The 60,028-nt window shown below is 50.6% G+C and overlaps 5 protein-coding genes and 1 long non-coding RNA gene across 6 annotated transcripts; 5 read left to right on the forward strand and 1 right to left on the reverse strand.

Annotated features, from left to right (window-relative positions):
- Window positions 1-1,659: 1,659 nt before the first annotated feature.
- On the reverse strand, window positions 1,660-6,376 carry LOC119103542 (methyltransferase-like protein 24). Its single transcript, XM_037227124.1, has 3 exons — window positions 5,939-6,376; window positions 3,506-3,759; window positions 1,660-2,537 (listed from the first exon to the last, which is right to left on the reverse strand). Exons 1-3 carry the CDS (start codon window positions 6,328-6,330, stop codon window positions 2,206-2,208), a joined length of 978 nt encoding a protein of 325 aa, XP_037083019.1. The 5' UTR covers window positions 6,331-6,376; the 3' UTR covers window positions 1,660-2,205.
- Window positions 6,377-8,562: 2,186 nt separating this feature from the next.
- On the forward strand, window positions 8,563-12,585 carry LOC119102452 (uncharacterized). The gene is made up of 5 exons (XM_037225823.1): window positions 8,563-8,741; window positions 9,355-9,438; window positions 10,643-10,776; window positions 11,370-11,588; window positions 12,322-12,585. Exons 1-5 carry the CDS (start codon window positions 8,726-8,728, stop codon window positions 12,583-12,585), a joined length of 717 nt encoding a protein of 238 aa, XP_037081718.1. The 5' UTR covers window positions 8,563-8,725.
- A 3,296-nt stretch (window positions 12,586-15,881) lies between these two features.
- On the forward strand, window positions 15,882-19,860 carry LOC119102454 (protein O-linked-mannose beta-1,2-N-acetylglucosaminyltransferase 1-like). Its single transcript, XM_037225824.1, has 8 exons — window positions 15,882-15,946; window positions 16,201-16,386; window positions 17,053-17,145; window positions 17,385-17,498; window positions 17,784-17,871; window positions 18,339-18,529; window positions 19,074-19,194; window positions 19,846-19,860. The coding sequence occupies exons 1-8, from the start codon at window positions 15,882-15,884 to the stop codon at window positions 19,858-19,860; spliced, it is 873 nt and encodes a 290-aa protein (XP_037081719.1).
- A 196-nt stretch (window positions 19,861-20,056) lies between these two features.
- Window positions 20,057-22,807, forward strand: LOC119103859 (uncharacterized). Its single transcript, XM_037227531.1, has 3 exons — window positions 20,057-20,124; window positions 21,761-21,870; window positions 22,169-22,807. The coding sequence occupies exons 1-3, from the start codon at window positions 20,080-20,082 to the stop codon at window positions 22,368-22,370; spliced, it is 357 nt and encodes a 118-aa protein (XP_037083426.1). The 5' UTR covers window positions 20,057-20,079; the 3' UTR covers window positions 22,371-22,807.
- Window positions 22,808-29,221: 6,414 nt separating this feature from the next.
- LOC119103696 (uncharacterized) lies at window positions 29,222-38,360 on the forward strand. Its single transcript, XM_037227319.1, has 5 exons — window positions 29,222-29,257; window positions 33,849-33,974; window positions 34,272-34,481; window positions 34,747-34,956; window positions 35,645-38,360. Exon 5 carries the CDS (start codon window positions 35,952-35,954, stop codon window positions 37,464-37,466), a length of 1,515 nt encoding a protein of 504 aa, XP_037083214.1. The 5' UTR covers window positions 29,222-29,257; window positions 33,849-33,974; window positions 34,272-34,481; window positions 34,747-34,956; window positions 35,645-35,951; the 3' UTR covers window positions 37,467-38,360.
- A 16,584-nt stretch (window positions 38,361-54,944) lies between these two features.
- Window positions 54,945-58,607, forward strand: LOC119103758 (uncharacterized). Its single transcript, XR_005094806.1, has 3 exons — window positions 54,945-55,130; window positions 57,527-57,631; window positions 58,273-58,607. It is a non-coding gene; the product is annotated as an uncharacterized LOC119103758 (long non-coding RNA).
- The last annotated feature ends 1,421 nt before the right edge of the window (window positions 58,608-60,028 follow it).

The raw sequence follows: 60,028 nt of genomic DNA on the forward strand, positions 1-60,028 counted from the left end.
TCTCCTTTGCCGCCGCTGCAACTGCCTCCACGGATGCTGCCGCACTTAATGATATGACTTGGTCCGTGTTGATTGATTCCATCCGAAACATTCTTTTGATCGGCACTTCGCCAAAAACATGCATGCACGCTGCCCCTAGTTTTCAGTGTACCCACATTTGCACTATTTCGGACTCCATAATCTGTATTCTAAAAAGGCTCAATATCCTATCAGTGCTTAAATGTGTGCAAAATAATATTTGCGGAGTACCGCACTCCAGCAACACCGTAATTCCCTCGTCTCATCCTTTACGAAATCCTGGATCGACCCACGGCAAAAAGATCATTTGAGCGTTTCTTTTGAGCCATACAATCTATATCTTAACAAATACACACTGCCATAGACCACCACAATTAGATTTTTAACGAAAAAGCAAGTTCTAAGAGCCCACAATCTGGGCGCACGCAAGTGGGCGACAAAAGTACATGACCCTCTCTGGGTCCCGAACAGCCCACCAAGGACTCCTGTGGACCGTGACCAAGGACCCGATTGAACTATGGGATCCGGGCGGTAGAGCTGGGCTCTCAAATGCCAGTCAGAGGGCCCCTTGGGCTGACCTCCAATACCGAAAAGTCCGTTCCGTGTCGACCTTGACCCTGGGGCCCATTTGACAGGAGAGGCAAGACCGGAGCCTACGAAGCTCACTCAGAAGACCTGTTGCACTGCTCGGGGACCTGCAATATTGGATCTAGGAAGACCCGAAATAGGGGACCCGCAATATTGGAGGCCCTCTGCTGGTCAGAGGCCCAGAATGCCTAACAAGGGTAAAACGGCAGTACCAAACGTAATGCTACACGCCCCGTTTCGACCAGGGGTCCGATAAGCCGAACTAGGGTCACTGTGCCAGATACCGACGAAGCCAGGTTTCGGTGATCGATGCAGGGTTCATGTTACGTGGCTTCAGACGTTGTTAGACGTGTGCAGCTTTGAGAGTGAAGAGGGTAAGTTGATGTGCGCGACTACTAAAGGCTGCCACGAAAATCCCCGTCTGGTAGCCGTAAGGCGGGCTGCAGGCTGCAAGGCAGCACACGAGTTAGGAATGTTTGACACGGCTAGTGCTGTTTCAGCGGTCATTGTCAGATGAGTACCGCTACAGGTTCGACTGGTGTACATCGTAAAGTTTTCGAACTATTCCATCGAATAGTTACGTCGAATTGTAGATCGGCGCACTTCAAAGCTTCTTTCGAACGTTGGGCTAATTTTTTCACGCATTTGACTGCCAACATTTGACCGATTTGTTTTCAATTTCTGATGACGCATCGTATCGTAGCATGATGAAATAACATGTCATAAAGGCATATTAGTCGTGTTACCAAAACCATGCGTCATGCAAGAATCGACAGAAAATGCTTAAGCAAACACAGTACGAACGCAAAGCTTTTGCATTGTGACTAGCTCAGCAGTGCCCTGTTTGTACTCTGGCTTGAGAAGGCTGAGGGCCAAACTCATCATTGAGGGGGCCAAAATGTACATGAGGAGGGGGGGCAGTGACCCCCGAAAAGAACACAAATCGAAACCTCGACACTCGTGGATCTCCGCAGGTCTCCAACTACACATCCGGTGCGAGCATAAGCCCCATGCCGGGTGATACGGCAGGGAAGCTTAGTGTCCGTAACGTACAGTTCCCCATTGCTCTGGATATTTATTTGCGAGTTTAATGATTCCTACTCTTGCGTTTGATTACATGGCACAGAACAAATGAAACACAAAACCACATGGCCGTCTAATAAACCCGTTTCTGTCCACACCGGCCACACCTTTTTAGCCCATTATTCTCGTCTGCACTTATGCACGCGTTCCCTCGCTCGCTTCACGAACCACTTCCGCTGCTCAGACTGACCGTCGAGTTCGAGTTACCACGGCTCGGTGTTAACAATCCCAACTGCGGTCACTGCGGGGTGCGGTGGACTGAGACGTCAGAGCCCAGCCCCATGGTGAGCCAGAAACAGACGACGTGTCATCATCCACCGGTGCGAGGCGAAACAGTGCGAAGGGGCGACTGTGAGCCGCGAGCTTCTGTCCGTCCCGAACCCGGTGCGGTTTGCGACGGTGGGGGTTGAGTTCAACGGTCAGACGACCGACAGCCGGACCCGGACGGCCGAGGCAGCAGCCAGCCCCGTGACTGTGGTCACGGGCAGGAGGAGACGCCGTAGCCGGAAAGTGCACTCAGTGGTAGAAGTTGGTGTTAACGTAAGAGATCTCGTACTCGGGGTAGAAGTGTCGCTTCATGCCGTGTGCGCGCACCGGCTCGCCTCGGCCCTTGGACGAGAACACACGGAAGCCGTCGCAGTCCAACATGCGCAGCAGCTGGTAGTAGGTCAGCAGCTGCTCCATCAGCATGTGCGGGTGCTCCGAGTTGATCGGCCGGTTGAAGTTGAGCGTGATCACCAGCTGCTTAACCTGGTCCAGCACCTCGGAGCGCACGAACTCGTCGAGCGCCTCCCACTCGTGGTCGCGTATGTCCAGTTTCAGCACGTCGATGGTGCGGTGCTTGTGGCCTGCGGCGACAGGACGGCCAGGTCAGGGATGGCACGGAAGGGATCTCACCGGCAGAGCCGCTTGGGTCCAACCGAAAACCTGTTGATCATTCGGACCAATGCGTTCATCAGATCGGGCTGCCATGCGTGAGAAACCTGTGCAGCATAAAACATGTAAAAGCGCGCAATGTTATTTATATTAATTTTCTTGGATGCCCTTTGAGGGACCATGGCAATACAGCGTGTCACCAAAAGTGCATGGTTGCAGTTTCCTTTTCAGATGGGGGAGACTCCATTCCCCCTTCCCCCAACTTTGACAACAACCCTACCCAGCTCTGAGCTAAACATGAGCAAAATCCGAGAAGAAACCATTTGTTGCTGTATTTTAAAGGAAGGTCGCGTCATGTTTCACTGCTTAGCCACCCTCCCTACTCATTTTGCGGGGCTAAGCCCCCGTCCAGGCTTGTATTGGAGCATATTACGCGAAATGTGAGTGACTTATCTTGACGTTTGTTGCCTCAAACCAGGACAGGTGTTTTGACCCGCAAAGTTCGGGGTGAGCTGGAAAAAATTGCTGACTTTCCCTTCAAATACATAAAAAGCGGGTTTCTCCTTGAATTCGACCCTCATCTCAAAGTAAAGTGGCTGTAACCCTCATCTGAATAGAACTGAGCTACAGTCCGTAATCAAATGTGAGTATAAATATAATCATGTAAAATGTACACCGACGAACTCAACCATGTGATCGACACACAAACAAAACCACAGAACTAAATACCACCGGCAAATAGCACTTCACAGCATTCACATCAGAGCCCATCATTGCGAGTCGTAAGTTACCCTCACGTCAGTCGGCCCATCCACATATCCCCCGCACGCCAATAAGTGTCCCAATAGCGGCGCGTTGCTGCCAGTCGCTCAGCCCGGGGACAGGTCCGTCGCATTTCCGCGAGTCCTCTCCCCATCCTGCGCGTGCCGTCGCCTCTTACCGAGACTCTCCACCACCTGGTGCAAGTTCCTAGCGCGCTCCACGGTGTTGCCCTGGCGGAGCGCGTCGAACGAATTGAGGCCGACGCGGATGTTCTGGAACCAGATGCGATCGGAGCGCTGGTGATCGTCGACCTGATCCAGGGTGTCGAACGCGTACACCTCGCACCCGAGCCGCTCCATGTCCGTCTCGAACGTGAAGCTTTTGTCGACCCCGATGGAGTAGGTCAGGCAGCTGCCCGGCGTGATCTTCAGCCTGCCAACACCAGCGAGACGAGGGTGACACTGCGCCAGCGTCGGCCAGTGGTCGGCTGTCGCGGGGGCTAAACCACACAGTACAGCGTCGGGTGCCGCGTGGGTTGAACCACACAGCACGGCGTCGGGTGCCGCGGGGGTTGAACCACACAGCACAGCGTCGGGTGCCGCGGGGTTTGAACCACGCAGCACGGCGTCGGGTGCCGCGGGGGTTGAACCACACAGCACAGCGTCGGGTGCCGCGGGGTTGAACCACACAGCACAGCGTCAAGTGCTTAAACCACGCAGCACGGCGTCGGGCGCCGCGTGGGTTAGATCACTCAGCACAGCATCGGGTGCCGCGTGGGTTGAACCACACAGCACAGCGTCGGGTGCCGCGTGGGTTGAACCACACAGCACAGCGTCGGGTGCCGCGGGGTTTGAACCACGCAGCACAGCGTTGCGGAATTGGTGGCGATATGGCATGGCGGAGAATGGCGACTTCAATACTGAGTGGGAAGATAAACGCTAGTTACTTGTTAGTAAAGCTACGCTTGCTGTTACCGACTGTAGCTTTGCTCCGAACGGTGCGCAGACCAGCACCAACTGATGTTTTTGTCTATGCTGTTTGACAGGTGTTTGACGCTTAGCGTTGATTTGGTGTAAAGTGTAGCCAACGCATGCTTCACTCCAAGACGGTTAGATGCAAAAGAAGACAAAACTTACCAAAATCCATAGAGAAGTCACGGAGCATGCATTGTCATCCATGACAAATGCACGTTGACACGCATGGATGTATATCAGAGCTGAGGATTCGGATTGGTGCATTCGAATGGATTCGAATAAATTCAAACATCGCGGATCTCCAGATTCTACGGACGAGAACTTCGACCTTAAAAATCAGGATTCCGATCCTAAAAACGACACCAAATTATGCAGGTCGTCATTAAAATATGCATCTAAGTATGTAAACTGTGATCCAGCTTCACATTCCCTTCATATAGGCTGATTTTCACACGTCTATGCCGGTTGTGCATCGGTCCCAGTCGGCCGTTCTCTTCATCATACGTAACATTAGTTTGACATCTCGATCAAAGTTTTGAATCTATCCAAACGTATCAAAACATCTAATTCGAATCCATATCCGAATCCTCCTACTCATAGCGTTGGAAGACAAAATGAGTGATTCCTCAGCTCTAATGCCGGTGTCACGCAAATGCTGTAGCGTGCAATGACATGCCCGGTCATGCCAAACGCGGTGGACCAAGCGCGTAGTTGTTAACGAGAGCAAAAAGCGCCCCACAATGTTAACGCCGTAGTTTTGAGATGCAGTGTTATCGGTGACTTTAACCTTGATTGTTTCTGATTCCGTTTCATATGCAGCACTTAAGTGACGAAATCAAGCACTTCTCAGACTGAAACCAACCAATTGCTGGCTGAATACAGCCATATGTGTTTTCGCCAGGATTGCACTAAACGGTTGAAAGTTAAACAAGCCAGCGCGCGGCGAAATTCAGCGATTTCATCCCTCTGTTCCCGGATAAGACGCTGTGTGCTTACTGGCGTCAGAGCCAGCATGGATCTGTTTTATGAATTGAGAGGGAGTGACAGCTTGTCATGAAACGGCAGGAAAGTACATAAATTGTGCCAGATACTCACGAAATGACTTTGTCCCCCCAAGTTTGCCCATAAATGCATATTTCTCAGGTTTTGCCCATTTAAAGAACATTTTCAGGTTAGGTTGCTCATTCCGGACTTCAGTTTGCCTCCCACCAGCGCTTATTTGTCCCCTCAATCTCAGAGACGCTGTCACACCCATACCCTAAACTAAAAACGAAATGAGCTGACAGCAGAAGCGAGCAAGTTTTGCAAGAACCGTTAGCTGCTGGATGCAATACAAGTTCACAAGATCTTGATATGTCATTTCGAACACCGCAGTCGACAGTTTACTACTAGATGACGCGCGAGATTCGTTTGGTTTCGGTGGCGAGTCAGACAAGGTAATCTTACGGCACACATATGACAGTTGGCAGGCTGCGTCCTGGCCAGAGGCTCGCTCCTCCATTTTGGGGAGAGCTAACTAAAGACTGTCCACCTCTTCCACATGTCTTATTCACTGGGCTGGCCCGAGCCTGATCAGTCGGCATATTCCCTCCCAGCTCCCACGCGAGCGGTGACCACTCCACCGCGCGCGCGCTCACCGTTTGTCCAGGCAGATCCACTGGAAGTGGGCGGCCGTCTCGTTGCACTTGGTGGCGGTGCCCCACTCCCCGTGCAGCACCTCGCTGACGGCCGTCTTGCCCAGTTGCACCATGCTCCGACAGTCGGCCGTCACCGTCTCGATGTCGTCGAAGAACTCCTCCGGCCGCTGGATGGCCGGCACGTGGCATATCTCGAACCCGTCCTCGTCCAACTGAACGCCGCTCTTGCGCGCGCGCGCCGCCTTCGGCTGACTCCCATCGTACACGAAGAGCAGGAAGACGAGGCAGGCCACGCAGAAGCCGGCCGTCGATAGCGAGAGCACACTGCGAGTCTCTTGTCGGCGGGCGTCCGTCTTCTTGGCGCGGCCGTAGTCGTCGGCTCTCGTGAACATGGTGGACCCGTGCGGCGGCCGGGACACGTCTGCCGGGGCTGGCCGAGCCGCGTCGGCCGAGGCCGGGGTCAGTGACCGCGCGACCGCGCAGCCTCCGCCGCCGCCGGCACCGGGCCGCACGCCGGGCGCTCGGAGAGACGGGCGGACGGAGGGACCTGCACCCGGCCGGCCGGGAGAGAGAGAGGGAGGACGCCGTCTGGAAGAGAGGGGCGCCACCGGTCAGAGGACGTGGCTCATGGACTCTGACCATGAACTTCACACAACTGGTCCAGGCCGGAGATGAGCGGGGTTTATTGGGCTCGGTGTCGATCTGTAGGTGAGACATTACTGACTTCGTGCCCACATTTCGACGTCCGCTCATCCCGCATGTAACGTTAAGATTCGCTATAAGTGTACTGCCAAGTAAATGCCGCCTTAGTCCTGGTCTTTCAACATGTATATCTACATCCCCAGAGACTAGCAACCAGCAATCGCAAGTGTGGTCACTTCACTGTTTTTTGTTTGTTTTCTTTTGTTCCAAACAGCCGTTGAAAAATACGGTGTAGTGTGCATAATTTTACCCAGTCGTCTTCGCATTGCTGAACCGGCTCTTCGAACTGCAAAATGGCTCACAGTTATAGGGATTTAAAGCAAAGCATAAAGTCTAAGTCATCTTGTTTGCAAGGACCAACAATAAAACAGAGGAAGAGCCTTTAAGTCAGGAGCGTAGATTCACAAAAGAGTTAGAGGAATGGGGGTTAAGGGGGGGGGGGGGGCTGAACAGTAAAAATGACCCAAACTACCCCGACACATGGCAACAGATTTCTCCCGATATTTCGCCCCCTTTCATTCAACAGTTGGGAGGGGGGAGTCCAAGTTGGGGGTTGGGGTGGTGGCTGAAACCCATACGCCCAATTGAACAATAAATTGCACTGCTTTAAGTGCATAATCTATCTATGCAGAGCATTAGTACATACCACGCTCACCGAAATCGTCAATTTCAAGGTGAAGAGCGTTTCGCATTTGTTACACCCATGTGCTGGATGCAATTTACCGCGCGTGGTGCCGTTCCAGTGTTCTTGCGGATGACATCGGTGGCCATACGACGGTGCACAATATCGCTGAATCCTAAAGCGTCGGAGCTTTTATTCAGTACATGGATATCACCCCTTCACGCAATACTTCCAACCTGCAACCCCGGCAGGCGGGCTGACGGTTTATGACGCTAATGAGGCAGACCCACAAAGTGACCAGAACCCTAAGATAAATCCCTCACATTTCGCCTTATCTGTCACCAAACGCTCGGAAGCGCTTGATAAGGTGCCTGCCGGCTGGGTGACACAAAGATGATTAGTACTTGGCCTTCACTGCTGAATTGCTCGAACTCTGCACATTTCGGTTTCAGGAGCCAAACCCGTCACTGCCCAGCCCCAGGTCTGTCGACCTGTGCATCTCCGCGCACACACCGTGTTCCGTGACGTCACTTGGCTGGGTCATGCCGTGTCCTGTGACGTCGCTTGGCGGGATCATGCCATGTCCCGTGACGTCACTTAGCGGGATCATGCCGTGTCCCGTGAAGTCACTTGGCTGGATCACGCCACGCCCTGTGACGTCACTTAGCGGGATCATGCCGTGTCCCGTGACGTCACTTGACCGGGTCATGCTGTGTCGGCCGTCTCATGCTCTGACCGCCAGACGTCTCTGCACCTCTGCATGGTGGCCGGCCTCTCCACCGGCTCCGCCCGGGCTCACCCCGTCCACAGCGCCGGCGGCAGGCCGGAGGAGCCACTGACCTCCGCGGAGAGCAGCCCGCTGCCTCTGCAGTCACAGTCGGCAGGCCGAGCAGCGGTCGGACGTCCGCTGCAAGGTGTCTGTGCAACAGTGCATGCGTGCAATGGTGCAACACTCAACTGTGCAATGGTGCAATAGCGCAACAGTGTAGACAACAAATATCGGAGTACTGGAATAGTGAAAACCGAGTGGCACAATGCTGCCGTATTTTGTGAGTGTGAGCATTACTATTGCAAAATTGCTTTTGTGCAGCGTATGACATTAAAACTGTGAAGCAGTGCAAGACAGTAGTTGGGTGTAGGCGGAACATTGCGACTGCGCGGTGCTCCTCTGCGATTGATAAACAGCGTCTACGAGCAAAAGTGCAGTCGGGTGAAGTGACAGCTGAGCCACGAGTGCAGTCGGGTGAAGTGATAGCTGAGCCGAGTTGAAACAGTGCACGTTTCCATACGACGTCGGATGACAGGATACGACGGTGGCTACTTATCATTTGTATCTGATAACTGAGAGCATTGGTCTCTCACCGTCAAAAGGACTGAGAGAAGCTAACAGCGGCGGCACGAACTGACAGGAATTGTGACCAGACGCTGAACAAGTAGCTGTTTGGTTTGTGGCAACAAGGCAAATGGGGAATATGATCCGTAAGTTGTGATATATCATGCTACATCGAAGTACCTAATGATAGATGCATCTACTCAATGGCGAGCACACTACGCAGTGTGCAGCATAGTGCGATGTTTACATTGCTGAGGCCTGACCCACCATCGGCCACATGACGCGGACGAGTCTCTGAAGATTTAGACGAACCGGAAATGCGACAGGAAATATCTCCCACGTAAACTGCCTGTACCTAGACACATTTCCAAAATCCGAAAATCTTGTCCAAAGGTCTGCTAAAAATTAAACCTAGTGTTGCAACTGTGCTGTAGATACGTGTTCCTTGGAAATCAACTTAGCTGTGCCAGATTTTCGAAGGGATAGTCTGTCCTGGCTACGCAGCCAGGTATGTTAATGGCTGTCCGGCTCTGTTGAACATTGTGTTGCATAATGCTGAACAAAGAACGTGGTGTGTCAGAACAGTTCCCATCAAGCTAGGGTCTATGACATAAAAGAAAGCAAATAGAATGCCACGTGGCTTGCGCCGACGTTTGTCGTCGGTGAAAGCTCGCGGAACCCCTTCCCCCCCGCGATGTGTGCGCTAAGAATGCTATTATAAGCGCAAGGTGGCACTAACCTCCATGCACTTTCTTTCAGAGCTGAGCCTGATCCTGATAGTGCTGTATTGCGGGATGTCATTTGGCCTGAGTTTGGCCAGTGGGCCAGACGCCCTTGAACAAGGTCAGTACACCCTGCAGCGCATATTGAATGCTATGGATGTTATGCATGGACCTTGGCTGCGCTAAATAAGTCACGAATGCACTGGGCATTATTGACTGATCATCCACATTGTTTCAGTGCAGGCCCTCGAGAACGAGATAATATGTCGATGACCTATCAGGGTAGAAAGATTAAAGCCATAGGTGAGGTATGCAATACTCCAGCCTCAACAAAACCTAGACTTCATTATAATGACTCAGCTCTAGGGATGTGGCAAAAATAGAAGGGCATTTGCACTACTAAAGGTGTAGATTAATGCACTTGGGCATGGGAAGTGGCGCAGGGGGGGGGGGGGCTGGATCCCCGACTTTCGCGCTAAACACGGGATGTTTTGATTGTGAGCCGGAAGAGTAGCACAATATGTAAAAAAAAAAAACAACAACACGTATCCTGAATTCTCTCAACATGGACCACCTCTACCGAGTGAAACCAAAGATGCGTTTTATCTCAAAGCGTCAGTCGTTCAGAAAACTTTAAACTGCGGCCCTCAGCAGACTTTTGTAGCTGATATACCTCTTCGCTGGGCCCTTGTCCGTGTCTTCTCAACCCCGATGTCTGTCTCGATCCCTCTATGCGATAGAAAACTACGGCAATCACATAAAGTTACCGAAATACGAATAACATTAGACAGCGCATTAGCCACATATTTTGCACAAATCTGGCCTTCGCCCTCAACCAAATTTACATTGCACCTGTTGTGACCAGTATACAATCTTTCGGTTAAACCCCAGGCTTCAAAGTACGTTCATACACTTCAAGTGTTCTGTATGCATGGATTAAGTATGATGATTGTAATAATGATAGCGATGCCGCTGCTGCTGCCGCTGCTGCTGCTGATGATGATGACAATGATGGCGATGATAACGGTAGTAACGATGATGTTAACGATGATGATGATAATGACTACAACGACGACGGTGGTGATGATGATGATAGTGGGATGGTGAACAGGAGGAGGAGGAGGTGGAGGAGGAGGAGGAGGAGGAGGAGGAGAAGAAGAAGGAGGAGGAGAGGAGAAGGCTGACGCGCATTGTGCTGATGTTGATTTATGTTGAATGTCTGCTTTCAATCTGCGCGGCATGTCCTGTTCTGAATTCGTTTATCGCCGCCATTCGTACTTGTACCATAAACACCAGTGTGCTGCAAATATCATACACCGTTACAGACGTCGCTGGTAGTCTCGTGGAAGAAAAAGATCTCTTTTCGGATGACTCGCTCGGCGCCGCAGTCAAAGAAGAACTTTTCATCGAAGTACTCTCTCGTCCCCGGTCTTGCGTGGTGAAAGTGAACGGGAAGACCGTGAGTGGATCGTTCACTGGTCAAGGTTTGCTGCATCTACCTGACTAGATGGGGGGGTCTCGTCTGCATTTTCCAGTGAGAGTATGTGCTTAATGCGCTCTGGTTTACTTAGTGTCTTTGTCCACTTGTCATGACGCAACAATGTGCAGGATATGCTTGCATTCGTGCACGTTATCGAAGGTGTCCTCGATCCGTCACATCTTGGCATTACTGCGATAGCTGTCTACTATCCAGATATCTTCTTAGCTTAATTTGTCGCGGAATTTCGACGTGTTTGATAGTTACACCAGATTGGAAATTGATTACTTGATAAACTAGACGTTTTCGTCATCTACACCGGTAAAGTCTAAAAACTCCTGCCTGCGGTCATTTGCGGTCGACATAAATCGTTAACATTTGAGACCGCGTTCGGTGGACACGTCAGGGCGTGGTACGCAACCTTGTAGCGTTATTACAAACGCACGTGCCATCAACTAGAAATATGTGGGGCCCTTCCAAGGACGAGCCACCACCGTGTGCACCTGCAGTCCAAAGGACCAGCGGCTCCTGCCATCACCCGAACGTCATCAGCAGACTCGTCGCCCGTGCCGCAGGTCCTGTACCGCGACAAGCTGGATGCCAAGCCACCCCCGTCATACTTCAGCACCCACATGTCGATGGAAGGCACGTACGCGGTGGTCGTGCATCCGACCTCGGGAGAGAGGACGGCAGATGTACACGCGACGGGTCATGACCCGAACGGCGCCTTCTACGGCATGGAGGAACTCCTCAACAACGTGCAGAAGGGACGGATCGTCGCCTTCTGCACAATGGTGAGCACGCCCGGCGATAGTAATCGCCACGCGTTTGCATTAACGAACCGGGGGTGCGATGTCACTCCAGTGTCTCCTGAAGTGTCTCCTCAAAAGGTCAGCTCATCAAAACGAAGTTTTGGCAGGTCCCGTTCGGGGTATTTCGTTATCTAGCCGATAAGTTTGGATTTCTGCCGACATTTGACACACCTTGGATTTCTTTCTGTCGACTGCCGACTGCGACAGCAAGCGCGCAGTTTAACCACGTTTAACGCAGCCTGACTAGGCAGCTGTAACGGATGGTACAAAGGACCTGCATAACGTTTGCAGACCAGATTCGGTGCCACGTCCACTTTTTACACTTTTAATCTAACGACTCGACTGTCCAATTCACGGGGGTGTCGCACTAACTTCTACTTCGTTGCCGATGGTGGCAAAAGCGGCGAGGCTGCCAAGGATCAATCCAGCGCAGCCAGGGACTGTTTGTCCTCTCGCACTGATTTCGGGCCTAAGCGGAGATCAATACCCCGGTGATGCCAGTGTAGACAATAGTATGGTGGTACACTTCATAAAACTAATGACGTCACAGGTCTCGTGGAATTATTCCCTCAAACGGTTCACAGCATTTCTTCCAGCCTCCAGTCAGTATCTGCCGTCTTCACTTCGCAGAGCGAGGCAGCTCTCTTAAAGGTACAAGGCGTAGTCCGTGTTACAGCCTGGGACTCCAGCAATATCTGCCGCCGTATTTTCGCAGGGCGAAGCAGCTCTCTCCATGGATTCCAAGGCGGAGGATGTGTTTCGAGCCTTGAACTCCAGCTACATGCCGGACCTGCAGATGCGCTCCATGTTCGCCATGGTCGCTGTCAAAGACGGAGACGTGTTGGCAGAGGGCTACAACGTCAACCTGGACGCGCTGGACTGGACCCACCCCGGCTACACGCTCCGACTGACTGTGTCGGTACCGAAGAAGACCTTTAGAGGTTGGTGCAAACTGAAAGGAAACTCAATTTTGAAATAGCGTTTGTTGTGCTGTAGCACCCATGAGCATCTATAACTATAGCACAGCTCAGAGCTCTTTAATGGGGGTTCTGATTTCGAATTGTGAGATTTTGACTCCGGTATGTTGATAAGCGAACAGGAAACTTTATGTGGACATGGTACTTATGTAACTTGCACACAACTTTTCTGCTCCTACATTTTATCCTTGCCACAGTTGCACTCATTCATGCATTCGCCATGCATTCAGCACTCTTGAAAAGCTATCTCCTGGGAATTCTCTTACGCCGTCATCATGCATGTCATAATTTTATGGTCCTTCTGTCTCTCTGGTACATTATATAGCATCATCATACATTCGATACACACTCTCTTAAAGCACATCATACTTGGGTGCATTACCCTCTGTATTTTCTGTTTCAGAGGCTGTGTGCGACCAACTCCAAACGCCTGAACACAGCGAGAGGGCAGCATTCTGCCAGAAGCATGACGGATACCGCGGGCTTTGTGACTGCGATAACCTGGTGCCCACCAAGTATGCCCCCAAACCGGTACGCTCCATCACGTACGATATGTGCTTGATTAGATGTGACGGATATCCGCATCAGATCAGACCGATGAATGCGTCCACTCAGTCGGCCGAGGCAACCCTCATCTGGCACAGCCAGCCAGCCAGGGTCGCAGCCAGAGCCTCGATAAGAGGGGAGGGGGGGGGGGGGGGGGGGGGGGGGGGGGGGGGCACAGGGCTGACGACGGGTCCCTGGTGGTGAAAGGCCCCTAAGTACACTTCTTCGCCTGCTTAATTTTGAGGAGGCACGATTTTCGCCGTTTTATTTTTGTTTTTAACTTTTTTAACTAGAACAATAGCCAGGGAGCACCAAAGCTTTCGTATCACCTTTCATTTCAGAGGAACCCGACCAACGCCAGAGGACCTCTGACAGTCTGGGTCCAGCACCTGTCCGTGCTCAGCAAACGTCCTCTAGCCGACACGGGACCCTTTGCCGACGCACTACCCCCTGAAGGGCACTGTGGGCCGCTGACTGACACAGGTGGCCCTCATTGTGACAGGGGCCTCGACCAATGTAAACCGCGTGACCTGGCCTCGTCCCTGCCTGTAAAATGGGCCCCTGGGCTCACCCAACCGAGAGCCTACTGCTCGGTGTTGGTGGTCTCTGGTAAACCGCATTGTCCCAGGTGTCTTTTATTGGTATGAAAGACCATCGGACTGACACTTGATGTCACGGCAACACGGGCGGGAGCTTTTAACATGACCTGCAGCCGGCTCCTCGGGCCCCTCAGCGTTCCAGTTGGGTCCTAAGTCCCTGGTCCCGAGAACCCATCGTACCCATTCCTAGGCTCCTTTCGTGCCCGGCTGAAAACGGCCTCCGGTTGACTTCGGATCATGTGCCGACGAGCGGGACTCCCTGTCGGTCACCGTGGGCTCTTGGCCGACAGTAGGCCCCCACTGTTACAGGGACTCCGACCAATGTACATCGCCGGCCTCGGCTTTATTCCAACCCGCAAAATGGGTCCCCACAGCTCAGTCCGAAGCGAGGCCGCCTGTCCGATGCTGGCGGTGTCTGGCTGAAATAGTGTCCGCGTTGTCTCACGGGGGTCTCATTCGGTGCAACAGGCATTCTGACTAGCATCTCAGGTAACGGCCCACGGGCAGGGATCCTTAACGTGATCTGCAGCCCTTCGGGCACTTCGGGCCCTTCAGCCTTCTAATAGACCCCCAAATGGACCCTTCATCGTCGGTCCCGAAGGGTCCATCGGACCTACAGGCCCCCTCGAACACTGCTCTCGGCTGACTCGAGGCCCCTTGCCAACACAGAACTCCCTGTTAGACACTCCAGGCCTCTGGTCGCCTCAAAGTGCCCCTCATTCACTCAGGGGCCTCGACCGCTGTAAATCACGGGCTCCAGCCTTGTCCCTGCTTGGAAAATAGGCCCTCGGGCCCAGACCGACACGGAGCCCTCTGTGCGGTACTGGTGGTGTCTGACCGACACCTGAGGGCCTAGTCGGCCCAGACCGACACGGAGCCCTCTGGCGGTTAATGAGTGTTGGTCTGACATAAGCCGGAGCCCTCTTTGCGGTACTGGTGGATGTCTGACCGGCAATGAGGGCCTAGTCGTTCAGACCGACACGGAGCACCTCCTGTGCGGTAACGGGTGATGTCTGACTCGGCATCCTGAGGGCCCTAGTCCGGTTCAGACCGACAACGGAGCCCTCTGTGCGGTACTGGTGTGTCCTGACCGGCACCTGAGGGCCTAGTCGGGCCCAGACCGACACGGAACCTCTCTGTGCGGTACTGGTGATGTCGACCGGGGCACCTGATGGCCTAGTCGGTCCAGTACCCGACATCAGGAGCCCTCTGTGCGGTACTGGTGGTGTCTGACCGGCACCTGAGGGCCTAGTCGGTCCAGACCGACACGGAGCCCTCTGTGCGGTACTGGTGATGTCTGACCGGCACCTGAGGGCCTAGTCGGTTCAGACCGACACGGAGCCCTCTGTGCGGTACTGGTGGTGTCTGACCGGCACCTGAGGGCCTAGTCGGTCCAGACCGACACGGAGCCCTCTGTGCGGTACTGGTGGTGTCTGACCGGCACCTGAGGGCCTAGTCGGCTCAGGGTGCCCTCAATCGGCGCGAAGGGTACTCTGGCTGGCGTTTGAGGTCTCTGCCCATAGGGCCAGGAACCCTAACACGACCTCCAGCAAGCCCTTCCGGCTCTTTGGGCCCCAAATGGGCCCTTAATCGTCGGTTCTGAGGGGACCTTTGGGCCTCTCAGGATCTAAGGGAAAGGCACAGGGGCACATACTCCCATTGTCCTCCCTGCCTGTGCCACTAGTGCGTTCACCTCGGCACACTTTTGCATAGGTTGCAACTGCGAAGCCGTTTGTTTTGTGCAACAGTCCCTCACTTAACCACTGCCCGATGGATGAAAAAACAGAGGATGTTCTGAAAATGCCCGCGCATGTTAAATATGTGATGACTTGCCACTCAGCTGTTAGCATTGCCCATATTCTCTCAAAACTCATTGCGGGTTGCTGCAGCTCCTGTAGTTCAAGAACCTGCATTAATCGGCTTGACTTTTAAAATATTTGACTGCCACCGCTCTAAATAGTGTTGACTTATAGCTTACCTAGCTCTGACGTACGTTTACAGTTCGAAGACGGCACGTTCTTCAAATTCCCCGTCGTCATAATGGCAAGCAACCGACCTCAATATTTGTTCAGGTGCGTACTATTTCTGCCTGGATCGTGCACTTCTTGCAGCCAGACACGAATGCCAAGTTTGGAACACACCTAGTCTGCAAAATGCAGAACGGTGACATAATTTTTACCAGCGTTTGCCACATCTTCCCCTCTAGGCCGCGCGATGGGTAGACGACGGCAAGGCACTGACCCCGCTAAGCTGCACAGCTATACCCTCACTGCTGTCTCCAACCCTGCCGTCTCTTGATGGACGAGGCTTACAGGCTTGTGCAGCGATGCCGGCACCCGGCGCTACCGTGTCCCACACGGCGCTCTAAGCCACCATCACTGCAACAACTGCTGTCTCCAACGCCGCGACGCTCCATTCAGCAGCCGCTGCGGCGGTCTTGTGCCACACCAGCGCCGCTCCCTGTCGCCGCAGGTGCCTGTCGTCGCTGCTGCCGGTGCGCGGTCTGGACCTCTCCCGGCTGGTGGTGTTTCTGGACGGCGACTTCCTGGAGGTGCGGCAACTGTTGATGCTGCTCGGGATCCGGCTGCACCGGCACGTGGTCGAGCCGATCGGCCTCGCTTCCCGCGCCGTCGGCACGCGCATCGGCTTCAACTACAGGTGCGGCGTGTGCCGCGGGAAGCACGACCACCACGTGCGCGGGGCGATCCTGCCACGGCTCAGTCTTGTGCGGAGACCTCTGGAGTCGGGTATGGGCGTCAGTGGGCCGAGTGCTCCGGGCCGATCTCGTGTAATGACCTCTAGGGTCGGGTCTGGACGCCGGCGGAGACGGGCGTTCCGCGCCCGAGCTCGTGTAGTGACCTCTGGAGCCGGGCTGGGCATCGTTGGGCCCGCGTGTTCCGCGCCCGATCTGGTGTAGTGACCTCTGGGGTCGGGTCTAAGCACCGGCGGGGACGGGTGCTCTGGGCCCGACCTCGTATAGTGGCTTCTATGGTCGGGCCTGGGCACCGGTGGAGACGGGCGCTTTGTACGAAAATAAATGCACATCTTCCGTAGGCTAATGACAATATGCATGACAGGTTTGCTATGAAGCGTTACGCATGAGAAGGCGAATCGCTGGGTGACCAGTGTCTGGTAGTTGATTTGTTTCGTTTCTTAAGCAATGCATATACGATGGGCGTAAAGCGATTGCGATATTGTATGTACCAGGAAAACTTGGAAGAAAGTGCTTGGGAGGGAGCGACCACCTGGTTCCTTTGACATGGAGTGTTGGCATTGCGACAAGCCCGCAACATCCTGCAGCAGAAACGTGATCCCTCTTTCCAGATATACAATAGAGCAAGCATTCAACATGTTCCCGGATGCTGAAAAACTTGTCCTCTTGGAAGAAGATCTGGAGGTGGCACCAGATTTTCTCAGGTCCGTGACCGGCACATGGATTTTGGTGTTGCTATGCACGCAAAGCGAGCATTCGCTCCGCCAATGACGGCTATCATTGTGCGTTACCAACACGTATTACCACTTTACTGTGTGGTATTGCGATAGCACGCAAGAGTGACGGCGGTTTCGTCGTCGAGCCATTCGTCCGTATGCCGCCTTTGGGCTTTCGTGGCCCGGCAATGTGGCGCGCTGGGTGACGCCATGTCCCATACTTCCAGCTACTTCCAACAAACGCACCATCTACTTGACAAGGACGTCAGCTTGTACTGCATATCCGCCTGGAATGATCATGGGTACCAGCACACGGTGGGAGATCCAGCCATGCTATACCGGTGAGAGACAAGATTGTGCTGCCACCTCTGTGACCTCAGCCGGAGTGTCAAGAGGTCGACGAGAACGTAAACCAACACGGCTCTGGATTCTGTTCCACACTGTTGAGGCGGCGAGGATGCTGAGTTGATGCATGGTCCAAGCCACGTGAATCTCGAGAGCTTTACGCACTGCCTGTCGTGGACCGTGCGTCATCTTTGATAGCGCTGGATGTTTTATTTTGCCTACCGACACGGCACCAGCGCGCGTCGCATGACTTTAAACAGCATTGCGCTCTGCTGCTTCAGGATTGGTACTCTACCCGGACTAGGATGGATGCTGAAGCGAAGCTTTTTCTTCAATGAAGTCATTCCGATATGGCCTGAAGACTGGGAGGTGAGATGCGCGCGCTTCTATCATGCTGCTTACGTTATGTGCTGTACAAGATTATCGGCATTCGTCATGTAGCACAGGAGTGTACTTATATCCGTGCGAATGGAATGGACACAGAATGTGATTTGTTTGCAATAAATGCCAATCAGTCACACAATATGTAATATTTGTATATATTTGTATATATGTCACGCAATATATATATATATATATATATATATATATATATATATATATATCGCTCTCTCTCTCTCTCTCTCATTCTTTTTTCTCTCTTTCTCTTTCTCTCCCTCCCTCTCTCTCATGGACTTCAAATAAAGACGTGCGCGTTAGCATTCTACTCCTCATTTTTTAAGAGCATATTCTCGCCTGGCGGATGCCTCCACTCTATGATGGTCCGGTGCACCTCTTCCGAACGCTGCTACAGCACCGCAGAGAACCACCAGAGCCGTGTCACCTGCGTGTTGCAGACGTTCGACTGGGACGTCTTGCTGAGGCTGGGCAGTATCCGGAGAGGGCGCGACTGCATCATTCCTGACGTGTCGAGGACCTACCACTTCGGCTTCGTGGGAAACCACGTCAATTCCGGCATGCAGTTCGCGTTTTTCTACGACCACGCTCTGAACACGATTCCGGACGTGAAGCTCAAAGACGTTGACAGGTGTGGTAAAGGCCCAGCCAAACAAGACGATGTTCACCAGGTGGCTGCACGCGCTGCTAAAACTCTGTCGACTTTGAAAATGAGCTGGCTGTCGTCAGCTGGGAATCGGGCTGCTGCAGTCACCCAAATCACTCATTATGAGCGCAGAAGGTGCCTTCACCAATCAGCTATTGTGTTCTCATAAAGGCGCCTTTTAACCCGACCGCTCAAGAGTACTGGTAAAGTACAGTCGAGTTCATTCACCAGCATCAATGAGTTTTCATTCCATATAAGCCATAGGAATCTCCAACTCTCAATGCTGTAGCACGTTTCTTTCTCAGGTTGGATCGGCATATGGTTCATAGTGGGAATATGTGCTCTAGAGTGTCTATCTCAAATTACACATCATCGCATGTTTTTTTATTACAAGCGTTTATTCGATCAAAAAATGCATCCCGACATCACTATTCTCGTTTCATACAGCATTTAGCTTTTGAGCTAGGTACACACGGTGATGTAGCTCAACTGTGATTACATGAATGCTGGCATTCGCTCTTTCCTAAAGGATGGTCTTCCATGAATACGAGAAGCTACTGCACGAGCTGGTAACCACCGGCACCAAACTGGATGGCGACGCTCACACCAACTCAACCTCCTGCAAGCGCATCATCCCTTCCGATACGAAGGCAAGACATGCATGCGGAACAGTCCGCATTCTTGACAACACGCTTAACGCTCTCCTGGATTCGCCGGTTTTCATTACGCAGACTAGTAACGGTCGATGCGACCCCTGCCTTTTCCGAACTAAAAAGATGTCGGTTAACAGAAAACATCAGCGGGGCTTGCTCAACAAGATCCCGAAATATATATCAGGTCAATGCCAATTTCCGCGAAAATGAAATTTTTCGGCGTTGCACACTCATATGCTTAGGTCACGCTCATATGTGCGAAACAAAACCTGAACAGGCACATTCTTTGCCCGATTTCGCGTACATTGCCGTGTAGTTTTTTTTGCGTTTAGACCCTCTATTTATGATATACGATCCGTTATGTAACCATGTCGGCTCACCACGTGTGGTCCGCGACATTGGTGTGGCGCAAAACACGACGCACCACAGGCTACAGAAAATGTTAACGTCATTGCACAAGCCAGAGAGACATTTTCAGCAAATCTTAAGGTGGTCGCATCACCCTACAGCCCCCCCCCCCCCCCCATCAAAGCGAGTGCAAAACCGGCACCGATGTACTTCAAACATTATCAGAAAAGGTAACAAGCGCCCCTGTCGATCACCGTGACATTCATGTCATCACATGATATGGATCACGTCGACGAAAAGGTGATCACGCTGTGATCGATTTGGTGCACGTTAGTTTTATATTGTTCACGCATTACAATGCGTAATGCGTGAACACCTTTTCACGCACGACGCCGGTGGTCTGGACCGGACGTGTCCAGACTAGCTTAAGGTGTAAAGTAGGCACAGTATGCACTGGCGCCGTTCCCGCCCCTGCGGGTGTCACGCGTGTGTCGTGATTTCTTCCAGAACCAGACGTACCTGATATTCCTGAGGATGTATGGCCCAGAGGACACGGAGCCCTGGTTGAAAGTTGCCACGGTGAGTACAGTCTCGTGTCATTAATCCTTTTAGTGTCCGAGACATGGCGTCGTCAGAAAGGCAGATTTCGTGCAGAATGAAAACGGGTCTGAATATCATGGTGAACAACTAAGGCGTGAAAGACTCCAAGCTTGGCATGTTTTCAGTTTTCATCCATTCGACTTTTTGCCACGTTTTTCTTCGCACGAAATTTGGGAATAATTTGCGACAAGAAAATGTGTCCACTGAGGCAGGGCTAACAACCGGTGCGTGTAAAGCCGTGCATACGCATGGAGTACACACAGACGAATGAAGTAGGTATGAGTTTATATTTGAACTGCGGTATAGCACGATACGTCTGCCGTTGAGATTCCGAAACCTGTTAAAAAGCAGCGGCACGGCAGGCACATAATTTTGTTCAACGACATTGTGAGCTTGATCTAGCTAACGGATTGATGCAGTCGACGTACATCTTAAAGCAAGGGACTCCGAAGATCGTACGGACGTTTGCACAAAATGAACCTAATTTTCCCGACCAGCGTGCAGGTTTCAATTTTGTATACTCGAGGGTCACCAAGGTACAAGTACGCACTTGAAGGCGTGATATCGTCAATCAGAATATAGACATTCGGTTCTCCGCGTTTTTTCAATTAATTTTCGGTTCGTTCCTCAGCATACGGTGATCTTAATGGTGACGAGCAGCGACAGCTAACATAATGAACATCATCTGTAGCCGTGTGTTACGCACGAGCACTGGGCAAACGCGTCAAAATTTTTGGACGTCATTATCGCCACAGCACGTGCTGCGAGCTTGCTGGCGAACTAATCTGCGCGATAGTTACATTATGACACAAAATGACAGGCATAAGCGTCCGAATTTCTAACGCTCTGGTGACGTTAGCTCAGATCTTGAAAATGTTATTCATGGTGTTGACCCTGGTGCACAAATGTTATCGTACAGGAAAACTGTAGCCTCGTGGTCACCAAAGATCAAGGCCGTAGCAGCGATTGCAGGTGGTCTGACGTTACTTCATGAACATCAGTGACCACATGCTCCCACTTGAATCAAGGTGCCTTCTCGAAAACACATAGAGTTTCGTTGATTATGGCAGGAGCCCGACTTGGCCTCCCTTGACCCCATCGAACGGGTGAACCATGCGAAATAAGGAAGCTTGATATATATGTATATATATATATATATATACATATATATATGCATATATAAATATATGAATATATATATATATAGTTATGTATATATGTATGTATATATAAATATATGAACATATATATATATATATATATATATATATTCATGTATATATATATATAACATAATGTAACTATTTCATGTATATATATATAACATAATGTAACTATATATATATATATATATATATATATATATATATATATATATATAGTTACATTATGTTATATATATATATACATGAATATATATATATATATATATATATATATATATATATATATATATATATATATATATATATATATATGAAAGATAGCAGGGACGTACGAAGCCACCCGTTCACTTTGCCGTGCACGCTGCGGCACATCAAGTGCGCAGTGAGCTGTAGGGTGTGCACTGAAGCACATAAAGGAAGCACTTAAACCGAGCATTCTGTGCCAACAGTGCCTCAACCTCTGGGACATGGACAGCCGTGGTGACCACCATGGTATCTGGCGCTTCTGGTACAACGGAAACCACATCATGGTGCTCGGAGTGCCTTTCTCTAGACTCTCGTGAGTATTCGGGTTCGCTGTGAAGCTGAGCGGTGTGTGAAGCGGCACCTGATTGCCTTCCCGTTGGTCACGAGCCGCTAGCGCTGCATTTCTGCCTCATGCTGCCCTTCTCCGAGAGTCGTGTGTTGCGGTTCGTTATTCTCGCGGAACGGCGCCGCACGCACTGTTCAGACATTTGGTTTTAGCCAACAGATCGCAGGGCCCTTGGGAACTTCGAGGTGTCTTCAGGCCTTTCTCGTGACGTGGCCTTTTTCAGGCCTTTCTCGTGGCCTTTCTCGTGACACAGGCCCGTCGGCAGGGCGTTCGCTGTCAACAACAAGGATGACGTGACGGTCTTCGGGGGCAAACGGAGCAAGGCCATGCGGGTGGCCGGCCGGTGGCCGCCTGGGATGCGCCGTGACAGCACGGCGGACAGGCAGCGCCGCATGCGGCTGTCGGCCGCCGCGCTCCGCATCAACCCCGCCTTCATCTCCGAAGTGACCGAGAACAGCCGCGCCTGATGACGCCTCTCGTCCGCCTTCATCTCCGAAGTGACCGAAAACAGCCGCGCCTGATGGCGCCTCTCGCCCGCCTTCATCTCCGAAGTGACCGAGAACAGCCGCGCCTGATGACGCCCCTCGCCGAACGGCCTCCCAGCCGAACCGCCTCAACAGCCGATCCCAAAGCTCGAAATCCATCTGGCCGATCCGAGGAAGTCAAGCTGAAGATGGGCGCATCTGGTAGCAGCTGCTCTGGGGACAGGAGCTCTTGAGGTCGACCCAGCGGAGTCAGACCCTCCCTTCCAAGACCCTTCCCACGGGAAGCCGGCTGTCTCTGGGAACAGCTACTTTGGAAGAGAAGCCCCTGCGCGGATACGGCTGACACCACCATCAGCTGAAGCGACCACATCCTGCGAGCCTGGCCCCGAGGGCTGCCGCTCCAGAAATACACCACGTTAGGGATGATGTTTGGAAACGAATGTCTCTGACCCTGTTCCTAGCTCCATCTTCCTTTATAGCCACTGCCACGTCGATCACATCTAAGATGGCGAAAAACCACCGACACAAGGACTGAATTGATTATGCTCTATTTTGCAGGGGAGGGGCATATCGTCCATCCCGAAAGCAGAAGCAGACACTGCGCCTCTAGTCGCGTGCCTGACAGTCCGCAGGCGAACAACATAGCGTGGGTTGAAGTCGGTTGAGAAATTTACTGTCCTTTATATCGAGCAAAATATGGCGATTGCAGACGTACAAACAGCGTGGTACTTGTACATCAACACGGACCCTAATCAACAGGGCAGCCACAAGAACTGCCGTGCCTCGAGTGTTTGCCGCCTACCACGGTCAGCAGGGCGGCGGCTGTCGTAGAGGAACGTGTCTTTGAGGTGAACCTTCCCTCACATTACACGTTGACTCAAGTGCCGGCTAGGTCATGCCCGAAACATGTTTTCGGGACCAATGGTCTGCTAGCCCTAAATCCTGACGACATTGTGCCAAATGCGAGTAGCTTTCTTGACATGCATCGTGTTGTAATGCATGAAGAAAGATTTTCAATGTTCATAACCGAGCTAATAAAGTGTAGTGTGCACATCGACCGTGCTCCCCCCCCCCCGTCTCTCTCTCTCTCTCTCTCTCTCTCTCTTCTCTCTCTCTCTCTCTCTCTCTCTCTCCTCTCCTCTCTCTCCCTCTCCCTCTCCCTCTCCCTCTCCCTCTCCCTCTCCCTCTCCCTCTCCTCTCTCCCTCTCCCTCCCTCTCCCTCTCCCTCTCCCTCTCCCTCTCCCTCTCCCCTCCTCCCTCTCCCTCTCCCTCTCCCTCTCCCTCTCCCTCTCCCTCTCCCTCTCCTCTCCCTCTCCCTCTCTCTCCCTCTCCCTCTCCCTCCCTCTCCCTCTCCCTCTCCCTCGCCCTCTCCCTCCATCCCTCTCCCTCTCCTCTCCCTCTCCCTCTCCCTCTCCTCTCCCTCTCCCTCTCTCCATCTCCCTCTCCTCTCCCTCTCCTCTCCCTCTCTCTCTCTCCTCTCTCTCTCTCTCCTCTCTCTCTCTCTCTCTCTCTCTCTTCTCTCTCTCTCTCTCTCTCTCTCTCTCTCTCTCTCTCTCTCTCTCTCTCTCTCTCTTTCGGTCGTCATCACGGTGGCGCTTATCTTGTCATTTATCATAGTGAAAGAATCTCATGTTGTCAGGGGTATCCAGTTTAGGGACGTGCTTATCATGTCATGAGATGTAGCGTAATGTCATGTCACAATTGGTGTATGTCCAGAATGTTGTATTACACTGATAGGAAGCACCGGCAGCACTGATAGATAACACTGATTACACAGATAGCATGCATCAACTGAAAGCAAGCCCTTCAACATGTGTCTTACGGAACAAACAGAACAATTCCAGATAAGCCCGCTTTGAACACAAGACCTTTAAATTTTTGGTGTCGGCGCGTTACCGTCTTCACCACTGACACCAAATCATGTTCTGCCGCGGCGATGAACGAATGCTTACGTTCACCTTGTCTCTTCCTTATTATAAAACGACCATCGTCAAGACAACTGTATCAACTTAAATGTTGCTTGCACTTGTCCTGGGCTGATCTTCAATGGCATGGTTAAGTTTCAATATTCAATTCTCAACAATACATCTCCAATTTTTGGCGTATTTGGGACAGTCATAATCGTCGTAATCACATGATGGCACGGCTACGCACGACATGCACAGTGGAGCTCAAGGTTCCTGTTGACCAAACCAGTAACGCCTTTTCCGACATTTTTGTTATCATTTGCATCTGAGACTAGTATCTCCGCGACAAGCTATACACAGAACAGAAAGCAAGTCCCTAGAAGAAGAGTTCTGAGGTTAAGGGTCTGTCGCAGCAACACACTGACCGAACCAGTCCGTCTCGGTCCGGGATCACATGCAATTGCCGGCCGGCTCGTGAATATTGCCGATCCTCTTGTGCCCTTGCGCTTCAAAAGTTTTAATCATCCGATAATTGATTGGTGATATGAAATATCACGTCATTCGAGCCTGGTAAAAACTGCGGCTCGCTGTTCCCAAAAAAGATCCTAACTGATTCAGCAAGATGAAACGGCCAGTTTATCACCAGAAGAACGAGTCATACCCATGACGCCAGTTAAAATCTGGTATAGCGAACCGATCAGACATCAGCGCTTGATCCTGCGATTACAGGTGGAAGGGAGTAAACAATCACCAAAATGAATTAAAAGCAAAAACTTGTGCTTAAGCAGCGGCTTGTGCTGCCTCGGCAGCTTAAATCGTGTCAGCTCCTGGTGATCCCAACCCATTCGTGTCGGTAAATGGGCTCAACTCGTTATGTACGCGTTCACAGGGGCACATCCAGGATAATCAAACACTGGAGGCAGGGGGGGGGGGGGACCCAATCAGAGCTCATCACGCAGGATTGGTGGCGGTGTGTGGTGGACATCTGCATTCTCGATCTTGGCCGCGTGTATATGCGCTTGATATTTGACTTTTGACTTCGATGGTCTGCAGCCGGTGGCAGCGGCCGTTCAGTATCAGGGGGGGGGGGGAGGGAGGGGCGAGGTCAAAAGACAGAGGGACCGTGCCAAGTATTGCAACGCATACAGATTTTCCATAAAATCTGCCGCATAATTGGAATTACGTAGCAAGGTCACCTCTGGAGCACATACTTCTGTTTCGCGTGAGCTCTGATCAAAAAAGTATGGAGTCAGTAAGGTTTTAAGGATAATTATGACAATCAAACACGCCACCCAAGCACGTACATTGATCGCAGTACGAGCCCCAGCTAGGATCATCGGGTTCCCGGCTCAAACGAGGTGCGGTCCAGGAACTCTGAAGGGCCTCTGTTAAAGTCTCATTATGGACTTGCATTGTCATTTCTCATATTTCCATGCTATGCCAGGCAAGAGGAACTCGATCAATGCAAGTGGCTCGCTGACTTTCAGCGTCCCATCCTGTTCCTCTTCAGCAAAATGTGCCTCTCATCGACTAGAACCCCCTTACCATCACAAGCTCCCCCTGTTAGGCACTCTGTGCCTGGATGCACAGAGCCACCTCGTTCCAGGGGCCCGGCCAATGTAGGCTCTCAGCAACAATCGTGCACACCGGCCTTGTCCGGACAACGCTTCTTCACCGCCATCCATGCAGCATAATTCAAACTACGGAGCTAGTGGCCAGATTTCTTCAAGCCAGCGCCAATGGAAAGCTAGTGTGCGGTTCCATTTGCCGTTCTGAAACTGGTGACTCTAGGTCACCATCTTTACCGTCAAAAACCACCTAAACCACTTTGAGGATTTGCAGCCAAGTCAAAACTCGGAAGCTACTCAACCGGTCTGCTTGAAACCTTTACTAAAAGATAGAGCGCATACGATTTTATCAGCCGTCCTGAAACTGGTGACCTCAGGTCACCATCTTCATCTTCAAAAACCGCCTAAACCACTGTGGTGGATTACAGCCAAGTCTAAACTCGCAAACCATCCAACCCATCTGCTTGAAACTTTAACCAGAAGATAGAGCGCATGCAATTTCACCGGCCGTCCTGAGACTGGTGACCTCAGGTCACCATGTTCACCTTCAAACACCGCATGAACCACTCTAGGACACTGTAGCCAAGTTCAAACTCGGAAGCCGCCCAACCGATCTACTTGAAACTTTTACCAGAAGATAGAGCGCATGCGATTTTACCAGCAGTACTGAACTTGGTGAGCTCAGATCTTCATCTTCCTCTTCCTCTTGAATCAGCGTCAAGATGCGCCGTGTATACATCAGTCGTGTATGCACCACATACGCTGGCAACATACACGCACGTACAGGTACAGAAAACACCAAAAGATACACACACACACACAGTCAAACTCTGACTCCCAGCGTTTCCAGGATGTATGCTTTACGCACGCCTGTTAGTACTGGAAGCACATCCGCGTCATCTCGTATAAAATCACATTTACCTATGAGATCGGGAAAACGCGACGCAACAAATGTCTTCGTAATATGATAACACATCCTAGCCATCTTTTTAACAGTTGCTACTTTTACCACCGCATCTCCAACAACTTTTGGAAACTCCCATCGCTCCTTATGAAACAGGACGATGTCGTGAGGCTCGCGTAACGTTCTCCGATCTATTTTTCCAATGCAAGATTTACATTTCTTTGTTTTAGGAAAGCTTGCAACTATAAAGAATAGTTTTTCATTATGGTAAACTGGGATCTTAGATTTGAGAGGTCGCTAATGTCGCTTTCTCCCTACCGAAGGTGGGATTGTCAGTGACTCTCTAATTTTGGTGCATAACGGCCTCGGTGCTTGGTTGAAAAACTGATCGCGCCTGATTTTGCGTTGATGCAAGCTGATTTCGTCACCGGCCGCTTAAGCAGATGCTCGTAGGATTTATTGACTGTGTATGATTCTTGGCGGTCATGAGCTCGGCCCACTCAGGCCTTCTGGCGCATACGCAAATCACGTAACGTCTCAACGATGTGACAGATGCCGAAAGGCTGCCGACCGGATGCCGCGGAAATGACACTATTTATACTCTCAGTGCGGTTGGTAGATAATTTATTCCTCACAATTCCTCTACTAATGCGGTCAAGTTAGCATTTCTTGCACCACTTTGAAAACTTTATTCCCTTCTGACCCTTAACACTTATCCATTTGGCCATGCATGTCCCGAGATGTTGAGAGAGTAAATGGACATCGGTCATATGAGCCAAACCAGCATTTTGATCACACGGATTTGTTAAGCGACATTCTGCTCAAATACCCCAATGAGGGTATTACTAAGCTTACGCCCAATATTACGCCTGGAATGAATGTGGCAGGGGTATGGTTCAGCTCGGGGAAAATATGCTTTAGATGCAATGTGGAGAGCCTCGTTATTGTCGCTCAAATTCCACGGACTCTTATTATCTTAGCCCCGTACATTTTTATAGTTCTTGATGCTGCTTCAGGCGCAGTAATGTTGTGACCGCGCGAAGTAATGGCGCCGGTGTCGCGGCTGCCGTGTGTGTGCGGCGGTCGGATGTTCGGTATCGTAATTAGTTAAGTTCTAAGGTAAGAGTATAGGTGACGTGTTTCGCGATAAATTATGATATATTCTGGGTGTAGGTGTACTTTCCTACCTAACGTTAGAAAAAATCATTGCGCACCATTCGTCGTGTTCAAGGCGGCACATATCGTAAATAATCTCAAAACAGGTAGAATCATGCTCCTACCTTCGAATTTCAATAACTTCGATGGCGGGCTCCCGAGTGCCGCGCGCACCGCACCGCCTGGACTCCCCAGCGCCGTTTCTGCGTTGCCGTTGCGTAAATACAATATTTCTGCTTACCAAGAACTCTACAAAATGTACGGGACCGAGGTAAACCATTCGTCGTGTTTAAGGCGGAACATATCGTAAATAAGTTCAAAACAGATAGAATCATGCTCCTACCCTCGAATTTTAATAAATACGATAGCGAGCTCCCGAGCGCCGCACGCCCCGCACCGCACTGCCTCGACTTCCAAGCGCCGTTTCTGCGTTGTTGCGAAAGCACAATATTTCTGCTTATCAAGAACCATAAAACATGTACGGGACCAAGGTAACAATAACAAAGCAACCAAAATCGTTTCTTATCGAGTTTAGGTACATTTATGAAACACGCAGCCCAGAATAGTCCAGAACATATCCTAAACTAACCTAACCTAACCTAACCTAACCTAACCTAACCTAACCTAACCTAACCTAACCTAACCTAACCTAACCTAACCTAACCTAACCTAACCTAACCTAACCTAACTGAGAATAGACCAGAACCTAAGCTAAGCTAAGCTAAGCTAGCCTGACCTGACCTGACCTGACCTAACCTAACCTGACCTAACCTAACCTAACCTAACCTAACCTAACCTAACCTAACCTAACCTCCCCACCCTATATCCCCTTCAACCCAGCATCTCATTGGCATCCATGTTCCATGCCATATATAGGTGCCATATAGTGAGCTTTTATTTAGCTGCCATGTTCTCATTTTGCTTTACATTCCCCACCCAATCCCCCTGCAACCCATGGTCCCGTTGGCGTCGAGGATCAAATTTCATGGATTCTTGCTACCTTGTCCCGGTACATTTTTATGGTTCGCAGTAATGTTGTGACCCGAGCAGTAATGGCGCCGGTGTCGCGGGTGCTGTGTGTGTGCGGCGCTCGGGAGCTCGCCATCGTAATTATAAAAAATTGAAGCTAAGATCATTAATCTACCTGTTTTGTGATTATTTACGATATGTCCTGCCTTAAACACGACGAATGGTTTACTTTGGTCCCGTACATTTTGTACAGTTCTTGGTACGCAGAAATATTGTATTTACGCAACGGCAACGCGGAAACGGCGCTCGGTAGTCCAGGCGGTGCGGCGCTCGGGGGCCCGCCATCGAAGTTATTGAAATTCGAAGGTAGGAGCATGATTCTACCTGTTTTGAGATTATTTACGATATGTCATGCCTTGAACACGACGAATGGTGTACAATGATTTTTTCTAACGTTAGGTAGGGAAGTACACCCTGACCATGTTCTGCCTCAAAAACAACGATTGATGTACAGTGCCCTTTTGTAACATCAGGTAGGAAAGTACACCCTGACCGAAATTTCTCCATTCTCGTAATTATTCTTCGAGGAATAAGACTATTAGTACGTTCTTATTTATATGATTGATGTTACTGGGCCATCACTATGCCTTTGATTGTTGAATTCTGGTATCCTTGAGTGTTGCCAAGCTTTTGGTGAAATAAGTGATGAATACTGCAGAGTCAAGTGTATTCAAATTTAATATAAATCCTGTGGTTAATGTTTCAGCTGGGATAAATACTTCTAAGTATCTATCATGGCCTGCTGCTTTGTACAAGAATGTAATCACAGCAGTACAACAGATGAGTGCTCTTTTTTTGCTTTCCCTGAGGACACCAAGTCACACTGCAAGTGGGTGAGGTCAATTTGTGGGTAAGTCCAATTGGCAAGTTCTCAACAGCTCGGCTGTCATTCCCAGTGGCATACAAAAAGTTTGGGCTCCTTGGCCTTGCATTAAAGTTTGACTGTTTTGACCATTTTTACTATTGTGATCTGGAAACACAAGCTTGGATGAAAATACAGAGAATGCCAATTATATGCAACATGGAAGTGACATCCCAGCAACATTTTCAGGGCACATGGTGTAAAGTCACAAGTACAGGTGGTGTTTGTTCGCAAGGTGTGATGCAGTCATCACTAGTAACAAAACCTATTGAGCCCAAGTGTCAAAAAGTTGTTGCCAAAGTATTTGTCAGGAATGTCGTCTCCAAAAAGTTACCAAATAGTCAAAAATTTAGCTCATTGTGTCCTGGCTGAGCCTCATGTATGGATGTTCCAAGGTTCATACTTATGTTGTGATTGTTTTACAGAATTTGTTCTGATTTTCATCCATGTAATGTTGTTTCTTAGTCATTTTCATTGACATGCTCGTCTTAATGCTGCCTCATTGCTTTTTCAAGAAAATTAATCATATCACAACTCAATCCACACCGCATTGATCCTAGACCTTGTCCAGCCTCCAACCAGAGCCCACCACATAGGTCTAGTTACATGGTATGTTGAGAAGAATGTATGTAGAACATTAGAACACATGAAATGCAATGGTGCTTATGCCTGTCACTGTTACTTTAAGGTCAATCAAAGTTTAAAAACTGGCAAATGAAGGAATGAGGAAACCATATGAACTGCAAAGGCTGCTTAGGAAGAAATTATAGTACCACATCTTGCATCTTTTCTGGAATGTATTGGATCTGTCTATGGTATGCTGATTTTCAGTGACTAAAATAGGTTAACTGGGCATTCATAGACTGTGTGCCAGACTCCAAACATCCTGGTTAGCTAAACAAGAAGCAGATGGTGTCAAACAAGAGAAAAAACAAGAAGCAAATGGCTTCACAAGTCTAAACAACTAGGTGTGTGATTTGAGGGTTTGTAGGGACCAAAAGGATGGCTGTAAGTCATCTTCAGCAGTGTTGGCCCTCACATGCCATTCAAAAGGCCCCAGTGTGAGATTTGGCCATGCAGTGAAGTGAAATCCACTGCATTGACATTCACCCAGACCATGAAATGGTCTAAGCCGGGTCTGGTGCCGGTGCCTAATGGTCAATGCTGAGACCAACACTGACATTTACCTGGAAGGAATGAAGCTGTGGACTGTTATTTATGTTGGCCGGGGTCCCTGCAACAACATGGTGCCCCTGTGTTGGCCAGGGACCCACAATGCCTTGTAGAGGGTCCTGTGTCGGCAAGGGGTTTGGAGTCGGATCATCTGCTGAACAGGGACAGGGATGGGACCCTGAATGCCAGAGGGCCCATGGTGTTAGTCGCGGTCCTATGACAATGACATAAGATATGACAACTTTTGACGATGGTCGACAAGAAGGCAATGGAACACAAGGCAACAAATTACAAAGAATACGATAAGAGGAGACTCTACGAAAAATGCTGTGAAATACGATGTGGCAAACTGGCCTATAAAATATGACAATAAAAGAATACGATATGACAAGATACGGTGCGATAAATACGATACGATAAAACTAGAAACTGCAAGCTACGTACGAAGTGGTAACGGTGAACGGAAAAAGATCATGTACGTACATGCAGATGGCATGCAATCACACAAGCGTTGGCTTAAAACTAAGGCGCATGACCTAAGCATTAGCTTTATGAAATGCGAATTTTTAATCGTTCAAAGGTCAGATGAAGACTTAGTGGCGGTCAGAGACAGGCGGCTCCAAGTCGCCGTGGCACGATTAGGAAAAACACACTTGGTGGTTTCCAATCGGCACCTGGGCTGGTGGAGAGACATTGACATGGAGGAAGGAGTCTGTCTCATTGAAAGAGAGGAGCGTGGCTTCAAAAAAGATTGGATGGCGAGGGGGGAGGGGGTACTTTGCATCTTCGGGCCTTGAACACTTTCAGCACTTACTTTTTATTCACCAAGTCATCGGCCCAGACCAGCCTACATTGCCGGCTGGCTGGCTGTGTTTTGTGTTAGAGACAGTCCTGGCGGCAACATTTTTAACTTTTTAAATCCCCTGCATTTGTCACTTGTCGCGCCATCCCATACGCAAAGATAGTAAGATATACGTGGAGAAACGTAAGCTGCGAAAATATTTTGGAGAACATCAGATGTAAAGTAATGGTTGAGGCGGCACAGCGAGATTAGAATTCCGTTGCATTTTTGCACGACTCTGGTGGCATGTTTCTCCCACAAACGCGTCAAGTCTACAATTACGCCGATAAATTTGATGTGTCTTGAAGGCGAGATAGCCTTTCCATCTATCGTCAGGTGAAAAACGCAGGTACAAATAGTTAAGTCAGTGAATTTGATATTTTGTGTAGTAATTCACTTGATAATTTGGTGACCTTGGCGGAGGTCTTGGGTCACCAAAAGACCTAAACATTGTTTTGAAGGTTGCGCACAGTTCCATGCTGCGAAACTGCTCGGTCAATTTTCACGCAACCTTCATCATTCGACTCAGCTTTGTCTATCCACTCGCCCTTTTTGTTTTGGAAGTAGACGACGCAGTTCACGGGTCACCAAATGACTGAATTACTGTCCGCCGCTTGGAGGAATGAAATGCTCCGAAATTTCCCGTCACGAAGCCTCGAGTGTTCGGTCGCTCATGGGCAATACGGTCCAGCGACTCATGCTTTTTAATTTGATGGCCTTGGTTGTGGTCACGGAACATCAAATGGGAGAAACTTAAGCTTGCAAGCTGCAGAAAGCTACAAATATAAGTATGTAGCTGGCTTTCTGCATCACATGTGCGCTTTTCTATGTTGTCAAGATTGTGCTAACAATCCAGCTTCGTTCAAGCACTGGTTAAATTTATTCCTCCCACGACGGGACCGAGGTGTATTCAAGTTTTCCGTTTCGGTGCATTTGCATATGCTTTTTGAAACGAAAAAAACAATGAACGTCGAGAATAGACAATAAAGAGTTAGACACAAAATATACGAAGATTCGAAGCACACGATGTTGTCATGATGCCGCGTTCACGCTAACATTCCCCACGAACTTTCCAATCAAAATGGATCATCCGTTTCCACACGGAGGATCGGCTTGAATCAATCTAGATACAGCAAGATGCGGCTTGACGCCCATTTGAGAATAAAGCACATGTCTGCCAGAAGCTGTTCTGCTAATCTGTTACATTTCTTACAGGCGCGCCATAAATAACGCCACGCATTTTTACCATTAACCCCTCCCCGACACACAGGCGCCGTGAAATCGTGTAAGGAAGATAAAATGCAAGGCGGTTTAAGGGGTGTGTTTAAAAAATGTGGTAGTTTCATCTACGTCTACTTACAATGATCCATATATCTAGCAAAACGGATGATATACCAACTTTTCCGGCATAATTTATGAATGATTTGACTGCCTTTTAGTGCAGGACAGCTGGTCAGGGTTATACGCGATGACATAAGCCTTGCAATAGATCATGACGGCAGTTACCCTTTTTGCATGGGCAGAGTGGTTCGAATTAAGCGTTACTAACCCTCGACCCGAGCTTTCAGGCAGGTGTAAACACCCGCGGCAAGGTCGAATCACGTGCCGGCTGAAATATTTTTCCACTTGGAAGCCGACCCGCCTTTCAGTGGGTACTATTTTATTACAAACATTTGAACATGCTTTTTGACCGCTTAGTTTCGCACCTCCAGTATACATGAACATCACATTAAATGTCAGGTGTTGCACCCGGTTAAGGTCGCTCTCAAAGTGCTGTTGATTGTGTGACAATTTATATTAGTCTGTGCCTGGACCTGAGGAAATATTAACCAGTGGAACGTTAGCAACTTCCCGTTTGGCCTAAAGGTATGTCAAAAACCCAGAACTGAAGTCTGTGAGCTCATGGCCAAGTCAGAAATAGTATCAAAACTTTTGCGAGAAAGTAGTGTTTATTTTTGAGGCATTTGATGCACCATCTTTTATAAGCATAATCATCACTGCACATCTGTCGTCAATTTCAGGAAGGGTGGCGTTGACGATCAACCATCATGTGACTCAAGAATCTGCTCCTGCCACTTTCCCAATGGTGACGAGAATGAGGTGCCGACGCTGTTCCCGTGGAACAACTTCCAGGATAAAAAATCGAGGTGAGTGTTTGATGAATGTCTTTTTGCTAACTAAATTTAACAGCGTAAGAAGTTTTAAGTACAAATGCATGTACATTTTATGGTTCTTGGCGTCCTGTATTGTAACATCGCAAGTTATTTCAGCAGTTCCAGGACACGGTACATCACTAAATTAAAACGCTTCACGAAAAATACAACACTGACGAGAGTGCTTGGGAGCATACTGAAGTAGCAAAGCGCGATAAAGTCCTACTCATTACGATGGGGTCTGTTGACCAGTGCAGTGCGTGTTGGAGAGCTACTGATGGCCGGTGGCAGGCCGTTCCAGGACAAGAACGAGGCTGCGCGTCGAAAACGCACACTTCGCTCTGCGGACAGTATCGATGGACGTAAGGCCGGCGGCTCCAGCCTGCCTGCCGACGGCGCCAGGGTGGTGGACTGTGGCGCCGCAGCCGGCGTTGTGCACGTGCGAGTTGTCCCTGGAGCACGCGAGCCCCTGAGCGCCCCAAACACACCGGAGCTGCCGCGGTGAGTGACCAGGTCGCGGGTGCCGCGCCGAAACAGTCCGTCCAAGGTTGGTTACATGCGATCACTTACACTGGGTCATGATTTATGTGCTTCGCATACGTGCTTGCGTAAACAGAGAGGGATGAAACTACGCATGATCATGTTGGAGATGTTTTCTTCCCATAACACACATCGGTGGACTGTCGATAGAGTTTGCTGACTCAGTGCGATGGAGTTTGCTGACCAATGCAGTGCGTGTTGGAGAGCCACTGATGGCCGGTGGCAGGCCGTTCCAGGACAAGAGTGGGGCTGTGCGTCGAAAACGCACACTCCGCTCTGCGGACGGTATCGATGGACGTAAGGCCGGCGGCTCCAGCCTGCCTGCCGACGGCGCCAGGGTGGTGGACTGCGGCGCCGCAGCACGCGTTGTGCACGTGCGGGCTGTCCCAAGAGCAGGCAAGCCCTTGAGCGCCCCAAACACCCCGGAGCTGCCGCGGTGAGTGACCAGGTCGCGCGTGCCGCCCCGAAACAGTCCGTCCAAGATCGGTTACATGCGATCACTTAGCAGGGCCATGATTTATGTGCTTCGCGTATGTGCTTGCGTAAACAGAGAGGGATGAAACTACGCGATTATCATGTTGGAGATGTTTTCTTCCCATAATATGCATCGGTGGACTGTCGCTGCGCACCTGCTTAGAAGAAGCTGGTCTCAGTTTGCAGCCAGACACGTTACATGGAAGGGCGTATTTTATTGAGCTTTTGGGCTTTGCCGACGGTGAGATAGAATGCCTGGACCGGGTTAATTTTCAAAGATTGGATATAAAATAGGATTGGACTGCGAGAAAGCTGCAAAGCTGCCGGGTGTATTTCAGCAAATATTGTGTGCTTAGGGTGCTAATCGCAATAAGCGCGTTATCAGCTGCTGACCGTACGTCATTTGACGTCAGGCGCTGCAGCTGGCATGCTGAATTGCTTGCGTCACATCGTGATGAATAGCGAAATGTGCTAGTGTGCGGATATGCAGCACCCGTCAGCTGGAATAGCTTCAAAGAATAGTTCGTAGTTACCTCATACTCATCTGCGGTATTGCTCACTTGTGCGTTTTTAACATTAGTCAGTAACGATAAGTTTTGCATGTGATAGTGCCAGGGACTAAGCTCACGGTTTGCTGACTCCGTTTTCAGGTTGTCCTCAAGCAAAACTGTGTATTTGGTGTCAAAGAACGGAAAGAACCGCTCACCGGCGACTCTCCTACACAAGGCGAAGGACCACGCACCCGCCGCTCTCGTATGGAGGGTGAGGAATTGCTTACCCGCCACTGACACGCACAAGGCTGGAAACTACTCACCTGTGACTCTCCCGCACAAGGTGAAGAACTTCCCCGCCGTGGCTCGCCCATACAAGGCGAGGAAGAACTCATTCGCGGCTTTGCGCGAGCCATGCTCATCATCCTCGGAGCAGAAGGAATGTGACTGGAAGACTCTCTTTGAGATGCTCGCCACAGCATACCCGTATCCTCTGCGCTCGGTCGGCCTGATACGCCGGCTGCGGCGGGTTCTGGGCCAGCAGCGGCAGAACCAGCTGCTGGAGCGGGTGGCGCTCCTGCGCGCCAAGTACGCGCAGGATGCGCGCGATGCGTGCAGGGCCGTGCGCGCTAAGCTAGACAGCAAACTGGCGGCGGAGAGCGGTGAAAAGCCGGCCGACGTCGGCCACGAGAAGGCTGACGCCGCCGCGGCTGAAGGCGAGGCCTGCACGGGGAGGGCGGAGACCGATTCGGAGAAGGCAGAGGCGAGCACAACACGTCAGAATCGCCTAGTGGTATTGCGACCCGAGCCGGACCAGGCGCTGCGCGATCTACCTCATGCTAACGAACTGTACAGCATACCCACCAGCCTGAAGCAGGCGTTGCACGTGATCTTCGACCTTCGCATGGAGGTGGTACGGCTGCGTAAGGTCGTAATGCAGCGCACGATCGCACTGGCCGAAGAACAGGTTGCGAGGGCGAACGAGGAGATGGAGAGCACGCGGCGGGAGAGCCGCATGCTGGACCAGCTGGACTCGGTTTTCACCCGGGTGCAGCAGTCGCGCCTGCTGCCCGGCGAAAGGCACCTGAAGTGGAAGAGCGAAGACTTCCTGCGCGCCATCGCACTGCGCCGGCTCTGCCGCCGGAGCGCCTTCGCCTACGTGCGCAACACGTTGAAGATCCCGCTGCCGTCCATGCAGTCCGTGCGCTCGGTGGCGGTGCGTGGTCGGATGCCGGTCGTCACAGAGCGCTTCGACGAGCTTGAACGGTGGTGGAAGCTACGCGACACCGGGCCGCAGAAAAAGCCGGAGCAGTCGGCGCAGAAGGATCCGGACGGTTCGGTCGCCTCTGAGTGTGGCCCCATGGTGTCCTCGCCGACGCCCAGTCCTAAACCGCCGGCGAGGCAGCGCAGCGGCGGTGGCGCAAAGCGAAAAGCGCGGGCCGACCGCCCAGATGCGCCCAGCCTCAAGCGGCCAGCGAGGCTGGACAGTGGCGGCGGCACGAAGCGAAGAGCGTCGGCCGACCCGGCAGAAAAGAGACGCTCCAGACCCTGCTGGGAACCGACCAATTCGGAATGCGCGCCGCCGTCAGCGCCAGGTGGCGACGTCGACGGCAGAGCGAGCCACCGCCGGGGCGCGGCGCTGGCCGTGCGGAGCAGGGGCCGGCGCGGGTCGCGTGGCGGCCGAGGCGCACCGTCCAGCACGCGGCGGCCGCGCAACAGTGCCGCGCCGGCGCGAGCTCCGTCGTCGTCGTCGTCGTCGTCTTCGTCGGACGGCGACGAGCTCGACGAGAGCTGGGCTCCCCTGAAGCCGATGCGGGGGAGGCGTTCGAGAGGTTGGAGAGGGCCCCATCGTGTCCCTTGGAGCCTGGGGAAGTCGCCCACGGGATCGAGGGGCCGTAAGCGGACAGTTTCGCAGCCGGAACGCAGCGACATGCAGAGCAAAGAGGCGGTTCCAAGAGATCACCAACATGAGGTGACTTAGGTAAACCCTGTCAGGTGCGACTGCTCTCAACCATACATTGCCGTCTTGACTGCGCTTTGAAACACGCCTGTCGCGTATGCAACCACATATGTTTGGTGCGCTGCTGACATGTTTATTAAATGTCATAATTTTCTTCTTACCTTTTCGCCCTTTTTCTGATCTTCACCCCTTCGGGGTACAGCTTCATTTGCGTCAGATTTGTTTGCTATCAGACGCCTTTGCGACGCAATGCGCGCGATGTTGAATGCATCCTTTGTGTTGATTGGCATGTCCTTTCGATGTTATTTCCAGAGCGTGGACTCGCTGTCCAGCAGGTTTTTTAAGCGTTGCCTGGTTTCCAATACAAGGTACATTTCTATTGGTGGGAGCTCGCCCATAATCCTGAAGTGCAACTCGACACTTCTTAGAGTTACTGCAGCGTGTGTGCGTGTGCATGTGCGTGTGCGTGTGCGTGTGTGTGAGGGCAGGCTGAATCCGCGAGGTTGGAGGGGTAAGACGTAATTCATACGCACTTCCGTGCAGCGCAATGTCGCTGCCGCTAACTCTATCGCAGTGCTGGCTAATTCACTGACGCTCCTCTGCATTGTTACACCGGCCAGACTCCGCTCTAGATCGTGGAGTGGTCCGAAAGGGCACGCCTTCCGTGTCCTCAGTTGGTCAGAGATGCTGACATGTCCTGTAGAGAACAAACATCAACAAAAAAAGGTAATACCACACGCATGTTAGTCTCCAGTGATGTTTTTCGTGGAGAACAGATACCAAGTACATGGTCGGTAAGGTCATGTTACCGCGCGACTATGTGATGATGACTTATTTCTTTCGCTCGTACCATAGCCAATCTGGATAAACTTGATCATCCGTCCTTCATCCGCCTTATCCTCTGTCTTGCCTTATGATGCATCTTGGTGACACCCGCTTGTCCGGGGCAATGCTGCATGCGTCAGCCACGAGTGGGCCGGGAGCTCCGTGGGAACGAGGACCCCGACCGGGTATCCAACGCGCTTGCGCGAGTTAAAGCTCGGCGATTGCCCCCCCCCCCCCCCCCCCTTCAGACGCATGCAAGTCTGCCCCACCGTTAAGCATCTTCCTTCATCCCATAGTCCTGAAGTGATAATTTCTGGTCGGAAGGGCTCTAATAAATAAAAAAAACGGATGAAGTTGTTGCCCTGTGCACTTCATCATGCAGACATAGTCCCTCGATTAGCGCTGGTTACGATCACGTGTGTCAACTGCCAGCGTAAGGTAGAGATTACCTTTTTTTACTTATTCTCGTGTTGTGTTGAATTCTTGTACTGGTGTCTTCCCTACTGCATTTCTCCATTTTAATACCGCTGCGGGGCAGGTGGGATGCTGCTTGGGAGGCATACAGCTAGCCACGTGTGGACAGGCCGGGGAACAGTCTGCGCGCGCAGGCCGTGCCGGGAAGATCACTCAAGTCCCTGTCCAAAAACAAGGGCCTATGCGTATGGACGGAAGTGCAGCAGATGACCCTGTGAGACAACATCTCACTTCCAAGTGCCAAGAGCACGTCCAACACAAGTTCATTAGTGACTGTACAGGTACCCTTGAAGGTTTGGACATAAAATTGTGCATCTAGAAGGTAGTCGGATGTATATGTCACCTGTGCGATTCTTAGATTGGTGAATTGTGCGGATTGACCTGTACAGCACTGCGAAGTCTTGCTGGAATCTAGTGGTAGAATTGTACGAGTGAAAGAAAAACCTCTTTTTTTCGTGCTGATGTAGCCGCTAATCTGTTCAGAGAACAGCCTCAAAGTTGTACGAAACATTTTCTTCAAGAGGTGTTCCAAAGCATTGTTCCACGACGATCACTCTCGCGCGCACAGCACCCGCCGCTTGTTGCTTGCAGTGGCCAACGCTGTTCGTTTTGACGGAACCTGCAGTCCGGGCCATCGCTGTCCTTGCTTCCCAGACTGGGGGGTGGTAGGCTCAAACCTTGTGATAAGTTGTTTTACCAGTCAATTCTGCAAAAGGATAAACGCTCTCAGGCAAACATGGGATGGACTCGTTCGTTTCTGAACATATCCCCATCCACTCCACTTCAACGATAATGAAACCTTCCATTGCTTTTTTCTGGAGAGGGGCCCCTCAAAAAGAATACTGATGGCATATCATTATTCCCGGTTAAGGGCTTAAGGGCCATTCCGTCCCACCGCGTATATATTTCGACTGCCATTCTGGCGACGCGAGGCGGGATCCCCTGGCCGATCCTTAGGCCCTTAGAGGGATGCGTCATATCACATTGGTCCCCTCCCTGACGCAGGAGGCGTTCTGACCCGGGTGGTCGACCCGGATGGGCACAGAAACTCTCATTGAGGTATCCCTGGTCGCCGCAGGTGGCCCAATGATTGGCGCGTGGACTGCAGTTCTATTTGATGGGCCCACGCTGGAATTGTGTTGGAGGGTGCACGGTTCGGTACTGGGTGACCTGACTGGCACAGAACCCTTCCATTGTCTCAGTGTGAACACTCATCATAAGCTCTCTTGTTTCCTTTCATTGTCGGGGTGCCCGGCCCACGCAAGAGGCCCCCTGTCACTCGGTGTCCCGTTTCCGTCCCTGTCGAGCAAATCCCCTGACTGACAAATCTCGAGAACACTTTTTGACACAGAATACCGTGTTACGCGCTGTGGGCCCCTGAATGATACACGAGCCCCGCATTGTTGCAGGGGCCCCGACCAACGTAAACCGCGGGGTCGGTCGTGTCCCTGCTTGGGGAGTGGACCCCCTGATCTCTGACCGACACGGAGCCGACTGTTCGGTGTTGATGATCTCTGGCCGAAACGGAGGAATGCTCTATCTCAAAGGTCCGTCCGTTTGTCCGTCCCGGTGGCTCAGTTGGTTAGAACACCTGCCCTCCGATTCACCCACCCGTGGCGGGGTGGGTTCGAGTCGCTTTAGGGCGCTCGCTATTTGCCCGTGACAGGTATGGCCTGCGGCCGGTGGCAGCGGTCGCGCTAAAGGTCAGTTGACGTCAGAGGGCAGGACGGACCGTGCCGAGCATTGTGGCACGTTAAGCTTTCGCCACCAAATTCTGCCGTTGACATGGAATTGCGCGATCGGATGGTAGGAGTCAGGGCTCACACAACAAGCAATGCTCAGCGTGAGCTATGATCCCAGAAATCCATCCATTCAAGGCGTTCGGATCAAATCCTTAAAAAAGGTGGCAAATCGGTGCAAGAGGCGACCCAGCTGACATTTGAGATAACGGCCCCACGAGCCTTAATGTAGCCTTAAGCCAGCTCTTTGGGTCCTTCAACCTTCCAGTAGGGTCCTTATTCCTTGGGCTCAAGGAGACCTTTTCGTCCCTTCTCCGGGCCCCGTCAAACACCGCTCTTGGCCGGCTCGGGGTCACTTGACGCCACATGACCCCTTTTAGGCACTGTGGCACCTGACCGACACAGGAGCTCCTCATTGTGTTAGGGTCCCTGAGTTGCAAATCGCGGGCCCCAGCCTCGTTCCCGCTTGGCAAATCGACCTCAAGGGCTCAGACAGACATGGTGCCGACTGTCTGACAACGTGTCGAGACCCTGTGCAGTAGGGATGGAGAACTCTACTAAGAGGGCTCTAGTAGAAACCGTCAGACTGACATTTCCCCTCACGGAACTACGGGTGGAGGGGGAGGGGGGGGGGGGGGCGCCTGAGTCCAATCAGGCCCTTCATCCTTGGTCACGAAGAGCCCTTCGGTCCTTCTACGGGCCTCCTCAGACTGCCCGTGACGGACCAGGGTCCACTAGCCGAGACATAACTCCCTGCTATGCACTTTGGGCCCCTGACCCACACAGGGGCCCAAGCACGGTGTCAGGACCCAAACCAATGTAAATCGTGACCCCCGGCGCTGCTCCTGCTTGGGAAATGGGCCACCCAGTGTTCTGGCTGACATGGAGCCAACTGTTCGGTGTTCGTGATCTCTGGCCTACTTAGACACTTGTATTGTCTCAGTGGGTCCTTAAACGGTGCCAGGGGACCTCCGACTGATATTTTGGGTCACGGCCCTACCGGCCACGATTCTGTATGCAACCTAGAGCCAGTCCTTCGGGCCCTTACACCCTCCAACCGGGCCTTTGATAGTCAGTTCCGTTGGGCCGCCCAAGCACCTCTGGGTTCATCAAACACTGCTTATTGTTGGCTCGGAGCCCTTGTTAGCACAGGACGTTCTTTTCGGCGCTGTGGGACCCTGAGAGGTACAAGGTCCCGGTCAGTGTAAAACTCCGGCCCCGGCTTTGTAGCTGGTCGGGAAGTAGTTTCTCAGACCGATACCAACACGGACTACTGCGTACTACTGCGCGGTACTGGCGGTGCCTGACGGACGTATGGGCCCATATTGACTGAGGGGGTCCCTGATCGGCGCAAAGGGTCCTATGACTGCCATCTGAGCGCCCGTCCGCACAGACCAGGGCTCATGAATAGGACTCCGACCAGCCCTTCTTTTCCTTAGACCCTCCTTTCGGGCCTTGAATCATCAGACCCAGTGGGCCCTCCAGGCTCTTGTGGCCTTCTCGAACACTGTCTCGGCTCGAATCGAGGTCCGTTGCCAACACAGGGCCCATATTACGCACTGTGGGGCCCTGATAGACGCTGGGGCCCTGACCAATGTGAATCACTCGCTCCGGCTTTGTCCCTGCTTGGAAGGAGCCCCCAGACCCACGCCGCCACGGAGTCGACAGTGCGTTGGCGTCTGACCGAAATTTAGACGCTTATGAACTCAGGGGGTCCGGATCAGCGCGCATGGCCCTTTAGCTAGCATTGGAGGGCCCCTGAATACGACCTCTGCTTTCGGACCCACCGAGCCGCCAAGTCGGGCCCTCAATCGTAGGTTTCAAGGGACCCGAAAGGCCCCTTGAAACCTACGGGACACATGCTCCCTGTCCCCCCCCCCCCCCCCCCCCTACTCTGCCTGCGCTACTGCTATCGTCCAAGGGCACGATTCGCAGTGCTATGGTCTCGTTGAGGCTATAGGATGCAGCTATTCGTTGACCATCTGCTGCACTTAAGCCGTGCTCCGCAGCCCTGGCCATTTTGGTAGGTCGATCAGCGAATACACGGGCCTGGCCACGAAGGTTGACGGAGCGGCGGTGCAACGTTGCCATTGGCTTAGCGCTGATGCACGTGGCGTTTCTCCCCGGTCTTGCAGCGAGCCCTGCAGCATAGGATGCTGACCGGCACTGCTTGAGCTTGGCCAGCATCGCATGGAGACGTTTGTTATGTTCCTCTACTCCGGATCACCCACTGCGCGAGCGCCCATGAGTACGGCACTCAATCCCCGCACGCTGCACCCTGGCGCCCACCTCCACTCGCTCCGGCGGAGCTGCTCCCGACGGTCTCGGCGCCGCGGATCGACTGCCCGTGCCGGTCCTCTTGAAGCGGTGCCGGACGCTCCCGGCACGGAGAGAGGCCCAAACCACGCTGTTGGTCGGTACTGGGCGCCTGCGCGGGCGCATTTAGCCATTTTCAATCAGTTAGAATGACATTGAGAAACATGCGTCGCGGATATTACAAACACGGAAGTTTTTGATGGCTCGGTTTGATCGAATTAATTTAATATTTTCTTGCCGCAGACAATTGCGGGTTAACAAACCCTACTTACTTTATAACGGCCAATTCCCCACCTAAATGAAATGTGAGTAGTTTGGGAGTGGGGAACTAACAAGCACGCAAGCAATGCGAAAAAGGGACCACAATATTGTCAAGCAATTTGCCTAAAACCAGCACAACGCACTGATTCACGGAAAAAAACAGGAGATAATCCCGAAGACCTGCAACATTGCGATCATTGCTCTTTTCCTTCGTCAGTTACATCTTGGACAATGAAATAATGCCAGAAAAATAAACGATTGGAAAAAGAATAATACAAAGTACACCAGAAGAGCATGCTACAGCTTCCGCACACCTTACGCAGCACAAAGATCCTGTCACCAGGCTCAGATCCGTCAAGGGAAACGACAGTCTGACAATAGAAGTATCAAAATGGAAGCCAATGATAGCCTCGGCGAAATTATTTAAAGGGGCGGTAGGTGCGAAGGGGGGGGGGGCGAAGGCGGGAAAGGCAGCGACATGTGGAAAGGGTCATGGTGTCTTGGGCTCCCTCGGTCTTGCCGCGGGAGACAGAGGCAAGACAGTGAGTGAGAGAGGCTTAGTACGAGGAACAAACACCGAGCGTGGGGAGCAACTAAAACAGCGCAAAATGCTTGTATTCCTAGGATTATTCGGTGCCGATGCTGGACAGCCGGCCATAAGTGACGCCAAACGCTCGCGCGTCGGAAGTTCAAACTCAAGCGTAATCCCACACCAACATGGCAGGATTCAGTTTTGTTCTGTGATAGTCCTCCTTTCTGACATAAGTGAGCTGTAATTGATGGTGGCACAGTGTGGCACGCGACCGGACCAAGAGCCACTGTTGCCCCGTGTTCTCCGTATGCTTTCAGTGATGCTATCAGCAAGGTGTCATATTGGGCGGAAGCATAAACATCGTTCAGTCGTATATGCTCGAATGTGGCCAACAACCTTCCAAAATATCTGACCAACTAGGCAACTTGATCCGTTTCCATGCAATGCGGGCCGGCCGTTCAAACACGATGTGCTCACTTCACCACAACCACGCAGTTCCGCGACACCGCCGCACATGCACATGGCTCGATACAACAAGACCATGGTGTGTAGGGATCGCACGGCTGCGGGAGTGGTGACATAACCATCTAGCTTCATAACGCATTACGTCACATAGACTGGGCCGTCTGGCGATATTTGCCATTTAGAAGGGATGCGATGTCGACATTTAAAACGTGCTCACGTGTCGATTGCACGCCAGGCAGGTCAGATGTCAGATGGGATCACAGGACAACCTTTAAGCCGCCAACGAAATGTCCACGCGGAGGCCTGCGGGAGCACGAATACCGGTAGCGTATTTTTTTTGCATCCTGCACATCGAACTGGGCCGCGTTCGATCTGTCGTCAGCACGTTTGGCAGCACCAATCACGGCCCAGTGTTCTCCGTGTGTCAGGTCACGTGACGTGACAGTTCCAGGGTGTTTTGTCAGCTAGTCAGCATGGAGAAAAAGCGCCGCCAGATTAAAAAATCACTGAAATAGAAGCGGGAGTGTGATTTGGCAGCTCGTGCGTTGGCGAGTACATCAGGGGATGAGCACACTTGTCTCTAATTTTAGGGGATTGCAAGGTAGGATAGATAAGAAGGGATCTGAACTAACAAGAGCAGCCATGAAAAGGTGAGTGACAGGCATTAGTGTGGTGTGTGGTTGCGTTCCCCAGTAAATTAATAGGGTCAGAGTGATAGAGAAAGATGGAGAGCACGAACGAACGCCCGCGTCTCAAACATGGGCTTCTTCAGTACAAGTGGGAGCCCAATGAAAGGATGGGCTTCACGCCAGCACAAGTAGCAGAGCGGGATCGATAGACCTTTTGCAAAAAAGGATGAGCGAACGCTTATAATAGAAGGGAATATATTTCAATCAGATGAGAATCGGAGGAAGCACTCAACTTACGGACGGAATAGATGGTGACGACGAGTTTGGCCGCCTTCAACTTTCTGGAGCCGAAGTACATGTAGAACATCGCAATCAGAATCTCCAAATCATATAGAATTTGAGCAGAGCTTTTACTGATTGTTTCACAGATCACAAGTCACAGGTCACACGACACAAAAAATAGGAAACTGCGATATCATGTCCAAGTGAGTGCACCTGACTTAGTCCCACTTTTAAAACTCCGCGGTCGCACCGTGTTGACTTGATTTTTTTCTCTATTTTCTTGCAAACTGCATGTTTTAACTACACGATTCCGTTGTGTTTGACTATGACTATCTGTTGTTGGCAATGGTCTAGTTTCGCGCTGTTTGAAAGTGTTTTGGCATTATTCAGCGATGCTTGAAGTTACATAGACTGCAGCAAGTTACGTTATTTTGCAACGACGCATTGTCAGAAAATGGCACAAAGCGATGGAATATTTGCACCCAAAAACGTGGCCAGGTCTTGAGCCGCCTTTATTGATAGGAACCGTTGAAATGCGTTAGCCTCCGCTTTAACGTCAATATCCGATGAAGCAAATGCAAACACCTGACGATTGACACCAGCCGACTAAACCGATAGTAATAATCCTCCGATCATGACCATCAACAATCGCCACCTCGACCATACCTGACGGGAGTGATGCGCCTGCACCCCGCCTTGCGTCTATCAGCCGGGATTTCCATGGCATACATTACTAACAGCGCAAATCAACGTGCACTCTTTGTCCCCGTGGCCGTACACGTCCAACAACGTCTGCAGCCAGATAACAGCGGCCCTCCGTCGATTACCGAGACCTGGTTTCGACGATCGAGCCCAAACCAGGTTATCATGATACCCAACAGCGACAGCTTTTGCCGTGACAGAGCAAGAAACTGTAATAGAATAGAGCCGTATTTTCCTATTGTGTGTGGGTGGGGAGGGGGGACTCGAACTCCATGACGTCGTTGCGAGGCATTGGGTCAAATTCGGAAAGCATCCTGTTTTTTAGTGCATTTGGTGCTAGGCTTCCCCCTCGGCCTCGTCAATCCTATTCTGGAAAGCGACACTCCTATGGTGAAGTCTTAACGGTCGTGACACGCGAAAGACTCTTCACTAGATAATACGCCAGACTTAGGTCGTGGACTTAGGGCACATTTCCCAAGCAGGGAGGACCACGGTGTCTAACAAAGGTCCGGTGTTGACAAAATGCCCGGAGTCGGTCTGTGACGGTGTCCGAGGAGCCTGCAGAGGGGCCGAGAGGCTCCTCGAGACCGACAATCAAGTGCCCGGTTGGAGGGCACGAAGGTGGGCCCGAGCCATCAAACGTCAGTCAGAAAGCCTCTTGCACCGATTGGAGACACCCTGGGACAAGCGGGTGTCTATCTCGGTCAAAGACCGCCAACACCGAACAGTCGGCTTCGTGTCGATCTGAGCCCTGGGGGCCATCCCCCAAGTGGGGACAATGTCGGAACCCGCAAGTTGCACGGGTTGGGACCCCTAAAGCAATGAAAGCTTGTTACTTGGTCAGGGGCCCACAGGCCTCGAGTCGCCAAGGGCAACATTTGCTGGACAGGAACAGGGACGGGACCCCGAAAGTCAGGGGCCTCTTGCGTTGGTCGAGGCCCTCTGACAATGAAAGGGGAAATGAGAGTTTGCGATGTAAGTCCACAATGCGACAATCGAAGGCTCTTTGTCAGGCAGGTGTCCTGTACCGAATGGATGGCTTCCAGTCCCATTTCAGTCCGGGGCCCGTTATACCGAACTGCAGTCTCGATGCCAGTTATAAAACACCTGCGACGGTAAGGAATCTTCTGCATAAATGAGGGCCCCTGCGTCTATCAGGGGACAAATGGCCGGGTCAGGAGGCCTCCGGTGTCAGGTAGGCGACCAAGGTATAATGTATCCCTATAAGGGCTTCTTCTTCGACCAGGATATCCCGCCTCTGCATCGCCGGCATGACAGCCGGCCGGCATCCCTCGCTGTAACCGAATGTAACATGCCCCCTAATGGTTCACCCTCGGGGGCCAAAGATGAAAAAAGGCAACACGAACGAGTCGTCCAGTCTTGTTTCGGATCGACCACCACTAGCCAGGATCGCAATTTACATGAGACCGAGCGGCGTTGGCCACGGCAGCTAATACCGGACGGTGGGCGAGTGGTGCCCGAGAACAGTCATCGTGAAATAATGCTTCCCAAAGTCTTTTTAAATCAATTTGTACCGTTCAGAAATAAAACTGCGGCGTAAATTTGAGTCCCGGAATTTTGAGCATTTCCTCCGAAGGGATATTTGTACAGCGACAGCAACACGAAAGTAGAGATTCTATCTTAATTTGTTTAATTCTACCATCAAACTTTTGCATTAGTTCGCGGTGCTGTGAACGCAAATCTGTTTCTATTATGCATCTGAAAATCGCGCAAGTAAAGCGTACCCGGAACACCTTCTAAGCGTTCCAAGTGATATCCCAAGACGTTCAAATGTATTTTCTTCAGAAACGTTGTCGTTTTCATCCACCCGTTTGCTACCGTCTAGCATAAAACGCAGGACTGGCGCCGCGCGACATTCAGAGGCTGCAACGCGGGGCGTCGGGGTTTTTGTGTGGTATAATTCTTCCACAGCTCCATTCCGAATAGAGCTGATCATTCCAAGACCGAAACAGGTTGATGTGAATGGAAAGTAACGATCTGATTTCTATCTGAAATAATATCTTTCAATATGGATACCCCGACTACCCTAATATATCCTCACGGCCATTTCCGAGCTGAGATATGGGCCACGACTCTTTGACTGGCAGAAACTGCAAAACTTGTCAGAAATGGTCCCATTTTGCAGGAAAATCTGCTATCTCTAACTGAAATGGCGCGCTCTGCATTCATGCCTCCCGCGATTCGCCGCTCACTACCCCCACAAGTGCAGGTCAACCCTGCATCCACCCTGACCCTGCATCCTGAGGCCACAGGATGTACAATCCTGCTTCTGAATGCGCGTCCTAGGGTGCTGCAAGCATATCTGGCCCGCCGTTTCTCATCTACACCCTATGCTGTTGTATGTTGTACTGTTTAAAACAGACTATTTCTAACATAGACGTAGGAACGTTTCAAAAAGTGTGTGGGGGTGGGGCAAGCTCAGGGTGTACTTCAGGAACTTTCTCTGGAAAGCGAAAAACGACCCCAGTGACCGGGGGGGGGGGGGGGGGGGGATAGAGATGGAGGTTGTTATCGTTCTTTATTCAAATGGCATGGCTGGTATGCTAGATATGCATCTAGAGCTGTTTCTCACTGGTGCACAATCTTGCCTATTCGATGCACCTGTCATTTGGCAAATAAGGCTATCCAGCCTCCCTAGAATATGTGTTCATTTGAACATTGTCTTTCCTGGGGAGGCAAAATTCCACGAGCGGGTAGGCATTTTGGGTCATTGAAGCATCTTTCTCCACAGTGTAGATGCCAAAATACGGCCTGGATATAGGCTGGTGAGAATTTTGAAAGTGGATCGATGGCTCACAGTGCGACAGATTTTTCATGCGCCTTTAATTCGCTGGCTGATTTTCAAGAGATAACACTTGTCGCAGCGTTTTAGGCGGAAACAAATTCGGGAGCTTGAAGCTGCTAGAAACATGGTGACAAAAGCCATAAAACTGGAGATTCTCTTTTAAGAATCAAGCCACATCATAACGCCCATCTGTCATATGTTCCTTTTCTGGGCCCTGCTCCCGTCCGTCGTCGGTGGCCACTGCGCTGGCCCGGATGTCTCCCGCATGACTAACTGCGAACTGATCGTATGGCCGCTTTGATGCACACTTTTGGATCAGCGTTACTGCTACATGGTGTATGAAACATGTGTTGGACAGCTGCAATAGTATCTTTTTCCGAATTATTTTCCCACACACCACATCATCGCAGAAAAATAGCCTCCGGGGAGCTGTCTGCCTTAGGTATGAATTTGCCCAACGGACGCTTCACCGCCCATCATGCAACGCTTACGACTTGATCTGCTGTTGTGTGTAGGCAGGGGCGTAGCCAGAGCCCTGCCAAGGGGGAACACAAGGTTGACAAAGGCCCATCTTATGGTGATCCCTTCCAAAATCCCGGATATAGCTTAGTTGTTAACAGGTGGCACGGCTTTCTTCGTTTTATTGTTATTTTCACATTGTAACCAGAACAGGAACCAGGAGCTACCGTGCGCTCAATTCTGTTCGTATTTTGAGGTCAATGAACTGCAGAAATATGGCGTTGAACGACTGCTTGGAAGAAATCACCGGCGCTCTTAATTAACAATGGTTAGTTGACTCTTTCTAAACAGATGGAATTCAGAAGCTTTGTCAAAATTTTTACCTGGGTCCTGCAGACAGTGAGGACATCGCGAATCTAGATTGTGGATCGATATGTTTGATCTAAATTTGAAGGTGAAAATTTGATTGTAGATCGAGTGGTCAACAATGTATATTAACATGGTCAAGCCATGTTTGTCTGAAAATGTTCACCATTCAGTCAGAATGTATTGGGGATACAATTAATGTGACATCTTTTTTAACATGCGCGCTCGCAAATCTTAGCAACAAACACCTCGACACCAGGCGTTGCAACCTCCATAGTCCGCGAAGCGTTAGCCCAGTAGCTAATATTTCGGCGTGGTCCACCGGTGGACGAAAATGATGACGCTTCTGAAATGATTGCCTTTAAACATTTTAATCGAATAGTAATACAAGCTATGTGATGCAATTTTGAGTATGCGCACTCGAAAATCTGAGAAACATAAGCCTCGATTTCAGGCGCGCAGTCTCCATAGGCCGCGCAGCGTCGGTCAAACAGCTAACATTGAGTTGTGGTCAACGGGTGGATGAAAATGAGGACGCTCTGAAAAAAGTATCCTTGAACGCTTCGTGACATGAGATCCTACATTAAGAAGGCAGTCTGAGCGCATATTTGACGTATGCAATTTTAAGACTGATGAAAAGAACAGATTGGCTCTTAAAGTACCGTGAAGTGGGGCTGGAATCTGGTGGTTGGACTGGAAGATTGAACGTAAAATCCTTATTTTTCGTGTTATTGCAGCTATTTATCTATCCAGAAGACAGATTAACACGGCGCCCGCCGTCTGGCGGCACTTGCAGTGGCCGAAACTTTTCGGTTTTACTGAAGTTGCAACCAAGACCATCCTTGTCCCCGCTCTGGAGGTTGCGGGCGGGCATGTTTAAGCCTTTTGATGTAATTTGTTTCAATAATGCATGCTGAAAAATGAGCGTTCTCAGGCAAACACGGCATGATCTTGCTCGTTTCTTTAAGCTCATTTCGATCCACCCTATTCATTAATGATAATACCCCCACTCTACTCAACAATAATGATACCTCTTATTTCCTTCCTGGCAAGGGGCCTCTTGAGTAGAACACTAGGGGTACATTACCGTTTCCGGCCAAGGGCTAAATGGTCATTCCGTCCCAACGCGGAGTGTGTTCTGGCTATCATTCTGTTGGCACGGGGCGGGATCTCCTGGTCGATCCGGAGGCCATTAGAAGGATATATCATATCACATTGTTCCCATCCCTGACACGGGAGGCCTCCTGACCCACGCAGTTAGCCCCGGATCAGCACAAGAACCCTCATTGACGCAACAACATCCCTGATCACCGCAGGTAGTCCGATAGTTGTTGCATAGACCCCAGTTCCGTGCTGTTCTTCAGAGACGTCGAGTTCTCCCCGACTGTAGATTGTGGATGAAATGGGGTTAATTTTTAAAATTGTATTAGCATGGCTAACCCATTTTCGTCTTAAAATGCTCAAGATCCTGCTGTCAGAGTTGATCACTGATAAGAAAACTACGTGATATGGTGTTGAACACGCGCGCTCGCAAGTCATGGCAATAACAGCCTCGACGCTCGGCATTGCAGTCTCCAGGCCGTGCGGCGTCGGCCTTGCAGCTGTAACGCCAAGCGATGGCCAACGGCCAAACGAAAAAGATGACTCATCTTAAGGGAGATGGCTGGTAGACTAGGTAAATCGGCATGCGTGTTTAATGTAGTGCAAAAATAAGCCAAATGCAACCCCTATCGGAAAAGTGAGGGAGTTAACATTGCTGCTCGCCCCCACCTTGAAAAGCGGGGAGGGGGGGGGGGGGGCATGGCCCCTGGCTCCCCTGTCTCTACGCCCATTATTTCTAAGTACTTCCGACTAGGGTTCTTTGGAGTAAATCACTGGTGAATGGGTTACCCCATCTCTCTGTTGGGGGCAGGTTGAAAGCGCATTTCGGCAATAATTTTGTGGTTCTGGTGCCAACCAACGCCATTTCCCAGCTGAAAATTATTTATTGAAGGTGCCAAATTGAAAACAATTCGGTTTATGGATATATTTATATTTAAACCAGCCCGCGAAGGAAAGGGTTTTCGCGCCTTTGTAACTTGGTGCCATATAATTAAGTCTCAATATGACGCCACAGCGTCGCCTACCCAGAATGCAGTAATGCGGGGCTTGCCTGGTACCTCGGTTTTTGTGAAGGGACTAAACGGCCGACCAAACCTGTTGGCAGCCCTATTCTCCGAGCCTATCCCAGCCAGCATGTCCAATTGGGACCCATATGGGTCCCAGTTGGATAGTCATATGGGGCCCACCTGGGCTGCCCACTTTGGTCCCATGTGGGCATGCCATGGGCTAACACCTGGTACCCATATGGGTGACCCTTGTTGGGCCCATGTGGGGCCTAACTGGGACACACATGGGGCCCATCCAACGTTTACAATGGTGACCCATGTGTGTCCGAGATGTGCAAACGAATAGGGCCCATCTGGGCTTGCTACCTCGGGCCAATGCGAACATGTCATGGGCAACCAACTGGGTCCCACATGGAGGCCCATGTGGGGCCCTTGTGGGGCTTAGCTGTGACACACATGTGACCCACCTGGGCAGCCCAGTTGAGACCCGCCTGGATAACTCAGTTGGGACCCACATGGGCCAGTCCAGCTGGGACCCATGTAACCAGCCCCGATGGGACCCATATAGCTAGCCGAGATGGGGCATTTTTAACCACCCCAGTGGACCCCAGCTGGGTCTCATCGATCTGCGATTTCAAATTCCATCTGGTTGATCGACCGCCGTAATTCCAGGCAGGCTGCTTCATGTCATCGATAATAAGCCAGGTCAAAGTTTATGCACCATGTATTTGAGCGAAATCGCCTCGACAACAGCACCCTTACCCAAAACATACACTTCCCTGTTATCATGCCCGATGCGACAATCACTAAACCACCAGCAGGCTCGCTGGCCGGCACCTCCGCACCACCTTCAGGGGCGCGGAGGTGCCGGTCAGCGAACCCCCCACTCGCCACTGCTGAGATCCCTGCGGGCGACCGGCCAGGAGACACCCGGGAGCTCCAAATGCGAGCAATGATCCATCAACCATTGAGACGTAAAAAGAGCGCTCGTTACATGCCCTCAGCGCACAGACTTCCAGCATAGAACACACCAACTGCCTAAAGTGACATGACAGTGAATCGATCAATGTTGACGTGAGCTAAGTTCGCCCACGCGCAGTCCGTGCGAATGAGATCTATGCCAGCAGTCCCTCTTACTGGTACGTGGCATGGTAAAACGGACCAGGGAGCACACGGTACGAAAATTATTACGCACGTAGTCAATGTGATAGCATGTGGGCAGCCAATCTGGGTCCCAGATGGGGCCCAGGCATCAGCCCGCTTGCATCCCATGCTGGCATATGGCCAGCTTGCCCACCTGCTGAGATCCCAGCGGGCGATCTGAGATCTGATCTGAGTATATGCCGCTCACCCTTGTTGCAGACTAGCTCGTGCGCAATCAGAAAATATCCAACCATGGAGAGCAAAGTCCGAAAACCAATGCATTGGTATAAAAGATGTCAGCATATGGGCAGCCCATCTGGGTCCGACGTAAACCCCGTAGACTAGCCCACCTGCAGCCCATGTTGACATGATCCCGACTTGCCCACATGCATCCCCTATGAACCCCAGCCCGTACTGCTCTCCTTTGTTATGTACTCGTTTGTACACGATAAGGAAAAATACAGCGTAGGAGTACAAGATAGCAGACCTTATGCACCTGTACCAAATATGGTAGCGTATGGGCAGCCCATCTGGGTCCCAGATGGAGCCCAAATATTAACCCACCCGCACCTTACATGGACGGGAACATGGAGGTGGCACATGTAAAATAACTGTACACGATATGGTAAAACCTTTAAACAACAAATACAATTAATATACACATAATTGTGTATATGACACTTTATTGCAAGTGTAACATATGGGCAGCCCATCTGGGTCCAGCATGAACCCCAAAAACGAGCCCATCTGTGGTCCATGTTGACATGAGCCCAACTTACCCACCTAGATCCCAGATGATACCCAACCCGTGTGCTCTCGTTTGTTATGTACTCATTTGTACATGATAAGGAAAAATCCAATGCGGGAGCACAAGGAAACAAGCCTAATGCACCTGCACCAGACACAGTAGCGTATGGGCAACCCATCTGGGTGCCAGGTGGAGCCCATATACCAGCCCGCCTGCGACCTACATGGACATGAGCCCAGCTAGCCCGCGCTCAGCCCATGTGGATCCCAGTCCAGGCAGCAGTCCCATATTTTACAATAATAGTACACGATATGGTAAACCCAGACAATAAAAACGATTGATATACACATCAATATTGTGTGTGTGGCAACTTGACTGCGCATGTAACATATGGGCAGCCCAACTGGGACCCAGATTAAGCCTAGATACCAGCCCACCGGCAACCAAGCTGACATGGGCCCAGCTTGCCCACATATGGCCCACGTAGATCCCACCAATGCAAGCATTCGCTCCTGGCGAGCTATGTTTTCTTGACGCGATAAATTCTGACGGAACGGTACAAGGCACTAACGGTTTTGGGGCATACACAAATATGAAACGATGTGGGTGTCCCATGTGGGACCCAGCTGGAGCCCAGTTGAAGGCCCACCTGTAGCCCATGCCCATATTAACCCAGTTGCCCCACTTTTAGCCCATGTGGGTTCCAGTTGGGAATGCTGGTTGGGTATGACACAGATTGACATGGAATCTTCACCAATTGGTGCGACTTAGTCAATATCCCTGCTCTTCCAGAACATGGTGACCTTGGGTCAAGTCAAAGTTCACCAAAAATAAAAAAAAGGAAAAATGGTTTTGCAGATAACCAAATGCTCCGAGCCTATGACAGATCACCAGAAAACCTGCAGTAATCGATGTGCCATAATCGATGTCCTATCCTTTCCAGAGTATGATGGTCTTGGGTCAGGTTAAATGTCACGACAAATAAAAGAATAGGAAAACAAGTTTGCAGGCAACCCCATGCTCCAAGTTTATGGCACCCATCGCCATGAAACCTCCACCAATCGATGCATCATAGTTGATATCATATCCTCTTCAAACCATGTTGACCTTGAGTCGGGTCAAAAGTCACCAAAATGGCAAAAACACCAAAATTGGTTGCAGACAACCACATGCTCCGAGTCTGTAGCGCCGATCACCATGGAATATTCACTAATGGGTGCGCCATATCGACCTTGACGCATATCTGCCAACCTATTTTCTGCTTTTATTTTTTATTTTAGTGACCTTAGACATGACCCAAAGCCACCATGTTCTGCAAGGAAAGCTTATCAAGCAAGTGGAATCGAGTGACAAAGGTTTCATATCAATCAATGGCATAATCTCGGAGCATGGGTTTGCCTGCATCCATATTTGATGGTGTGGGTCGTTTTTGTGACCTTTGACCTAATTCAAGGTCACCATAATCTGGAACGGATCGGTTATTAACGAAACGGCATTGAATGGTTAAGGTTTCATGTCGATCGGTACCACCGGTTCGGAGCATGGACCCGTCAACAGCTTTGGTCGGCCGCTTGGTCCCAGGGTAACGTTTAGTCCTAATGCTCTGCATTTAGTCCCTCTTCGTTTTCGGGCCGAATTGTTTAGTATCATCTGTTTGCGTCTAGGGGTCAGTGCGGCGTGGGTCGTCGCCTCGAGGTTTCTGCTTGAGCCAGCTGCCGTGAAGACAGTATATTCGTGGTTATCACATACATTTCCTGTTGTGGTGCCTAGATATACTTGCATTTTCTTCCAGCCGCGGCATAGTCCGTCCATCGTGGATGGAAGATTCCGGTAGGTGTGGCGCGGGCGCGGCGAAATGCGTTGGTAAAAGATGGCCGCTGTCTGCATTGCATGCTTGTGGTTGTGAATTGTTAAGTGGTTGTGTTGTGGTTGCCGACGTCAGCTATTTTTTTAAAGCTCAGAATATCAAGATTGAGGTTAGATGATTTCATGCCTCACGTTATTCTCAGCCAGATGGAATATGTTCACCTGAATGGTGTTGATTGGAATTGATCTCCCCTCAGAATGGCAGCTCATGATGCATTAGGGCGGGTGTTGATCTGTGGCAGGCACATTCCTGGTGAATCTGTTTTTAAACTGCACTGTGGGACCAATATGTAGTAGCAGTATGCAGCTAATATCACACATAATCTCAGTGACTTCAAAAACAGGTGGAAATCAGCAGTTTGTAATTATGCATGCTTATGGCCTTCTAAGCATGATGAAAAGCTTTGTTCCACCATTTTAGCTTATGTGATGCCCACAAATATTGAGCATACTACAACAATGCACCAGATACACCAGTAGTCAATCTGGTGGCTTTGTAACTGAACTGGCATTTTTCACATTGTGATATATTTGATGATTTGAAATGCTGCAACATTGGTACCAAGTAAAAGTATTGCAAATGATAGATGGTAATCGGGTGAATTTTTGGGTCCATTTCTAACAATAGGAGTTGTTAGTAGTTGATAAATGCAAATTAGATTGTCTGGAAAGCCTTGAGAAGCTGCCACTTTCCCTCTGCTGGTCATCAAATCATCTGCATCTGCTTGCAGCAGGGAAGTGGCATCCTCCTATAGGGCAGGATCAAACTTGACCAAAATTTGTTTGCTGACTGATCTTGCCAGCTGTTGCAGGCTGGCACCCATGTACCCACCTACCTACCAGCTACCCATGCATGAGCAGTGGAAGGCCAACCACTGACCTCCCTGCCTAACAAAAAAAAATTATCATTGAGCTACCAACAGCACTTGGTAGCTCAACAAAGACAGCTGGAAACACTTGCTAGGTTAACGAGAGCAGGGATGGATAATCGACCATTCGCTGATCATCTTTTCACCCCAGTTATATGGATGTCCTGTTAAGCATCTGGGCAGGCAATCAATGATCAGCATCAAAATGGCTGCTGCCCTTGATGCATCAAGATGGTGTAACTAGTTCAGAAATAGTAACTGATTAACATTGCACATAGCTACCTAGCTACCATGACAAACATAGATAATATTTTTGCTAAACTTCTTAGTTGTGTCACAAATTGTTTGAAAGATGTGACATTGACCACACGCCTGTTACACCCTCATTGTAATATTTGTTAAAGCCCTGGTGATACACATTCCCGGTGTTTTAATTATTGACTTCATGCTTTAAAGAACATAATTTTTGCAGAGTTAGCCCTGGCTAAGTGAGGCAAAATTTTTAGCCTGGTCTCTTTCAAACAGCAATTGTAATAATGTTACCTGACAGCATGTGAGACATCAGTCATATAAGATTGGTGTATCAAGGCCAGATATTTTAAAATATGTTAGTTACTGGTTGTCAGTTGTCATTGAAAGCAGATGAATGCTTTGGTTTTAATGGCACATAACTGATAATTGTGTCTTAGATATAGGTAATGTTTTATATTCAGACACATCTGTCATTAACTTTAAAAAGGGCATCTCCTCTGCATTTTTCCTTTGTTGCACAAACATTTTTTCATGCCTGATCTTCAAATATTTTGATGTGTTTGATGCTAGATACCAGTGATGAGGATTGCTGAAATAATTGTTTTCAGTTGCCACAAAAGGGGCAGCTTTTTTGATGATTGCAATGATTTTGAGCCTGAAATAAATTAGTGCTGAAACAGTATTTCCACAAAATCAGCAGCTTTGTTTATACTTACACCATTTTTGAACTATTGTATTTTACAACTCAGATTTTCAACTGTCCATGAACCTGCTGGGACATAGAGTACAATATAGAATTTGGGACCAAATGGGTTTTTGCTGAACATTTGAGCATTTCCTGAGTTAGATCCAATGCATAATTTTTTGTTTATGTTAATACTGAGTTGTAACATGTTTTTTGTTGTAGCCTAAACCACTTTTGCATACAAATTACAGTCAGAACACATGTCAGTTGTAATAAGGTGTTGACCAGCATTGTGGCAGTGTGCAGCATAACTGTCAGATGCAGTCATCTGTTGACTGATGTGGTGACAGTGGGCAGCCCACCTGCCAGTTGTAGTAATGTGTCAGCTTGCATTGTGACAGTAAACAGCATGCCTGTCAGATGTAGTGATGTGTTGACCAGTGTTGTAGGAGTGAGCAGTGCACTTGTCAGATGCAGTGATGTGTCAGTCAGTATCGCGAAAGCGAGCAGCACAGCTGTCAGGTGCGGTAACGTGTTGGCCCATGTTGCGGCAGGCTGACTTCTGCTGATCGGCGGGCCCTGAGCAGAGGTTGCCGCGATGTCGGCCGCCGACCAGATGCGCGCCATGCTGGACCAGCTGATGGGCACCAGCCGCGATGGTGAGTCCGCCCCCGGCACAGCCGGCAGTCTGGCCATGGCCTGGCCAGGAGCGCAAACAATAGCCGACATGCCGCAGCCACCAGGCCTCCCAGGCTCAGCGATCCAGACCAGAGACTCGTTTAGAGGTCTTCATCACACATTTAGTTGAAACGATGTGTCATTGGCTTTCTGGAGAATCCAGTCAAGAAATGCACTACTTGGAAATCAGGTTACAATTGCTGATGCATCATAGTGTGTCTGGTATCGTCCTGGGGATGTGTTGTTTTCCCTCCTGTGCCATCGCCCTGTGACTGGTGATGGCTGCTGCTGCTTTCTGGTTTGCAAGTTAACGTCGGATCAGGAAGCCATTCTGTAAATTTGCTTCAATGCTATGGCGTTTCTTTGGATTTAGATCTACACTTTGTATGATATGTTTTGTCAGGCTGGGATCATGGTTCTTATTCACTCAAGTTGGCCTGGTACAAACAGGACGGAAAGTGCGTGACATTTTATGCTGAGATTTCATTGCATCTCACTTCCAAAAATGTCTGGGCATCAAGTGATATGTAGAAGTGCAGTTCCCAGAATAAGTGTTACCTCTTTGTCTGTGTTGCGATTCGGATGCTAACTCTGAGAGTAAGTAGCCTATGTTTTCTTCTAGGGTGTGGCCAGCTAAAAATGCGTGTATCCCGCCACCAGATGTCAGCAGTCACGTGTGTATTCCAATAGCCCAGCCAGTCAACTGTTGCACAGTATTTCGTCATTGCTGTTCATTCATGACTTGTCTAACATTGACTGCCAATGCCTAGTTCTCATCCTGCTGCCAAGACCAATAGTGTCGCTCATTTAAAACCTCAGTGCCAGTCTTGATCAGTAAAAGACGGGAAATATGCCGTTCCCGGTCGCCCGGAACAATCCAGACTTTGTTCATAGCTGTATCAGTCTTATCTTCTCCGCTTCACCCGTGTGACTCATGATAGAGTGCATCACAATAATATATGCGTCACTATATGTAGATAATCGTCGGTGTCGGGAACGTAGTGCGCACCTTTTTTGCTCGTGATACCAGCCTTCGAAAAGATTTGCTTGTGCTTGTCCGAAACAAACGACGTTTCTAAATGTCACGTGTCTGTCCCGTTTGTCATTTCAGTCACGAGAACTTCAGTTCACTTTGGACAGTCTTGTTTAAGTTCATTGAGCAGACGTGGGGTCGGGGTTGGTTGGGAACGAGTCGGAACGCCGCGGGATAGGCCGCCTGTGGCCTGGTGAGTGTGAATTGGTGGTTCCTCCGAGGTAAGGGAGGCGTGTGTCGTCGAAGGCACCCCGCAGGCGGCCAACACCACACCGGCGGCGGCCGCGCTAACGTACTTGCAGAAGGCGGCGGCAGGCGGATCTGGTTTGGCTCCCGGGCCGACCGCGCGTCTTTGTGAGTCGGAGCCGCCGGCCGGGCGGTTGCCATGGTGACACAACCGCCCGCGTCCGTTGCCTGTCCTGACTCGCGCTGGTGTTGTTTCAACTGGGCTGTCGGGTGGCTGTCCCCCCTCCTCCCCACCCCCCAGATAACGCCTATCGGGCGATGGGTTTCGCTTTTTCAAACGATGGATTCTCTGGAACAGGGGTATCGAAATCATTTACAGCGTCCGATAACGATTGTAGGCGCAACACATCAACTTGGATGTGAAGAAAACTGTCGACTTGGTGGTAATTAATTTTTTTCTTGGCGTATTGCTTAATTTACTGTTGTCTGTATCAAACGCGTGGTACTACATATATATATATATATATATATATATATATATATATATATATATATATATATATATATAATTCTCGGCCGGAATCGGACAGAGAGTAAAGTTTGTCTTCCTTTGTCATACCGTAACATTTGGACGTGATTCCATAGAGGCTGTGGTGATGCGCAATTGGACGGCACAGCGAGGCCTTTGGCTCATCCGATCGGACGTGCGTGTATGCAGTGGGCTGACGTATTGGTCTCAGGGCCTTACCGCTCCTGTAGTGGGCGGACATGAGCAGTGACCTACTGGTAGCCTCTTCCCCGTTCAAGGTAAAAAATTCCGCTAGGGGTGGACAAAATATCTGCTGTCCAATATGACCAGACCTTTTCCCAAATGTAGTGTGTTGCTTCCATTTAATCCCCAAAACGGCATCTGTTGTGGTTAACTTTTCAAATTCCATGCCATCGGTCGAAAAATTCATTTTTTCGTAAAGAAAATCAATTAAAAAACCCTGCTGGAGGGGGGAATTTGACGTCTGCTGTGAATGAGGTCCTCGTTAATGCAGAGGTAGGAGTATCACCAAGGGTGTGTGTGTGTGTGTGGTGTGGTGTGTGTGTGTATTGTGTGTGTGTGGTATGTGTGTGTGCAGTGTTTCGGAGCACCGTGTGCAGAGATGTGTTG

This window comes from Pollicipes pollicipes, unplaced genomic scaffold (assembly GCF_011947565.3).
Source record: "Pollicipes pollicipes isolate AB1234 unplaced genomic scaffold, Ppol_2.1 Scaffold_5724;HRSCAF=6776_pilon_pilon_pilon, whole genome shotgun sequence".
NCBI classification, from domain to species: Eukaryota; Metazoa; Arthropoda; class Thecostraca; order Pollicipedomorpha; family Pollicipedidae; genus Pollicipes; species Pollicipes pollicipes.

Excerpts from the sequence above, each read along its gene's own strand:
- LOC119103542 (XM_037227124.1), bottom strand. The coding sequence starts at position 6,330 with ATGTTCACGAGAGCCGACGACTACGGCCGCGCCAAGAAGACGGACGCC. Across the intron at positions 3,760-5,938 it reads TGGATCTGCCTGGACAAACG|GCTGAAGATCACGCCGGGCA; the intron begins GTGAGCGCGCGC and ends TGGTGTTGGCAG. Across the intron at positions 2,538-3,505 it reads CCAGGTGGTGGAGAGTCTCG|GCCACAAGCACCGCACCATC; the intron begins GTAAGAGGCGAC and ends CTGTCGCCGCAG.
- LOC119102452 (XM_037225823.1), top strand. Across the intron at positions 10,777-11,369 it reads TGAAAGTGAACGGGAAGACC|GTCCTGTACCGCGACAAGCT; the intron begins GTGAGTGGATCG and ends CCCGTGCCGCAG. Across the intron at positions 11,589-12,321 it reads TCGTCGCCTTCTGCACAATG|GGCGAAGCAGCTCTCTCCAT; the intron begins GTGAGCACGCCC and ends GTATTTTCGCAG.
- LOC119102454 (XM_037225824.1), top strand. The coding sequence starts at position 15,882 with ATGCAGAACGGTGACATAATTTTTACCAGCGTTTGCCACATCTTCCCC. Across the intron at positions 15,947-16,200 it reads CCCTCTAGGCCGCGCGATGG|GTGCCTGTCGTCGCTGCTGC; the intron begins GTAGACGACGGC and ends CTGTCGCCGCAG. Across the intron at positions 18,530-19,073 it reads AAGCTCAAAGACGTTGACAG|GATGGTCTTCCATGAATACG; the intron begins GTGTGGTAAAGG and ends TCTTTCCTAAAG.
- LOC119103859 (XM_037227531.1), top strand. The coding sequence starts at position 20,080 with ATGTATGGCCCAGAGGACACGGAGCCCTGGTTGAAAGTTGCCACG. Across the intron at positions 20,125-21,760 it reads CCTGGTTGAAAGTTGCCACG|TGCCTCAACCTCTGGGACAT; the intron begins GTGAGTACAGTC and ends CTGTGCCAACAG. Across the intron at positions 21,871-22,168 it reads GTGCCTTTCTCTAGACTCTC|GGCGTTCGCTGTCAACAACA; the intron begins GTGAGTATTCGG and ends GCCCGTCGGCAG.
- LOC119103696 (XM_037227319.1), top strand. The coding sequence starts at position 35,952 with ATGCTCGCCACAGCATACCCGTATCCTCTGCGCTCGGTCGGCCTGATA.